Source organism: Trematomus bernacchii, unplaced genomic scaffold (genome assembly GCF_902827165.1).
Source record: "Trematomus bernacchii unplaced genomic scaffold, fTreBer1.1, whole genome shotgun sequence".
Classification (NCBI taxonomy): Eukaryota; Metazoa; Chordata; class Actinopteri; order Perciformes; family Nototheniidae; genus Trematomus; species Trematomus bernacchii.
This window is the reverse complement of record NW_022987607.1, coordinates 4,034,664-4,104,517: the sequence shown is the minus strand read 5'-3', so window position 1 is coordinate 4,104,517 and position 69,854 is coordinate 4,034,664. Positions and strand designations below refer to the sequence as shown.

The 69,854-nt window shown below is 43.0% G+C and overlaps 6 protein-coding genes across 8 annotated transcripts in view; all 6 read right to left on the bottom strand.

The window, feature by feature from the left end:
• Positions 1-6,438: 6,438 nt before the first annotated feature.
• Positions 6,439-9,194, bottom strand: LOC117482884 (heat shock factor-binding protein 1-like). Its single transcript, XM_034131121.1, has 3 exons — positions 9,029-9,194; positions 8,879-8,945; positions 6,439-6,921 (listed from the first exon to the last, which is right to left on the bottom strand). The coding sequence occupies exons 1-3, from the start codon at positions 9,071-9,073 to the stop codon at positions 6,809-6,811; spliced, it is 225 nt and encodes a 74-aa protein (XP_033987012.1). The 5' UTR covers positions 9,074-9,194; the 3' UTR covers positions 6,439-6,808.
• Positions 9,195-11,378: 2,184 nt separating this feature from the next.
• Positions 11,379-43,418, bottom strand: LOC117482863 (putative uncharacterized protein ENSP00000383309). Of its 3 annotated transcripts, none has more exons than XM_034131087.1 (7): positions 43,338-43,418; positions 43,202-43,260; positions 42,023-43,124; positions 25,380-25,481; positions 12,542-13,390; positions 11,518-12,088; positions 11,379-11,442 (listed from the first exon to the last, which is right to left on the bottom strand). In XM_034131087.1, the coding sequence occupies exons 1-6, from the start codon at positions 43,358-43,360 to the stop codon at positions 11,521-11,523; spliced, it is 2,703 nt and encodes a 900-aa protein (XP_033986978.1). In that variant the 5' UTR covers positions 43,361-43,418; the 3' UTR covers positions 11,379-11,442; positions 11,518-11,520. The 3 variants fall into 3 exon arrangements, with proteins under 3 accessions (XP_033986978.1, XP_033986980.1, XP_033986981.1); XM_034131089.1 differs by lacking the exons at positions 25,380-25,481; positions 42,023-43,124; positions 43,202-43,260; positions 43,338-43,418 and adding exons at positions 13,564-14,459; positions 14,537-14,595; positions 14,673-14,743 and having other exon boundaries at positions 11,518-12,081; positions 12,535-13,170; positions 13,387-13,485; XM_034131090.1 differs by lacking the exons at positions 25,380-25,481; positions 42,023-43,124; positions 43,202-43,260; positions 43,338-43,418 and adding exons at positions 13,657-14,459; positions 14,537-14,595; positions 14,673-14,743 and having other exon boundaries at positions 11,518-12,081; positions 12,535-13,170; positions 13,387-13,506.
• On the bottom strand, positions 19,144-21,264 carry LOC117482864. The gene is made up of 4 exons (XM_034131091.1): positions 21,184-21,264; positions 21,048-21,106; positions 19,283-20,970; positions 19,144-19,207 (listed from the first exon to the last, which is right to left on the bottom strand). Exons 1-3 carry the CDS (start codon positions 21,204-21,206, stop codon positions 19,286-19,288), a joined length of 1,767 nt encoding a protein of 588 aa, XP_033986982.1. The 5' UTR covers positions 21,207-21,264; the 3' UTR covers positions 19,144-19,207; positions 19,283-19,285.
• LOC117482865 lies at positions 29,319-39,110 on the bottom strand. The gene is made up of 6 exons (XM_034131092.1): positions 39,041-39,110; positions 38,905-38,963; positions 37,932-38,827; positions 29,882-30,039; positions 29,458-29,824; positions 29,319-29,382 (listed from the first exon to the last, which is right to left on the bottom strand). The coding sequence occupies exons 1-5, from the start codon at positions 39,061-39,063 to the stop codon at positions 29,461-29,463; spliced, it is 1,500 nt and encodes a 499-aa protein (XP_033986983.1). The 5' UTR covers positions 39,064-39,110; the 3' UTR covers positions 29,319-29,382; positions 29,458-29,460.
• Positions 43,419-57,685: 14,267 nt separating the features above from the next.
• LOC117482841 (trophoblast glycoprotein-like) lies at positions 57,686-61,905 on the bottom strand. The gene is made up of 2 exons (XM_034131059.1): positions 61,292-61,905; positions 57,686-60,530 (listed from the first exon to the last, which is right to left on the bottom strand). Exons 1-2 carry the CDS (start codon positions 61,543-61,545, stop codon positions 59,681-59,683), a joined length of 1,104 nt encoding a protein of 367 aa, XP_033986950.1. The 5' UTR covers positions 61,546-61,905; the 3' UTR covers positions 57,686-59,680.
• A 3,355-nt stretch (positions 61,906-65,260) lies between these two features.
• The window catches only part of tmem222b (transmembrane protein 222b), an 11,073-nt gene continuing 6,479 nt past the window's right edge, over positions 65,261-69,854 (bottom strand). Inside the window, exon 6 of the mRNA XM_034131128.1 lies at positions 65,261-67,359. Coding sequence (XP_033987019.1) covers positions 67,272-67,359 — 88 coding nt within the window. The 3' untranslated portion in view covers positions 65,261-67,271. The remainder of the gene's footprint in view (positions 67,360-69,854) is intronic.

The window sequence follows — 69,854 nt, the reverse complement described above, 5'->3', positions numbered from 1 at the left end:
GGACCTCTACCTATACCGTTGTATTAATCTTTGCAATGATTGGAGTCGCCCCCTGCTGGCCATTAGAGAGTTTACAAGCTCTTACTCATTGGCATTATCGCTTGGAAAATTCTCCCTGATTTAAAGTCATGATTCCATAATATTTAATAATTCATCTATAGGTCATATTTAGTTTTTACTAAATAGCTGGACACTATCTGTTTGGTTTGATAATCATTTTGTATCATTTTTAACCTGTTCCACTCTGAGCCTGTTTTTCAGGTCTCAGGCTCGAAAATGACATTCCCAGAACAAATGACCATATCTTCCCTTCTAAAAGGGTTAAATTAATAATCTTTGTTCTCAAAGTAATGATAAACCTGTGAGTTGGATGTAGAAGTGTCAGAATCAATATAAATGTTTTTTATTTTAAAGAAAATTCAGATTTTACATAGTAAAAAACTGTAAATTATAGTGTCCGTCCAAAAATTATTTTTTACTTATAGTGAAAACTACCCTTGGATGATGGGTTAGTAGACTAAAAGCTTTAGGAATCCAAAGTACAACATATAATAAGTACCCTGTATCAAGATTGATGCAAAACAAGTGAAATTTGACCTTTTTAGAGAGATTTAGCCAAAAACCCCATTTGGGTGGATTTGACCTATCTCTGGCCCCCCTTGGTCGATTTGGTTGGTTGACACACCCTTGTGACCGTTAGAGCCAATAGAATCGAAGGAGGAGACTCACATACACACACATTGTAAAGAAAAAATGTGGCCGCTTCGCGTGTGGAAAACGAAACCAAGGTGGAGGAATGTCTCCTTCTGGAGTTTGGAAACTAAAACGCAGTTGTATTGCTTATGGATTATCAGAAATAATTTCAAAGAAGGCACAGACACATAGGATGAACCTATGGATTAACTGCAGCATCGTTTTTTTTATCGTTTTAATGCCATTGAAGACCACTTTTGACCAAGGTGAGCCATATTTACATGTTTAGCTTCTTGGCTCCACATGTGATGATGTACGCTTTCGTTGATAGCGTCGCGAATGTTTATCACTGAGTGTTGAGGTGGGCACCGGTAGATTCAGTGTCTCCAGGACACCAAAGACGAGTGGTTGGCTGTGCATCTAGGATAAGTAATAAGGGAGTTATGAGTGAGTTTAAGTGCCTTTGTAGGTCCCGTTTTTTCGATCGAGGCTAATTCAGAGGCTGAGTGCTAGCATTGTGTTTTTTTTTTGAAAAAACAAATTAAAAAGATCAGTTAGCTGAGTTTCTTCCCGTTACATGGATATAACACATTCATAGTTTTATTCAATATTAAGATTCCTTAGACGTTGTTTCCTGCAAATGACGCGTTTATCCGCCCGGTACCGGGGGGAAGGTGTGAAACAGGTTAAGCTCATAACATTTCTTAATATTGAATTCTCTATGCTCATGCACATACAGGCATCTTTATGGTGGAAAGGAGCCCACTTTGGAATATTGACATTTACTTGTGTTTCACCTCGTAAATGAAGTGTGCAAAAGTAGCATTAGGGGAAGAGGGACAAGTGCACACACCCCCACACACACAACCGTACACACTCTGTGAAGTGCTTTCACCCTCCATGCAGCCATTAGAGCCCGTCCTCTCCTCACTCCCCCTCAGCTCTGCACCATGGGAGTGAGGGCTGAGTGAACTCCATTTTCCGCCCCATCTGCTGAAGGAGTGTCACGCAAACGCCTAAAAAGTGTCTCACACTGTTGGAAAATACTGAATGTCCTCTTCCAATATCAGAGTCCACATGATAACAAAGGTATCCCAACTGTAGCTGTGTACATGACAGGATGTATGATTACCTAGAAGAGCATCAGGACTGTTTGAGGCATATGATAGCTATGTGATTAACATGATGATTCAGCCTCTATGGAGATAGACATATGACAAGCATGCTCATTTCTGACGTGGAGCTAATCTGAAGTAAACATTGAATACTGCTTTCTATTCCTCCATCTTGTGACTGTGTAACTCCCTCTCTTGGATATCAGCATGTGAAGGACACTGTTCAGGAACTAGTTGATGCTCTGTATGTGATGACTACTTCCATTCTGGAGAGGATCACAAATACATGGATCCTGAGATTGAAGCTCAAGCCGGGGACGAGTGATATTTTTCTTACACACACTGTGCAAGGAGCAGCAAACATCAGCTTATAAGACACTTTTTTCACTCGCTTCTCACTTCTTGGCAGTCCTCCAAGTGCCACACACATGGGTAAACACACACACACACACACACACACACACATACACACACACACACACACACACACACACACACACACACACACACACACACACACACACACACACACACACACACACACACACACATACACACACACACACACACACACACACACACATACACACACACACACACACACACACACACACACACACACACAAATACACTTACAGGAGCTGACAAGTGTCTGCTTCATCACTGGTTCTCATGGCAACACGGTCAGTGGTGTGTATGCTCTGGCTTCGTTGAATGCACAAAACTATTGCAGGATTTCTAGCAGGTTTAAACTGCATGTTTTTTTTTTAAATGGTAAGACCTTTTTAGGAAAGTTTAGACTTTAATACCTGTGTGTATTTAACAGCTACACTGGCAGCAATATTAAGGGCATTTTTGACAGGAACATAAGTCCCAGAATTACTCCAAAACAGCAAAATAAGTCTAAATCTATTTTAATCTAATATCAAAAAGCTGAGTTGCATGATCGCAGTATGGACAGAGTTCCATGGATTTCATCGTATATATTTTGCCTGGAGATTATAGTTTACACAACACTAGGGCATTGGTTTTAGGGATTATTAAAGTGTGTGTTACCTTTGTGAATGCATTTATGTTTAAACAACATACAGGAGAATCATTTTGCCTGTATTTACTAAATAAACATCAAAACAAAGTTTGGTTTTTTTAATGTCATGTTAAAACACGAAGGACCTTGTCTGAACTGTTACTATATACTACATTATTTTTTTTATATCATTGTATTCTGTAGATTTAAGATATCCTTTCATTGGAAATAATGACTAACCCCAAACCATGAAAACTGAAAAAAAAGTTGTATTTATTCTGTTTTTGTAATGGGTACTACATTTAACTCAACAAATATCCAAGTGTTGTACAGATAGCTTAAAGAATTCAGAACCACGGTCAGCGACACACACTCAATGTAACGAACCCTCGTGACCACTAGAGGGGGGTGTAACACATAGACAACGAACATTTAAAACGTTTTTTTAACCCTAGTGTTGTGGTCAAAAGCTGTTACCGTTCACGGTGTTCGCGGGTCAATTTTGACCCATGATTTATCTCAGTCCAAAACACTCAAAAGTAATGACTATCATCCAATATTGTTTTAACTACATCATAACTAACTTATCATGCATTCATAACCGTACAATCCTGTTGTAATTGTATGGCCCCAAAAAACATATTTAAAGTGGACCTATCATGCTATATTTAAATGATATATTGTAGGGCCATACCTATATAAGGCATATTTATACGTTTCTGTTTTCAAAATACCAAACAGATCATGCATTTTAGCCATGCCTCATTTCGCTCTATGTGCTGTTTGCTGTCTACGGGTCTGATTCTGCTGACCACGCCCCCCTGCAGGAGAGGGGAGCCGTGCTCTGATCAGCTGCTGGGCTGTCAGAAGAGGGGGAGAAAAAGAGATCTCCGTCCTCCGTGTTTTATTATATAGAGTCGTTATTCATTTGTTTTAAAGCTCAATAAATAACAAAGAAGACCTTTGACCGGCACTTTTCTCATTTTGTCTGGAAGATTTAAACTTTAACGGACATCTTGACCGGCGACAGAAACTGAAACTGAAACTCTGCCGCACGGTCCCCTCGTTCCTTGGAAGAGGCGGAGAGGTGGGTGTTTGTCATCTGCTGGTGGACTAACCGGAGAGAGTTACAGTGCTTGCCTCGACGGGGAGGGATTGCATTGAATTAAAGCAGCGGGAACAAACGCTTGCCTCGGGGAGGGAGAAAGAAAGCCACAGCGGAGAATAAACAGAAGGGTAACCATGGTAACTATGGGCGGGAAGTCTTCTTCGCTGCTTTTGTGGCAGACTACAGCGCCACTTACAGGCCTGGCATATGTACTACAGCGTCTCCAGCGCTTTCGAGCGGCAATGGCCGGCCGTGGCCCAACCCCACATTCGCCTGATAGGTGGAGAGTTGGCCCAATAGCCGTAGCGCCACTTCTGTGACGACATAGAAGTGTTCAAATCTGGATCAGTTTTTATCAGATCCGTTGCAGCTCCTTTTTTAGAGATTTGGGAATGGAGGAAAATAGAGAGGGTTGTGTTTTCTGACACTTGGTGAGTTCCCTGGAACACCGGGGACACATATTCATGTAGAAAAGACGTACAAAATTTGACCTCGAGTCACCCACAACATGCTGCTGGGTCTTCCCAGACCCGAACACCAAATTATACACTTTTTTTTTTTTAGAGACTTTCAGACTTGGCTTAAATTGTCAAAATCCGTTTTGTAGAGTTTTTACAGCTGTTGTGGAGGATATCATGAAGCCTGGTTCCCATACAAAAAACTAGAGCGTAGTTATTATATCATTTTAACTTGAAACGGGTCACGGGAGACCCCAACACAACATAAGGGTTAAAGCATGTTAATTTAACTTCTAAAGAAGAAATAAGATTACAAATTAGTTTTGTGTTGAAAAAAATAGATACTGTGAGAATTTCTCTTCACTAATTACTTGGCATTTAAACATAATAATGTACACAAAATAATAAAAACTTCCTCTTAACAATTCCTTATTGTTCTTTAAAAACTACTATATAAATCTTAATATGAAACTGTCAAAAGTAATGGAAAGTATCGCAACATAATTAAAACATATATATATATATATATACACATTCTCAAGATTGATAGTAAGTCTTTATTTAAAGAGTTGAACATGTTCTTGATATACATGTCGTTCTTTCCGGAAGGTTTTCCATTGTTGTGATTTACAGCCTCTTATTTTGCAGCACATACATTAGTGTAATAGATGAATACATGGAGTGCGCCACCATGTGCATTAAACAGTGGCGGTTACACAGAGGAAGACACGTGATAATACAAACACTTGTGCTTTACACGATATATTTCAATGCTCAGAAAGAAATTGCATAGATGTGATAAACAGTGTATTCTCCCAGAAATCAAGATAAGTTCAAGGCATTGAAATAATTATATATTGTGGTGATATATATTGCAAAAAATCACTTTACTCTATGGGTAAAAGTCACCACTTTCACACCGTTTTAAGGCCACTGGAAAGCTCACTTTAAGATGCATTTTAACCTTATTCATGGAGAGAATGGGTGTTTCTCAATGTTGAGTAAAGCTGCTCCAGAGCCACTACTTCAAGCATACTACGTCATCGAGTGCCGCCGAAGGACTGTTCCAATCTCCAGCATACTTGGAAATCTACCGAGCCCGGCGTACTCCGTTTGGAGAAATATCGAGGCTGCACATGAGTAGACTCCGCGGTCTTAAAATCCCCACAATGCTTTGCGCACGGACCAATTTCCCCAAATCTGTGGCGGAAGATGTAAGAGGCGGGGCCTCTCATATGACGCACACTTGCTCGCCTGTTCCACTCTTCGTTTTCCGAATGCCAGGAAGAAGTATTCTTGCCTCGCTTCTGAAGCAAGTGACTCGGAAGACATGTGCTACCAAGCAAGCGTACTCTACATTGAGAAACACCCAATATATAGGCAGAGACATTTAGATAACGGTAGTGGAAATGATATAAAACCAGATAAAGTGAGCTGCATTCATTAATGGTCAAAAGTCGATGTTCTTCCAATAATGTCGTATTTTAGATGCCACTGTGTTCATTTTAAGTGACATGCTGTAGCTAGGATATAGGCAGCTGATCTTAGTTTAAAACTCAGACGTTATGATGGCAACAATCTTCTCTATATCCAAAGATAACACATAACGGCTACTAACACTTTATTTGATCAAATAAGATGCCCTTGTTAAAAAGATATGGTTGAGTGTTTTGCTCGAGTGCAGCCAGAGGGTGTTTCTCAATGTTGAGGACGCTTCCTTGGTAGGCCATGTCCCTCCGAGTCAGGTCTTTCAGAGGCTAGGCAAGAACCCTTCCTTTCATTCGGAGAACGAAGAATGGAACAGGCTAGCAAGTGTGCGTCATATGAGAGGCCCCGCCTTATATTACATTTTCCACCAAAGATTTGGGAAATTGGTCCGTGCGCAAAGCATTGTGGGGATTTTAAGACCGCGGAGGATACACTGGTGCATCCCTCGAAATTTCCCGCAACGAAGGACTCAGTCCTCGGTAGAATTCCAAGGATCCTGGACATTGGAACAGTCCTACGGCGGGATTCAATGACGTAGCATCCTTGAAATAGTGGCTCTGGAGGAGCCTTCCTCGACATTGAGAAACACCCAGTGAACAAGTTCAAGTTTGATGAATATTTAAATAAAAGCTTTGCCTGAGGTAGTGAATGCATCTGATGTGATTGATAAGCCTTGAGGGAACACAGAAGGTTTTGACCATACAAGTCAAAATAGATGTCTACAAAGTGCCTGAAAGCCTTTTGGCCTGCTGCACTGTTTCCTTGTCATAACACTTACAAATATTGTGCCTGTGATTAGTGTTAGAGTGAAACACACAGATTTGTGAGCAGCAAAGCATACATTTGGCCACATTTTAAAGTGATAAGAGGTCAAGTGATGTGTCCCCACTAAAGTGACAACTCTGTGGGAAAAAGCCCCTCAGTTTTTGGAGGTCACATGACAGGAAGTGGCCTGCTCCTCCATGCCAGCCTGCGTCATGAGCTCAGACACGTCGCTCTCAAGGTCGTCGATGCGCGTTCCCATCTCATCTAGTGCGCAAGTGAAGGAACAATCTGCCAGGGAACCAGAGAGCAACAACTCCATATAGAAACCATTTCACATTCAAATGATATTAAGCATTTACAGCCATGTCTTCTTTGACAAATTGGTGCACACAATCTTGTTTAATTTAGGAAGCTTTTCATTTTAGAGTGCTAACCCTCCTCCTGGCAAAAGGCTAAGCTGCTTAATCACATCTAGAAAATATAGGTTTATTTGATATATAATTGAGCGTTTGTTGTATCTTTGTTAATTGTGTTATTTTATAAGGACTATAAATTATTTGGGTGAATAAAACGTACCTGCGCTCCCAGTGTCTTCTGTTCCCTGTTCCTTCACAATGGCACACATTAAAAACATATAAGACTCTTTAACTGTTTTTGAGAAGGCTCCTACTCGCAGGTGTATTGTAAACATCTTGATTAAAAGGTCATCAGGGGAACGGGACGGGGCTGCAATGGTTAACATCTCAAAAGTCTTACTCTTACTGAAAGCCGAGTTTCACAAATATATTTTACCGTAGCAAAAGCAAGTAAGAGACATCTACACAGAGGTGGGGAAAGTACTCAGATCTTGTACTTGAGTCAAAGTAGAAGTACTCAGGTCTTGTACTTGAGTCAAAGTACTCAGATCTTGTACTTGAGTCAAAGTACTCAGATCTTGTACTTGAGTCAAAGTACTCAGATCTTGTACTTGAGTAAAAGTAGAAGTACTCAGATCTTGTACTTGAGTAAAAGTAGAAGTACTCAGATCTTGTACTTGAGTAAAAGTAGAAGTACTCAGGTCTTGTACTTGAGTAAAAGTAGAATTACTCAGATCTTGTACTTGAGTAAAAGTAGAATTACTCAGATCTTGTACTTGAGTAAAAGTAGAATTACTCAGATCTTGTACTTGAGTAAAAGTAGAAGTACTCAGATCTTGTACTTGAGTAAAAGTACTCAGATCTTGTACTTGAGTAAAAGTAGAAGTACCAGAGTGTAGGAATACTCAGTTACAGTAAAAGTCCTTCATTCAAAATGTTCCTCAAGTGAAAGTAGAAAAGTCTTCTCATCAAAATATAGTGAAAGTAGCGACAGTGAAAGTAGTCATTGTGCAGATTGGTCCATTTCAGAATAATATATATGATATGTTTTATAATGATTGATCATGAAAGTGTTCTCAAAGCTGGTAAAGGTGCAGCTAGTTTGAATGACTTTGTATACTGCAGGGTAGCTTGTGGATTTACTCCAGGTGGAACTAAAGTCTGATTTAACACTTGATTATATTTCACATCATTCATCCACATCTGTGAAGTAACTAAAGGTATTAAATACATGTAGTGGAGGAAAAGTACACCATGTACCTCTGAATTGGAGTGGGGTAGAAGTACAAAGTAAAAAGTAAAGTACAAGTACCTCAAAATTGTACTTAAGTACAGTACTTGAGTAAATGTACTTAGGTACTTTACACCACTGTATCTACGTATGAATCCATAATCATTTTTGGGCAAGAGGACCAGATTTTGGATGGTCATTTGAACACATTTGCAATTTTTTATTATGACGAGTGAAAATGTCAGCCATGCTCAGGAAAATGACTTTGAGAACAAATGTGTTTTTATCTTTTATGCTTACTGTTTTTGTTTTTGCATTTGACAAATGTGTCTTAAATAGAAAAATATGCATAAGTATTCAATTGGATTTGAGGTTTTTGTTTTAGACTGAGTTTGAACGCCCCCCAGTGGCCATGCATGTTAACACAGCTGTGTGTTTGACAGGAGGACACGTCTTTGATTAGTAATTACTCTCAGGTGCGTTTTAGCTAAATGCAGGACTCGCTTAATTCATTATAAGCTATAACAATAAGTAAATGCTGCGACAATTATTGAGCAAACCGGAAACGCCAAAAAGTGAAGCAGGCAGTGAAGTTACCAGCTGTTTACAGTAGGAACATGGTATAAAACAAGGATATTTTTGGACTCCAGCTGCTCAGAAATTCCCTTGAATCGTCCCTGAAGTCTTTGCATTGTTTCCTCCATCTATAGGAAAAGAAATAAGGCATTTCAAGTATTACAATGTTAGTTTTTGTGCACATACCTTTATCAATGTCAGACAAACTCACCGCTTCTGTCAACTCTTTAGCTGAATTGCTCTCTGTTTTCGACATCGTTTCTTAAACAACAGTTTTAGTATATCGGCTGAAACCTAATCTTGGCCGCAACAACCTGAGTATGAATGTTTTCTTGCTGTTTTTTCTTCCCCTCGAAAACGTTAGCAATGACTCCCATAACTTGAGTCGAAAGACTGAAAACAACGTGACTTCCGCCTGCAGTTTTTTAAAATGTCAAAATAAAAGTCCCTAGATGAAAGCATCTGAAAAAGGGAATCGTAAAATTTGAAGTGTCTTGCATGCTGACGTAATTAAAAACTATAACCACCAATACCTTCCCCCAAACATATTTTAAATTATATACGGATAGGAAAATGTATCAACTCATAACCCAGGTATGTTGATTTTTGTCAAAGGAGAGATTAGTTTCTACAATAAATGTGCAATTTCTCCGTTACCTTCAAAATAAAAGACAAAAGCCTATAACCGAACATGCCAAATGTTTAAAGCAGGTCATGATACAATTTGCGGAGGGATTAAAATGCAAATAATCAGCATTTTCTTCTGAACGGTTACTTACATACTGTTGTAAGTTTGATGTTGATTTAGAGAATTATATGAAAACCAAGAAAAATCCCAGCTTTATAGACAATGTTTTAGATTACAATTGTACATGTGAAAATGAGGCACTTTGGATTTGCAATTTACATATCGGGGACAGAGATATTGATAGAGCCCAGAAGCCCAGAATGTTTTTTCTGTAGCCCCGGACAATTCTCCCTGAAATATAATACATTAACCGTGCTTTACCTGAACCTCATCATGACACTAGAGAGGACGGCAGGATTGTAATTTCCCGTGTTCAGTGAATGCAATTATTATGTAAAAGATTATTCCAAGGCACACCTTCATATGACCATTATAGTTATAAAACAAAGAGAATAAATGAAAAACAGTTATGAAATACTATATGACAGTAAAACAAGAATAGGCCTACAGTTTAAAAGGGGAGTGATTAGTAAAATATCCATATAGAAAATCTGTTTACAGTTCTGTTCTGGAGCATGCCCCCGGACCCCCCTAGAGGATGTTAGGTCCACTCCCCACTTGTAAAAATATAGCACTTTACCCCTGCTTACACCTATATGCCCTGAGCTGATTATCGAGCCTTCATTGTAACAGTCGCGGGTGTGGGGAGTGTTGCAGTTGAAAACTCCACTGTACCGGTACCTTAATGGGAAACCCTAAATGTTTGAGCACCCTCTATGAAACGTCAAGCTACCCCACAGCACACCCAAAAGAAAATCTCTGGCGCCGCCACTGTGGGCTAAGCCCTGAATGTTTCCAGGTCCAGGAAACGCCCCTGGTTTACAACACTAGTTTCATGTTGAACGAAGCAAGGTTTTTATATCTTTACATTAAAAGTTTCATCAGACTACCATGTTAAATATGAGGCAATATATTATAAACATGTAATCCAATATGCCCAAAGACAGACTACAGTAGTATGTACACGTTGCATTCAAGTTGAGGAATTTTCAAAGTTTCAAGTGCAGACATTGGGATAAGGAATCACATGTTTTAAAGGTGGGGTAGGTAAGTTTGAGAAACCGGCTCTAGATACACTTTGTTATATTCCATGGAATGCTCTTAACATCCCGATAGCAATGAATATCTGAAGAGCTTTGACAAAAAATCCATAAAAAAAAAATGTCATCTGTGGAAGCCGTAGTAGGCCTACTGTAAAAAGCACGACCAATCATCTGAGCCGGCCCAGCTAAAATAACTGGATGGCCTACCTGCCTGTCAGCCTTCCATCTGTGCACAAACTTATCTCGTGCGCGTTCGTGTGTGTTGGAGGGGCAGATTTTTTCAAATTCTAGCGCACTCTAGCTGGTTTCTCCTAAATTACCTACCCCGCCTTTAAGTTTAGTGCTCAATGTCTATCAATTGACTTGTACATTTAGTGGGAGCCCCTTAAATTGATAAGATATGTTACCACTTGAGCTTAAACCTAAGAGTCGCATTAAGAAGAGCTCCACTAGTAAAGGTCAAAGTAAAAAGTCCAACTCAAAAGCAGACACTGCATCCTTTTAAGAACCAGTGTGCCACATCAACAAATATCTCACTTTTGTAAATTTGCAATAGTTTAAACTAGAACTATTGAGACATTTGTTTTTGCAAAGGGGATTTTCACAATCTTTTGTCAGCGCTGTAAAGTATTAAGATTTGTTTTGTAAAGGAAACATTTTTCCAACACACCTTTTAGACACTAGAGGGCACCAAGCTTACATCCACAAGCACTCATGCTTAAGCATTCACCATCTCACAATACAAGGTGAAGTAAAGACACAACCAAGTGGTAAATTAATGTATTTATTTCATTTAAATATCATAAAATATTCATCCGAGGACACCAGCTGCACCTGTAAGAACAAACAAACATTAGTCACCAGGTTTAAGTTAATGTATAGAACAGCAAGAAAGCGAGCAGTACTCACCTGCTATTGTCCCCACTTTGGCTTGAACTGCAACCATTTGACCTGAGGAGAGATGTAGGCCTGGGGTTCAGCCTGCCTCTGAGGGGCCACGTAGGTCCTGTTGGGAGCCTCGTAGGACTGGTTCGTTGCTTGCCGCTGAGGGGCTACGTAGACCTTCTTGGGAGTCTTGTGGGCCTTGTTGGGAGTCTTGTGGGCCTTGTTGGGAGTCTCGTGGGCCTTGTTGGGAGTCTCGTAGGACTGGTTCGTTGCTTGCCGCTGAGGGGCTACGTAGACCTTCTTGGGAGTCTCGTAGGCCTTGTTGGGAGTCTCGTAGGACTGGTTCGTTGCTTGCCGCTGAGGGGCTACGTAGGTCCTGTTGGGAGCCTCGTAGGACTGGTTCGTTGCTTGCCGCTGAGGGGCTACGTAGGTCCTGTTGGGAGCCTCGTAGGACTGGTTCGTTGCTTGCCGCTGAGGGGCTACGTAGGTCCTGTTGGGAGTCTTGTGGGCCTTGTTGGGAGTCTCGTAGGCAGTCTTGTGGGCCTTGTTGGGAGTCTCGTAGGCAGTCTTGTGGGCCTTGTTGGGAGTCTCGTAGGCAGTCTCGTGGGCCTTGTTGGGAGTCTCGTAGGCCCTGTTGGGAGTCTGCTGCTGGAGAGCATTGTAGGCCTTGTTGGGAGCCTCGTAGGCCTTGTTGGGAGCCTGCTGCTGGAGAGCCACGTAGGCCCTGTTGGGAGTCTCGTAGGCCTTGTTGGGAGTCTGCTGCTGGGGAGCCTCGTAGGCCTTGTTGGGAGTCTGCTGCTGGGGAGCCTCGTAGGCCTTGTTGGGAGTCTGCTGCTGGGGAGCATTGTAGGCCTTGTTGGGAGCCACGTAGGTCCTGTTGGGAGCCTCGTAGGCCCTGTTGGGAGCCTCGTAGGCCCTGATGGGAGTCTGCTGCTGGGGAGCATTGTAGGCCTTGTTGGGAGCCACGTAGGTCCTGTTGGGAGTCTTGTAGGCCATGTTGAGAGTCTGCTGCTGGAGAGCCACGTAGGCCCTGTTGGGAGCCTCGTAGGCCCTGTTGGGAGTCTTGTAGGCCCTGATGAGAGTCTGCTGCTGGGGAGCATTGTAGGCCTTGTTGGGAGCCACGTAGGTCCTGTTGGGAGTCTTGTAGGCCATGTTGAGAGTCTGCTGCTGGAGAGCCACGTAGGCCCTGTTGGGAGCCTCGTAGGCCTTGTTGAGAGTCTGCTGCTGGGGAGCCACGTAGGCCCTGTTGGTAGTCTTGTAGGCCATGTTGAGAGTCTGCTGCTGGAGAGCCACGTAGGCCCTGTTGGGAGCCTCGTAGGCCTTGTTGAGAGTCTGCTGCTGGGGAGCCACGTAGGCCCTGTTGGGAGTCTGCTGCTGGGGAGCATTGTAGGGAGCCTCGTAGGCCCTGCTGGGAGCCCTGTTGGGAGTCTCGTAGGCCCTGCTGGGAGCCCTGTTGGGAGTCTCGTAGGCCCTGCTGGGAGCCCTGTTGGGAGCCCTGTTGGGAGTCTCGTAGGCCCTGCTGGGAGCCCTGTTGGGAGCCACGTTGGGAGTCTCGTAGGCCCTGTTGGGAGCCACGTTGGGAGTCTCGTAGGCCCTGTTGGGAGCCACGTTGGGAGTCTTGTAGGCCCTGTTGGGAGTCTGCTGCTGTGGAGCCACGTAGGCCCTGTTGGGAGTCTGCTGCTGGGGAGCATTGTAGGCCTTGTTGGGAGCGCTGTTGGGAGTCTCGTAGGCCCTATTGGGAGCCACGTTGAGAGTCTCGTAGGCCCTATTGGGAGCCACGTTGAGAGTCTTGTAGGCCCTATTGGGAGCCACGTTGAGAGTCTTGTAGGCCCTATTGGGAGCCACGTTGGGAGTCTTGTAGGCCCTGTTGGGAGTCTGCTGCTGGGGAGCCACGTAGGCCCTGTTGGGAGTCTGCTGCTGGGGAGCATTGTAGGCCTTGTTGGGAGCCACGTAGGCCTGGTTCGTTGCTTGCCGCTGAGGGGCCACGTAGGCCTTGATGGGAGTCTGGTAGGCCTGGTTCGTTGCTAGCCGCTGAGGGGCCACGTAGGCCTTGATGGGAGTCTGGTAGGCCTGGTTCGTTGCTTGCCGCTGAGGGGCCACGTAGGCCTGGTTCGTTGCTTGCTGCTGAGGGGCCACGTAGGCCTTGATGGGAGTCTGGTAGGCCTGCTGGGGCTTTCTGACACTCACTTTCTCCTGCCCAGGAGCCTTCAGCCGTCTGATATCATAGCCACCAAATTGATCAGGGATGATGTGGGTCTTGGTCGGGGCAAACTTCTTACCAGAGGTTCCCTCTCTGGACGATTTGGAGTCGTAGCTCGTTGAGTAACTGCGAGGCTTGAAGACGGGACCATTTCCTACATTGGACTCAAGAGAAGTGCCATAACTTGAGGCCATGGAAGTAGCCTTGTAGCTTCCTCGGGCATTCCCTGAAAACACTTTACTCTTGTATGGGGTCACAACCTCAGTCTGGCTGGGGTTTTTAGGAGCTGAGGGACGGGAAGGTTTATCCGTTTTAGACACTAGCTTAGCACGAACACTGGAGGAAGTTTTGGTCCGTGAAGGGATTTGGTTTGGCTCAGGAGCGCCGGCACCAAACAGGCTGGAAGACTTCCCTGTGTCCATGTTGCTAATCTTACTCAGAGAATCGCTACCGACAATATCACTAGAAAGGCCATGAAAACGCTGTTTAGGCACACGATTCAAGTTAGGTTTTGACACTGAGCTGCCCTGCACTAACCTGACTTTAGCAAAGCCACTTTTAGCTGGCTGTGAAACAGTTTGTGTGTAGCTACCAGTAGAAGGCCCCCGGCTAAAACTACTGCCCACAGCTGAAGGTATGTTTAAGTTTGTACTCTGCGCTGAGCTCGGAGGGGCTTGTCTGAGTCGATTCTGGAGATAGTTGCTGGGACCGGCTTCCCGATTATTTTGCCTGAAGCCAACATACGTGTTGTTGTTCTGGCTCTGAGCTGCGAGAGAAAAAGAAAAATATTAAGCCACAGCTAGTCATTCACAGCACTTAAGTGAAATGTTGTGCTTTGCTCACCTTGTGAAGCCCACAAACAACGCACATGCTCTGCTTGAACCCAGACAATAAGGAAAATCCTGCACAGAAAAGATGTAAACATCAGAGAACGCAGACAGCTAACAACAATTCACTTTGCATATCTGCAGAAACTTACCCCAAATGAACTCCACAAGTCATATTTCTCTCTCTGTTCCAACACAGCAGTAAATAACCAGTAGCCCTGAAGTGACTTGCTCTGCTTGTCTGAGCAGCAGAAAGGAGGCTTTATTGCAGCTTGCAGCCAATCAGGGCCTAATGAGCTGATTGTCTACAGGTGCTGCTGTGCTGTCAGGGTGGCAACTGAGTGCTGTTGATTTTCTGATTTTCTGAAGTACTCAGATCTGGTAGTTGAGTAAAAGTAGAAGTACTCAGGTCTTGTACTTGAGTAAAAGTAGAAGTACTCAGATCTTGTACTTGAGTAAAAGTAGAAGTACTCAGATCTTGTACTTGAGTAAAAGTAGAAGTACTCAGATCTTGTACTTGAGTCAAAGTAGAAGTACCAGAGTGTAGGAATACTCAGTTACAGTAAAAGTCCTGCATTCAAAATGTTCCTCAAGTGAAAGTAGAAAAGTATTCTCATCAAAATATAGTGAAAGTAGTGACAGTAAAAGTAGTCATTGTGCAGATTGGTCCATTTCAGAATAATATATATGATATGTTTTATAATGATTGATCATGAAAGTGTTCTCAAAGCTGGTAAAGGTGCAGCTAGTTTGAATGACTTTGTATACTGCAGGGTAGCTTGTGGATTTACTCCAGGGGGGTACACTACGAATCTAGTTCAACATATCCTGGATATGTTTTGAGTTATCCGGTTGACTAAATCCAAAAAAAAAACGCTCTCGCTAAACGGTCCTACGACGCTGGCTATCAACTCGATCGCTCAAGCCAGCCGTGTCCTATCTAGTTAGGTGTGCGTTCACATGAAAGGGGTGGTATTTGGAGTGTTCGACAAATCACAAACATGGACAAGCCGTGTACTGACAGCGCAGCGTCATACTTCCTGAATGAAAAGTCAACTAATATTAGAGAAATATGAAGACGTTAAACTTTAAACATCCATGACTTAAACACTTTATCCAGGATCAAAGCCACATAGCTGCACCTGCAAGGTGAATACAGCTGGTAACAGAGAAAGTGTTTGAATACGTAAATTAACAGGTTTATGATATCACTGCCCCGTCTAAGACACGAGTGGATCTGACTTTAATTACATTTGACTCGAGTGTTTCGTCAACTTAATGTGTTGCTTAAAATAATACTTCTGCGTACAGTATGTGACACTGTGAGTGTTGCAGGGCCAGATACGGCTCAGCTGACTCAGATAAGGAGATATATGATACATTATGATGTGATATGATATGAATGATAATGGGACACATCGACGTCTGCACTCACAGTGCCGCGGACTGTACTTAATGTTACTCTGATCCGGTTACTTTTGTCGTGGCAGATATTTAAGTAAGCTTTCTTAACGCTAATGTTATAATAGTCAGATTGCTCTGAAGATGGGAGGGGATATTCTATTCATTTTCACGCTCACACAGTCGGTGATTTTGGCCGGCCATCTTTCCTGCAACGGCAGTTTAAACTGTATTTCCTTTCTCCTCCTGTCATATGAATTGATCGCTTTAAACTCTGCACACTGAGCTCTGATTGGTCAGCAGGCAGTGCTTTTATCCTGGAACCTATCCTTCTCCGGAGGATGGCCGTTCAGAATAAGTTATCTAGCCCGCTAAGAAGTGAACCAGCTTCGTAGGACCGGAAACCCCTGAAGTTAGCTTGCTAAACGAAAATCATGCTTCGTAGTATAGGCCCCAGGTGGAACTAAAGTCTGATTTAACACTTGATTATATTTCACATCATTAATCCACATCTGTAAAGTAACTAAAGGTATTAAATAAATGTAGTGGAGTAAAAGTACACCATGTACCTCTGAATTGGAGTGGGGTAGAAGTACAAAGTAGCATAAAATGGAAATACTCAGGTAAAGTACAAGTACCTCAAAATTGTACTTAAGTACAGTACTTGAGTAAATGTACTTAGGTACTTTACACCAGGGGTTCCCAACCTTTATTGTGCCAAGGACCGGCAGATACATTAAAAAAAAATCGCGGACCGGTTGTCAATTTTAACTGATTTTAATATTTACTCACCACCAGCAGGTAGCAACAGAGGCTAATTGTATGTAACAGCCTGAACAAATACTAGAACAATATGCATCCAAAACATATTAACAAAGTTTAAAAAAGAACCGGTATCATTTTTTGGTTTTTCGGAAAACCAAAAAACCGACGTTATTCAGTTTTTAAACCAAAACGGGAAAACAGATAAATTAACGTTTTGGTTTTGTTTGTATGATTTACGGATAATCCAGTGAATGCTGGGAAAACGAGGAGAAGCCGCATTATGAACACTGGCATTTGTTTTCAGAAGATATTATGATAGTGTCGTTCGTTCCGGTGCACTCCGACAGCATTAGCACTACATCGAGATTAAGATTAAACTAATTTATTTTGGGAACAGCCGCATATATGGAGTTAGCCATATGTGTGTAAATTACTGTTCATAAACATTTGAAAACAAATGCCGGTGTCGGACAGACACAAACACACCGAACACACAGAGCTGAGCTGAGCAGAGCACATACACACACACATCATGCGCCTTGGTGACTGACTGGACATCTCCTTCATAAAACTAATAAAAGGGGGAGTAATCGGGCAGTTCGATGTGTGTAGATGTGTGTGTATAGGTGTGTGTGGTTAACACGTAGCAGCCTGCAGTCACTCTTAAGCTGTTCTGATGAAGTTAAACACAGTCATACTGGTGCTGCACTTCTCAGAAGCGGAGTATACGTCCCGCTGCCTCCGGATGCTGCAGCCGTTTTAAGAAGTGAAGGAGGGTTTCCTTCTATAAAGCAGCTGCGGGCAGCAGATCGTGAGAGTCCCGGACATTAATTCATAGATCAAGGCAGACTGGTTTACTCTTCTGTTTTGCCAATCCGGTGCTTAAACAAATAGCTCTACACCCCTGGCCGACATGTCCTTAAAATGAAGTCCGAGTTTGAAATATATCTCAAATAATGTATGCACCACCATTTCCCCACATAAACATAACAGTCTGCAATCAAACGGTTGTCTCCTGTGCGCTCCTCTTCCTACTTGGCGCACCGGTAACATGCTCGTGTGCACGAGCTACTGGATGAAATAATATGACTGGTGGCATAGGTGCGAAAATTAAACACTTTTTGAAAAAATATTATGATAAAATATTTTTATATATTTATAATTCTGCAAATATTACGATAAACTCACAGCTATTTCGCGGCCCGGCAGTAACACCTCTGCGGCCCGGTACCGGTCCGCGGACCGGGGGTTGGGAACCCCTGCTTTACACCACTGTATCTACGTATGAATCCATAATCATTTTTGGGCAAGAGGACCAGATTTTGGATGGTCATTTGAACACATTTGCAATTTTTAATTATGACGAGTGAAAATGTCAGCCATGCTCAGGAAAATGACTTCGAGAACAAATGTGTTTTTATCTTTTGCTTACCGTTTTTGTTTTTGCATTTGACAAATGTGTCTTAAATAGAAAAATATGCATAAGTATTAAATTGGAGGTTTTTGTTTTAGACTGAGTTTGAACGCCCCCCAGTGGCCATGCATGTTAACACAGCTGTGTGTTTGACAGGACACGTCTTTGATTAATTACTCTAAGGTGCGTTTTAGCTAAATGCAGGACTCTCTTAAGGTAGGGTAGGTAAGTTTGAGAAACCGGCTCGAGATACACTTGTTATATTCCATGGAATGCTCTTAACATCCCGATAGCAATGAATATCTGAAGTGCTTTGACAAAAAATCCATGAAAACATTATCTGTGGAAGCCGTAATACTGTAAAAAGCACGACCAATCATTTGAGCCGGCCCGGCTAAAATAACTGGATGGCCTACCTGCCTGTCAGCCTTCCATCTGTGCACAAACTTATCTCGTGCCCTCATTGGTCATGTGCGCGTTCGTGTGTGTTGGAGGAGGGGCTCTGTGAGGAAGTGGAAGATTTTTTCCGGTTGTGTATTTTCAAATTCTAGCGATCTCGAGCCGGTTTCTCCTAAATTACCTACCCCACCTTTAAGTTTAGTGCTCAATGTCTATCAATTGACTTGTACATTTAGTGGGAGCCCCTTAAATTGATAAGATATGTCACCACTTGAGCTAAAACCTAAGAATCGCATTATGAAGAGCTCCACTGGTAAAGGTCAAAGTAAAAAGTCCAACTGAAAAGCAGACACTGCATCCTTTTAAGAACCAGTGTGCCACATCAACAAATATCTCACTTTTGTAAATTTGCAATAGTTTAAACTAGAACTATTGAGACATTTGTTTTTGCAAAGGGGATTTTCACAATCTTTTGTCAGCGCTGTAAAGTATTAAGATACATTTTGCAAATTTGTTTTGTAAAGGAAACATTTTTCCAACACACCTTTTAGACACTAGAGGGCACCAAGCTTACATCCACAAGCACTCATGCTTAGGCATTCACCATCTCACAATACAAGGTGAAGTAAAGACACAACCAAGTGGTAAATTAATGTATTTATTTCATTTAAATATCATAAAATATTCATCCGAGGACACCAGCTGCACCTGTAAGAACAAACAAACATTAGTCACCAGGTTTAAGTTAATGTATAGAACAGCAAGAAAGCGAGCAGTACTCACCTGCTATTGTCCCCACTTTGGCTTGAACTGCAACCATTTGACCTGAGGAGAGATGTAGGCCTGGGGTTCAGCCTGCCTCCGAGGGGCCACGTAGGCCCTGTTGGGAGCCTCGTAGGACTGGTTCGTTGCTTGCCGCTGAGGGGCTACGTAGACCTTCTTGGGAGTCTTGTAGGCCCTGTTGGGAGTCTTGTGGGCCTTGTTGGGAGTCTCGTAGGCAGTCTTGTGGGCCTTGTTGGGAGTCTCGTAGGCAGTCTTGTGGGCCTTGTTGGGAGTCTCGTAGGCAGTCTTGTGGGCCTTGTTGGGAGTCTCGTAGGCAGTCTTGTGGGCCTTGTTGGGAGTCTTGCGGGCCTTGTTGGGAGTCTTGCAGGCCCTGTTGGTAGTCTTGTAGGCCCTGTTGGTAGTCTCGTAGGCCCTGTTGGTAGTCTCGTAGGCCTTGTTGGGAGCCTCGTAGGCCTTGTTGGGAGTCTGCTGCTGGGGAGCATTGTAGGCCTTGTTGGGAGCCACGTAGGCCTGGTTCGTTGCTTGCCGCTGAGGGGCCACGTAGGCCCTGTTGGTAGTCTCGTAGGCCCTGTTGAGAGTCTGCTGCTGGGGAGCCACGTAGGCCCTGTTGGTAGTCTCGTAGGCCCTGTTGAGAGTCTGCTGCTGGGGAGCATTGTAGGCCTTGTTGGGAGCCTCGTAGGCCTTGTTGGGAGCCACGTTGGGAGTCTCGTATGCCCTGTTGGGAGTCTGCTGCTGGGGAGCATTGTAGGCCTTGTTGGGAGCCACGTAGGCCTGGTTCGTTGCTTGCCGCTGAGGGGCCACGTAGGCCTTGATGGGAGTCTGGTAGGCCTGGTTCGTTGCTTGCTGCTGAGGGGCCACGTAGGCCTTGATGGGAGTCTGGTAGGCCTGCTGGGGCTTCCTCACACTCACTTTCTCCTGCCCAGGAGCCTTCAGCCGTCTGATATCATAGCCACCAAATTGATCAGGGATTATGTGGGTCTTGGTCGGGGCAAACTTCTTACCAGAGGTTCCCTCTCTGGACGATTTGGAGTCGTAGCTCGTTGAGTAACTGCGAGGCTTGAAGACGGGACCATTTCCTACATTGGACTCAAGAGAAGTGCCATAACTTGAGGCCATGGAAGTAGCCTTGTAGCTTCCTCGGGCATTCCCTGAAAACACTTTACTCTTGTATGGGGTCACAACCTCAGTCTGGCTGGGGTTTTTAGGAGCTGAGGGACGGGAAGGTTTATCCGTTTTAGACACTAGCTTAGCACGAACACTGGAGGAAGTTTTGGTCCGTGCAGGGATTTGGTTTGGCTCAGGAGCGCCGGCACCAAACAGGCTGGAAGACTTCCCTGTGTCCTTGTTCCTGCTCTTACTCAGAGAATCGCTACTGGCAATAGCACTAGAAAGGCCATGAAAACGCTGTTTAGGCACACGATTCAAGTTAGGTTTTGACACTGAGCTGCCCTGCACTAACCTGACTTTAGCAAAGCCACTTTTAGCTGGCTGTGAAACAGTTTGTGTGTAGCTACCAGTAGAAGGCCCCCGGCTAAAACTACTGCCCACAGCTGAAGGTATGTTTAAGTTTGTGCTCTGCGCTGAGCTCGGAGGGGCTTGTCTGAGTCGATTCTGGAGATAGTTGCTGGGACCGGCTTCCCGATTATTTTGCCTGAAGCCAACATACGTGTTGTTGTTCTGGCTCTGAGCTGCGAGAGAAAAAGAAAAATATTAAGCCACAGCTAGTCATTCACAGCACTTAAGTGAAATGTTGTGCTTTGCTCACCTTGTGAAGCCCACAAACAACGCACATGCTCTGCTTGAACCCAGACAATAAGGAAAATCCTGCACAAAAAAGATGTAAACATCAGAGAACGCAGACAGCTAACAACAATTCACTTTGCATATCTGCAGAAACTTACCCCAAATGAACTCCACAAGTCATATTTCTCTCTCTGTTCCAACACAGCAGTAAAGAACCAGTAGCCCTGAAGTGACTTGCTCTGCTTGTCTGAGCAGCAGAAAGGAGGCTTTATGGCAGCTTGCAGCCAATCAGGGCCTAATGAGCTGATTGTCTACAGGTGCTGCTGTGCTGTCAGGGTGGCAACTGAGTGCTGTTGATTTTCTGATTTTCTGAAGTACTCAGATCTGGTAGTTGAGTAAAAGTAGAAGTACTCAGATTGTGTAGTTGAGTAAAAGTAGAAGTACTCAGATCTGGTAGTTGAGTAAAAGTAGAAGTACTCAGATTGTGTAGTTGAGTAAAAGTAGAAGTACTCAGATCTTGTACTTGAGTAAAAGTAGAAGTACCAGAGTGTAGGAATACTCTGTTACAGTAAAAGTCCTGCATTCAAAATGTTCCTCAAGTGAAAGTAGAAAAGTATTATCATCAAAATATAGTGAAAGTAGCGACAGTAAAAGTAGTCATTGTGCAGATTGGTCCATTTCAGAATAATATATATGATATGTTTTATAATGATTGATCATGAAAGTGTTCTCAAAGCTGGTAAAGGTGCAGCTAGTTTGAATGACTTTGTATACTGCAGGGTAGCTTGTGGATTTACTCCAGGTGGAACTAAAGTCTGATTTAACACTTGATTATATTTCACATCATTCATCCACATCTGTGAAGTAACTAAAGGTATTAAATACATGTAGTGGAGTAAAAGTACACCATGTACCTCTGAATTGGAGTGGGGTAGAAGTACAAAGTAGCATAAAATGGAAATACTCAAGTAAAGTACAAGTACCTCAAAATTGTACTTAAGTACAGTACTTGAGTAAATGTACTTAGGTACTTTACACCACTGTATCTACGTATGAATCCATAATCATTTTTGGGCAAGAGGACCAGATTTTGGATGGTCATTTGAACACATTTGCAATTTTTTATTATGACGAGTGAAAATGTCAGCCATGCTCAGGAAAATGACTTCGAGAACAAATGTGTTTTTATCTTTTGTGCTTACTGTTTTTGTTTTTGCATTTGACAAATGTGTCTTAAATAGAAAAATATGCATAAGTAATGTATTAAATTGGAGGTTTTTGTTTTAGACTGAGTTTGAACTAGTGATGTGTCGGTCGCGAACGAGCCGATTCTTTTGAACGGCTCTTTGGTACGAACGAGGGGAACCGAGTCGTACTTGGTGAGAGCCGTTCTTGTTATCGTTCAATCGTTGGTCCGCACTCACTGCCTGCCAAAATCCACTCGCCTTTTAAAAAGCTTGATTTTGTTCCCCAAACGTATTCTGTGAAGATCCGCCCCTACTCTGTTTGGTAGGTTTCAGCACGAGGAGTGAGATGGGGTGGGTCTTAACGGAATACGCGAGAGAGAGAAGTCATAACAAGTGGTACAGGACAGGTAGACAACGTGTTTTTCGGATGGAAAATGAGCCAAACGCGAAAACGCAGCAGCATTTGGATTCACTTCAACCAAAACCCAGGCAGTGATAAAGCGCACCATTTGTAAAGGCAAAATATCCTTTAAAGCAGGATCAACAAATAATCTCCATCGCCACTTAAAAACACAGTATCTAATATTAAGAGTTGCATGAATTTCATTCAAGGCAAGGCAACTTTATTTACTTAACACATACAGAGGGTAAATTCAAAGTACATTCACTGACATGATGACATGGATATGGCGCCACCTTGTGTGATGTTTACAATGCCGATTATTGACATTAGGTCTGGCAATACAGTCAATCATTATCCTGGTGATTATTTTGCAAATAAACCTAGTAACCTTAAAAAAAACGGCTCTTTTGAACGGCTCTTTTGAACGGCTCTTTGAAAGGAACGGAGCCATAAGATCCGGCTCCCTTCAAAGAGCCATAATTCCCATCACTAGTTTGAACGCCCCCCAGTGGCCATGCATGTTAACACAGCTGTGTGTTTGACAGGACACGTCTTTGATTAATTACTCTAAGGTGCGTTTTAGCTAAATGCAGGACTCTCTTAAGGTAGGGTAGGTAAGTTTGAGAAACCGGCTCGAGATACACTTGTTATATTCCATGGAATGCTCTTAACATCCTGATAGCAATGAATATCTGAAGTGCTTTGACAACAAATCCATAAAGAAATATCATCTGTGGAAGCTGTAGTACTGTAAAAAGCACGACCAATCACCTGAGCCGGCCCGGCTAAAATAACTGGATGGCCTACCTGCCTGTCAGCCTTCCATCTGTGCACAAACTTATCTCGTGCCCTCATTGGTCATGTGCGCGTTCGTGTGTGTTGGAGGAGGGGCTCTGTGAGGAAGTCTGTAAGGAAGTGGAAGATTTATTCCGGTTGTGTATTTTCAAATTCTAGCGCACTCGAGCCGGTTTCTCCTAAATTACCTACCCCACCTTTAAGTTTAGTGCTCAATGTCTATCAATTGACTTGTACATTTAGTGAGAGCCCCTTAAATTGTTAAGATATGTCACCACTTGAGCTAAAACCTAAGAATCGCATTATGAAGAGCTCCACTGGTAAAGGTCAAAGTAAAAAGTCCAACTCAAAAGCAGACACTGCATCCTTTTAAGAACCAGTGTGCCACATCAACAAATATCTGTAGTGATCACTAATTAACGGGGTTACATAATTCAATCAAGGAACTACAGGTTGGGGGTATTGTTTCCGCACGGACACATATGTTGACGGTACCTCCGGGGTATATACTGTGGGTGTTTCTGAATCGCGAGTAAAGCTGCTTCAGAGCCACTATTTCAAGCATCCTACGTCATCGAGTGCCGCCGAAGTACTGTTCCAATCTCCAGTATACTTGGAAATCTACCGAGCCCGGCGTACTCCGTTTGGAGAAATATCGAGTCTGCACATGAGTAGACTTCGGTCTTAAAATCCCCACAATGCTTTGCGCACGGACCAATTTCCCCAAATCTGGGGCGGAAGATGTAAGGCGGGGCCTCTCATATGACGCACACTTGCTAGCGTGTTCCACACTTCGTTTTCCGAATGCCAGGAAGTATTCTTGACTCGCTTCTGAAGCAAGATGCTCGGCAGACATGTGCTACCAAGCAAGCGTACTCGCGATTGAGAAACACCCTGTGTCCTCCTCCCTTTCTCTTCCCAGGCTGCGACCCGACAGCATGTCCATTTCTGCTGCTCAATAAAGCCAGATTTGCACCTTCGATGCACCGCCTCCGACTCCCTTCTCTCGGCACTACATATCTCACTTTTGTAAATTTGCAATAGTTTAAACTAGAACTATTGAGACATTTGTTTTTGCAAAGGGGATTTTCACAATCTTTTGTCAGCGCTGTAAAGTATTAAGATACATTTTGCAAATTTGTTTTGTAAAGGAAACATTTTTCCAACACACCTTTTAGACACTAGAGGGCACCAAGCTTACATCCACAAGCACTCATGCTTAGGCATTCACCATCTCACAATACACGGTGAAGTAAAGACACAACCAAGTGGTAAATTAATGTATTTATTTCATTTAAATATCATAAAATATTCATCCGAGGACACCAGCTGCACCTGTAAGAACAAACAAACATTAGTCACCAGGTTTAAGTTAATGTATAGAACAGCAAGAAAGTGAGCAGTACTCACCTGCTATTGTCCCCACTTTGGCTTGAACTGCAACCATTTGACCTGAGGAGAGATGTAGGCCTGGGGTTCAGCCTGCCTCCGAGGGGCCACGTAGGTCCTGTTGGGAGCCTCGTAGGCCTGGTTCGTTGCTTGCCGCTGAGGGGCTACGTAGACCTTCTTGGGAGTCTTGTGGGCCCTGTTGGGAGTCTTGTGGGCCTTGTTGGGAGTCTCGTAGGCAGTCTTGTGGGCCTTGTTGGGAGTCTCGTAGGCAGTCTTGTGGGCCTTGTTGGGAGTCTCGTAGGCAGTCTTGTGGGCCTTGTTGGGAGTCTCGTAGGCAGTCTTGTGGGCCTTGTTGGGAGTCTCGTAGGCAGTCTTGTGGGCCTTGTTGGGAGTCTCGTAGGCAGTCTTGTGGGCCTTGTTGGGAGTCTCGTAGGCCCTGTTGGGAGTCTTGTAGGCCTTGTTGGGAGTCTTGTAGGCAGTCTTGTGGGCCTTGTTGGGAGTCTGCTGCTGGGGAGCGACGTAGGCCCTGTTGGGAGCCACGTATGCCTTGTTGGGAGTCTGCTGCTGGGGAGCCACGTAGGCCCTGTTGGGAGCCACGTATGCCTTGTTGGGAGTCTGCTGCTGGGGAGCCTCGTAGGCCCTGTTGGGAGCCACGTAGGCCTTGTTGGGAGTCTTGTGGGCCCTGTTGGGAGTCTGCTGCTGGGGAGCATTGTTGGGAGCCACGTAGGCCTGGTTCGTTGCTAGCCGCTGAGGGGCCACGTAGGCCTTGATGGGAGTCTGGTAGGCCTGCGGGGGCTTTCTGACACTCACTTTCTCCTGCCCAGGAGCCTTCAGTCGTCTGATATCATAGCCACCAAATTGATCAGGGATGATGTGGGTCTTGGTCGGGGCAAACTTCTTACCAGAGGTTCCCTCTCTGGACGATTTGGAGTCGTAGCTCGTTGAGTAACTGCGAGGCTTGAAGACGGGACCATTTCCTACATTGGACTCAAGAGAAGTGCCATAACTTGAGGCCATGGAAGTAGCCTTGTAGCTTCCTCGGGCATTCCCTGAAAACACTTTACTCTTGTATGGGGTCACAACCTCAGTCTGGCTGGGGTTTTTAGGAGCTGAGGGACGGGAAGGTTTATCCGTTTTAGACACTAGCTTAGCACGAACACTGGAGGAAGTTTTGGTCCGTGCAGGGATTTGGTTTGGCTCAGGAGCGCCGGCACCAAACAGGATGGAAGACTTCCCTGTGTCCTTGTTCCTGCTCTTACTCAGAGAATCGCTACCAGCAATAGCACTAGAAAGGCCATGAAAACGCTGTTTAGGCACACGATTCAAGTTAGGTTTTGACACTGAGCTGCCCTGCACTAACCTGACTTTAGCAAAGCCACTTTTAGCTGGCTGTGAAACAGTTTGTGTGTAGCTACCAGTAGAAGGCCCCCGGCTAAAACTACTGCCCACAGCTGAAGGTATGTTTAAGTTTGTGCTCTGCGCTGAGCCCGGAGGGGCTTGTCTGAGTCGATTCTGGAGATAGTTGCTGGGACCGGCTTCCCGATTATTTTGCCTGAAGCCAACATACGTGTTGTTGTTCTGGCTCTGAGCTGCGAGAGAAAAAGAAAAATATTAAGCCACAGCTAGTCATTCACAGCACTTAAGTGAAATGTTGTGCTTTGCTCACCTTGTGAAGCCCACAAACAACGCACATGCTCTGCTTGAACCCAGACAATAAGGAAAATCCTGCACAGAAAAGATGTAAACATCAGAGAACGCAGACAGCTAACAACAATTCACTTTGCATATCTGCAGAAACTTACCCCAAATGAACTCCACAAGTCATATTTCTCTCTCTGTTCCAACACAGCAGTAAAGAACCAGTACCCCTGAAGTGACTTGCTCTGCTTGTCTGAGCAGCAGAAAGGAGGCTTTATTGCAGCTTGCAGCCAATCAGGGCCTAATGAGCTGATTGTCTACAGGTGCTGCTGTGCTGTCAGGGTGGCAACTGAGTGCTGTTGATTTTCTGATTTTCTGAAGTACTCAGATCTGGTAGTTGAGTAAAAGTAGAAGTACTCAGGTCTTGTACTTGAGTAAAAGTAGAAGTACTCAGGTCTTGTACTTGAGTAAAAGTAGAAGTACTCAGGTCTTGTACTTGAGTAAAAGTAGAAGTACTCAGATCTTGTACTTGAGTAAAAGTAGAAGTACTCAGATCTTGTACTTGAGTAAAAGTAGAAGTACCAGAGTGTAGGAATACTCAGTTACAGTAAAAGTCCTGCATTCAAAATGTACCTCAAGTAAAAGTATAAAAGTATTCTCATCAAAATATAGTTAGTAGCGACAGTAAAAGTAGTCATTGTGCAGATTGGTCCATTTCAGAATAATATATATGATATGTTTTATAATGATTGATCATGAAAGTGTTCTCAAAGCTGGTAAAGGTGCAGCTAGTTTGAATGACTTTGTATACTGCAGGGTAGCTTGTGGATTTACTCCAGGTGGAACTAAAGTCTGATTTAACACTTGATTATATTTCACATCATTCATCCACATCTGTGAAGTAACTAAAGGTATTAATACATGTAGTGGAGTAGAAGTACACCATGTACCTCTGAATTGGAGTGGGGTAGAAGTACAAAGTAGCATAAAATGGAAATACTCAAGTAAAGTACAAGTACCTCAAAATTGTACTTAAGTACAGTACTTGAGTAAATGTACTTAGGTACTTTACACCACTGTATCTACGTATGAATCCATAATCATTTTTGGGCAAGAGGACCAGATTTTGGATGGTCATTTGAACACATTTGCAATTTTTTATTATGACGAGTGAAAATGTCAGCCATGCTCAGGAAAATGACTTCGAGAACAAATGTGTTTTTATCTTTTGTGCTTACTGTTTTTGTTTTTGCATTTGACAAATGTGTCTTAAATAAAATATGCACAAATATTAAATTGGAGGTTTTTGTTTTAGACTGAGTTTGAACGCCCCCCAGTGGCCATGCATGTTAACACAGCTGTGTGTTTGACAGGACACGTCTTTGATTAATTACTCTCGTGCGTTTTAGCTAAATGCAGGACTCTCTTAAGGTAGGGTAGGTAAGTTTGAGAAACCGGCTCGAGATACACTTGTTATATTCCATGGAATGCTCTTAACATCCCGATAGCAATGAATATCTGAAGTGCTTTGACAACAAATCCATAAAGAAATATCATCTGTGGAAGCTGTAGTACTGTAAAAAGCACGACCAATCACCTGAGCCGGCCCGGCTAAAATAACTGGATGGCCTACCTGCCTGTCAGCCTTCCATCTGTGCACAAACTTATCTCGTGCCCTCATTGGTCATGTGCGCGTTCGTGTGTGTTGGAGGGGCTCTGTGAGGAAGTGGAAGATTTATTCCGGTTGTGTATTTTCAAATTCTAGCGCACTCGAGCCGGTTTCTCCTAAATTACCTACCCCACCTTTAAGTTTAGTGCTCAATGTCTATCAATTGACTTGTACATTTAGTGAGAGCCCCTTAAATTGTTAAGATATGTCACCACTTGAGCTAAAACCTAAGAATCGCATTATGAAGAGCTCCACTGGTAAAGGTCAAAGTAAAAAGTCCAACTCAAAAGCAGACACTGCATCCTTTTAAGAACCAGTGTGCCACATCAACAAATATCTGTAGTGATCACTAATTAACGGGGTTACATAATTCAATCAAGGAACTACAGGTTGGGGGTATTGTTTCCGCACGGACACATATGTTGACGGTACCTCCGGGGTATATACTGTGGGTGTTTCTGAATCGCGAGTAAAGCTGCTTCAGAGCCACTATTTCAAGCATCCTACGTCATCGAGTGCCGCCGAAGTACTGTTCCAATCTCCAGTATACTTGGAAATCTACCGAGCCCGGCGTACTCCGTTTGGAGAAATATCGAGTCTGCACATGAGTAGACTTCGCGGTCTTAAAATCCCCACAATGCTTTGCGCACGGACCAATTTCCCCAAATCTGTGGCGGAAGATGTAAGAGGCGGGGCCTCTCATATGACGCACACTTGCTAGCGTGTTCCACACTTCGTTTTCCGAATGCCAGGAAGTATTCTTGACTCGCTTCTGAAGCAAGATGCTCGGCAGACATGTGCTACCAAGCAAGCGTACTCGAGATTGAGAAACACCCTGTGTCCTCCTCCCTTTCTCTTCCCAGGCTGCGACCCGACAGCATGTCCATTTCTGCTGCCCAATAAAGCCAGATTTGCACCTTCGATGCACCGCCTCCGACTCCCTTCTCTCGGCACTACATATCTCACTTTTGTAAATTTGCAATAGTTTAAACTAGAACTATTGAGACATTTGTTTTTGCAAAGGGGATTTTCACAATCTTTTGTCAGCGCTGTAAAGTATTAAGATACATTTTGCAAATTTGTTTTGTAAAGGAAACATTTTTCCAACACACCTTTTAGACACTAGAGGGCACCAAGCTTACATCCACAAGCACTCATGCTTAGGCATTCACCATCTCACAATACAAGGTGAAGTAAAGACACAACCAAGTGGTAAATTAATGTATTTATTTCATTTAAATATCATAAAATATTCATCCGAGGACACCAGCTGCACCTGTAAGAACAAACAAACATTAGTCACCAGGTTTAAGTTAATGTATAGAACAGCAAGAAAGTGAGCAGTACTCACCTGCTATTGTCCCCACTTTGGCTTGAACTGCAACCATTTGACCTGAGGAGAGATGTAGGCCTGGGGTTCAGCCTGCCTCCGAGGGGCCACGTAGGTCCTGTTGGGAGCCTCGTAGGCCTGGTTCGTTGCTTGCCGCTGAGGGGCTACGTAGACCTTCTTGGGAGTCTTGTGGGCCTTGTTGGGAGTCTCGTAGGCAGTCTTGTGGGCCTTGTTGGGAGTCTCGTAGGCAGTCTTGTGGGCCTTGTTGGGAGTCTCGTAGGCCCTGTTGTGAGTCTTGTAGGCCTTGTTGTGAGCCTCGTAGGCCTTGTGGGCCCTGTTGTGAGTCTGCTGCTGGGGAGCCACGTAGGCCTTGTTGGGAGCCACGTAGGCCTTGTTGGGAGCCACGTATGCCTTGTTGGGAGTCTGCTGCTGGGGAGCGACATAGGCCTTGTTGGGAGTCTGCTGCTGGGGAGCGACGTAGGCCCTGTTGGTAGTCTCGTAGGCCCTGTTGGGAGCCACGTAGGCCTTGTTGGGAGTCTTGTGGGCCTGGTTCGTTGCTAGCCGCTGAGGGGCCACGTAGGCCTTGATGGGAGTCTGGTAGGCCTGCTGGGGCTTCCTCACACTCACTTTCTCCTGCCCAGGAGCCTTCAGCCGTCTGATATCATAGCCACCAAATTGATCAGGGATGATGTGGGTCTTGGTCGGGGCAAACTTCTTACCAGAGGTTCCCTCTCTGGACGATTTGGAGTCGTAGCTCGTTGAGTAACTGCGAGGCTTGAAGACGGGACCATTTCCTACATTGGACTCAAGAGAAGTGCCATAACTTGAGGCCATGGAAGTAGCCTTGTAGCTTCCTCGGGCATTCCCTGAAAACACTTTACTCTTGTATGGGGTCACAACCTCAGTCTGGCTGGGGTTTTTAGGAGCTGAGGGACGGGAAGGTTTATCCGTTTTAGACACTAGCTTAGCACGAACACTGGAGGAAGTTTTGGTCCGTGAAGGGATTTGGTTTGGCTCAGGAGCGCCGGCACCAAACAGGATGGAAGACTTCCCTGTGTCCTTGTTCATGCTCTTACTCAGAGAATCGCTACCGGCAATAGCACTAGAAAGGCCATGAAAACGCTGTTTAGGCACACGATTCAAGTTAGGTTTTGACACCGAGCTGCCCTGCACTAACCTGACTTTAGCAAAGCCACTTTTAGCTGGCTGTGAAACAGTTTGTGTGTAGCTACCAGTAGAAGGCCCCCGGCTAAAACTACTGCCCACAGCTGAAGGTATGTTTAAGTTTGTGCTCTGCGCTGAGCTCGGAGGGGCTTGTCTGAGTCGATTCTGGAGATAGTTGCTGGGACCGGCTTCCCGATTATTTTGCCTGAAGCCAACATACGTGTTGTTGTTCTGGCTCTGAGCTGCGAGAGAAAAAGAAAAATATTAAGCCACAGCTAGTCATTCACAGCACTTAAGTGAAATGTTGTGCTTTGCTCACCTTGTGAAGCCCACAAACAACGCACATGCTCTGCTTGAACCCAGACAATAAGGAAAATCCTGCACAGAAAAGATGTAAACATCAGAGAACGCAGACAGCTAACAACAATTCACTTTGCATATCTGCAGAAACTTACCCCAAATGAACTCCACAAGTCATATTTCTCTCTCTGTTCCAACACAGCAGTAAAGAACCAGTACCCCTGAAGTGACTTGCTCTGCTTGTCTGAGCAGCAGAAAGGAGGCTTTATGGCAGCTTGCAGCCAATCAGGGCCTAATGAGCTGATTGTCTACAGGTGCTGCTGTGCTGTCAGGGTGGCAACTGAGTGCTGTTGATTTTCTGATTTTCTGAAGTACTCAGATCTGGTAGTTGAGTAAAAGTAGAAGTACTCAGATTGTGTAGTTGAGTAAAAGTAAAAGTACTCAGATCTGGTAGTTGAGTAAAAGTAGAAGTACTCAGATTGTGTAGTTGAGTAAAAGTAAAAGTACTCAGATCTGGTAGTTGAGTAAAAGTAGAAGTACTCAGGTCTTGTACTTGAGTAAAAGTAGAAGTACTCAGATTGTGTAGTTGAGTAAAAGTAGAAGTACTCAGATCTGGTTGTTGAGTAAAAGTAGAAGTACTCAGATCTTGTACTTGAGTAAAAGTAGAAGTACTCAGATCTTGTACTTGAGTAAAAGTAGAAGTACTCAGATCTTGTACTTGAGTAAAAGTAGAAGTAATCAGATCTTGTACTTGAGTAAAAGTAGAAGTACTCAGACCTTGTTCTTGAGTACCAGAGTGTAGGAATACTCAGTTACAGTAAAAGTACTGCATTCAAAATGTTCCTCAAGTGAAAGTATAAAAGTATTCTCATCAAAATATAGTTAGTAGCGACAGTAAAAGTAGTCATTGTGCAGATTGGTCCATTTCAGAATAATATATATGATATGTTTTATAATGATTGATCATGAAAGTGTTCTCAAAGCTGGTAAAGGTGCAGCTAGTTTGAATGACTTTGTATACTGCAGGGTAGCTTGTGGATTTACTCCAGGTGGAACTAAAGTCTGATTTAACACTTGATTATATTTCACATCATTCATCCACATCTGTGAAGTAACTAAAGGTATTAATACATGTAGTGGAGTAGAAGTACACCATTTACCTCTGAATTGGAGTGGGGTAGAAGTACAAAGTAGCATAAAATGGAAATACTCAAGTAAAGTACAAGTACCTCAAAATTGTACTTAAGTACAGTACTTGAGTAAATGTACTTAGGTACTTTACACCACTGTATCTACGTATGAATCCATAATCATTTTTGGGCAAGAGGACCAGATTTTGGATGGTCATTTGAACACATTTGCAATTTTTTATTATGACGAGTGAAAATGTCAGCCATGCTCAGGAAAATGACTTCGAGAACAAATGTGTTTTTATCTTTTGCTTACCGTTTTTGTTTTTGCATTTGACAAATGTGTCTTAAATAGAAAAATATGCATAAGTATTAAATTGGAGGTTTTTGTTTTAGACTGAGTTTGAACGCCCCCCAGTGGCCATGCATGTTAACACAGCTGTGTGTTTGACAGGACACGTCTTTGATTAATTACTCTCGTGCGTTTTAGCTAAATGCAGGACTCTCTTAAGGTAGGGTAGGTAAGTTTGAGAAACCGGCTCGAGATACTTGTTATATTCCATGGAATGCTCTTCACATCCAGATAACAATGAATATCTGAAGTGCTTTGACAAAAAATCCATTAAAAAATATCATCTGTGGAAGCTGTAGTACTGTAAAAAGCACGACCAATCATTTGAGCCGGCCCGGCTAAAATAACTGGATGGCCTACCTGCCTGTCAGCCTTCCATCTGTGCACAAACTTATCTCGTGCCCTCATTGGTCATGTGCGCGTTCGTGTGTGTTGGAGGAGGGGCTCTGTGAGGAAGTCTGTAAGGAAGTGGCAGATTTTTTCCGGTTGTGTATTTTCAAATTCTAGCGCACTCGAGCCGGTTTCTCCTAAATTACCTACCCCGCCTTTAAGTTTAGTGCTCAATGTCTATCAATTGACTTGTACATTTAGTGAGAGCCCCTTACATTGATAAGATATGTCACCACTTGAGCTAAAACCTAAGAATCGCATTATGAAGAGCTCCACTGGTAAAGGTCAAAGTAAAAAGTCCAACTCAAAAGCAGACACTGCATCCTTTTAAGAACCAGTGTGCCACATCAACAAATATCTGTAGTGATCACTAATTAACGGGGTTACATAATTCTATCAAGGAACTACAGGTTGGGGGTATTGTTTCCGCACGGACACATGTTGACGGTACCTCCGGGGTATATACTGTGGGTGTTTCTCAATCGCGAGTAAAGCTGCTTCAGAGCCACTATATCAAGCATCCTACGTCATCGAGTGCCGCCGCAGTACTGTTCCAATCTCCAGTATACTTGGAAATCTACCGAGCCCGGCGTACTCCGTTTGGAGAAATATCGAGTCTGCACATGAGTAGACTTCGCGGTCTTAAAATCCCCACAATGCTTTGCGCAGGGACCAATTTCCCCAAATCTGGGGCGGAAGATGTAAGAGGCGGGGCCTCTCATATGACGCACACTTGCTAGCGTGTTCCCAGTGGCGTTTTTATATGTACAAAAGTGGTGGGGCACAAAAAACTTAGATGTCTATATATATAAGCTTCTGCAGTGACGTGCAGTGAGGTTCATGGCTGGTGAGGCACTGGCACTGACTCTTCAGGTTTACAAATATTATATTTTGACCTAAACCAAAATATAATATTATTTTCAAAAGCTTTTTTTGTCTGATGCTTCGATTAATTTTAAACAGACAGTTCAACAAAAGGATACCCAAAAAATGTAATTTGATCATTTAAATATTGAATTGTTCTCTCTAAGTAAGATCCCATTTTCAAAAAATTGCGGTCTTACCTTGACTTGAAGATGAAGTCCATTTGCCTATCCTTCTGGACAAAAAATTCTATAACTTTTTTGTAAAAGTCCTCCTTATCATCTTGTAGTTTCAAAAGTCTATCATAAATCTAATCGATAGATTTATGATTCGAAAATGATAAAAGTAGGGTAGACATGTGGATATTATCCGGCTGAACAAAAGGTGCATTTATCTAACAGGTACGTTTCCCACAGATCTTATTTCAAGCTATTTTCTAAAATCCTCTGGAGAAACCTCATTGCTTTTTTGCAGCTTACTTCCTGGTTTTAGGACGCGTCACTGCAGCTCTCGTCTCCTCTTATTATACATCCATGCTCTTCACACACCACACTTTTCGCGGCACACGTACTTACAGCCAATCAGCTCTGAATGATGTGAGATGACGTATGGTGGGGATGGCAGCTCTGTGCCCCTATGGTGTTTTTTTTTTTGCCACACACATTGAAAAATACTCTGAGCATGCGCAGTGTAGTTTTTACAGTCACCGTTCACTTTGACAGTGAAAGGGTGGGGCATGATCAGGTTTTGTCCCACATGGCTCAAAACGGCACTGTAGACACTAATTAGAAGAACACAGACTAAAACAGCAATGCACAGACGAATCAGACGATTAAACATGACCTTAAAATATATTTTATATATTTTTTTATTTCTTTTTTTGCATCTCTTTCCATTTTTTGTAATCATTATGGGCCGTGTCTCAATTCAGGGGTTTCATCCTTCGAAGGGTGCATTCGTAGACCGCATACGTCACTTCCGCCGAAAGAAGGCTGTCCCAATTAAAAATAAAGACGAGACTCCTCCGAATGCGGCCCACGAATGCAGCCTACTTTTCCCCAATTTGAAGGATACATCTGATGTACACTCCGCGGCCTACCATATCCCAGGGTGCAATACGCGCAGGGAAGAGTGAGTTTTTTTCAAATGAAATGGCTTCCGGTCTCCCCAGCAGAGTGGATTTAAAAGCAGCAGCAAGCGGAGGAATCACTAATAAATGTGAGTATTGGGTTTTAACTTACTTTAAATTAACTAACGTCACACACGTCAAACCCAAGGGGCATTAAAACGTACATTTTCGTTAAATAATACGGATAAATATGTGACGCTAACTAGCTAGCTGGACGTACTGCACTGTTGTTTACACTTATTTTTAATTCAATTCAGAAGTTTACTAAAGTCATACAGAGATCGTGGCTCTGTTATAGATAAGTTATACTTTATATTACATAAATAGACCAAAGTGAAAACATTTAGACCGGTATAGCCTACAGTACGGTGGGATTTATAAAAGGCTACCCTGACGTGTAGCTGCTGTTAGCTTTATGTATTTCTCTGACATGTTGCAATGTTTTACTGTTTATTAAACTTTGGGACAACATTACAACCTTTGTGTTCAGCTCATGCTGCTTTGAGGTAGGGCTAAAAGAAAAGCCTATTTTAAATATTTCCACCAGATTTGATCATCTTTTATAAGGTTAAAGTTTATTTAATGTATCCTAATCCCATAATAATAAGACAATCAAAAATAGACAGCAGCCTTTTGCTTGATGTTAGTTTGTGCAGTGCTGTCAAAGGGATGCACGTGTGACTGTCATTTAATCTCTTTAGTTTTTTAAAAACCAGAACAGTACATCATTTTAAATGATCCTTTAGGGATTGTTTGTCTGACTCTGAAATGCTTAGTTACATTTTGCAATAATACTTCTGCAACCCTGTGTTTAATATGATTAATTCACTTTTTAATTTTTCTCTTGTTTTTCTCTGTAATTAGTAAAATTCTGGAGAAATGGATCTGCTGGAGAAGGACCCCTAATCTGAAAAGTGCACAGCGGATCATCAGGACAGAGCTGCCATCCACCTGGAACCCCGTGGTGCTGAAGAAAGCAAAACGGCGATCAGGAACATCCTCCACCCAGACCTCTGCTTACTGCCGTCCTACATACTTGTGTGTCTTAGTTTCAGAATATGATTTTGTATGTGTCCTTTCTTTGAATAGATATGTAACGATTATAGCTTGAGTCTGTCTGATTCCCCAAACAACTGCTTCTATATACTTGCTGCACATATAATACAAATAAACAACTGCATAAACACACTTTTGCTGATATTTGTTTTACTGCTGGTGATGTTAAATAACATGATTGATTTGCTCTGTCTCAATGATGAAAGTTATAATAATAGAAGACATGAAGCTGCAGAGAGAGGATGGATATATTCTTACCTCTACTTTGTGATAAGATGAAAATACAATATTAAATTGTAATTGTTAAACACATTGTTTATTTCATTTACTGAGGTTTTAACCATTATTTACAACATGTGTACATAAGCAGTGGAATAATAGGATATCTCTAGGTCATTAAACTGTCTTCAGTTTAATTTTATTAATACAAAAAATAGGTCATAGAAAATGTTTAATTGTGTATTTCAGCAGAGCGGGGGATCACGGTGCTGCTGGACCTGGAGGTGCTGACCTGGGGTCAGTGGGACATCATCTGGGCAGGTTTAGGGGAAGAAGGAGAATATAAACTGTTATGATCACAGCTATTAAGATTAGAACACTAATATTGTTAAGAATCAATCTATACAACATGCTTTGGTTCATTTAAAAAACATATTGTTTTATTAGTACAGAAAAATTAAGACTTATTTTAAATATGAAATAATATGATTAAATTACATCAGCTATATATAATTTACTTGTTAACTTACTAATGTAACATTACTGGGGGCTAAAGGAACAGCTTCATCTTATTTACCTGGCCATGGTCCTCTTTAATTCATCGCCGACGGTGATCTCCAAAAAATGTAAAAGTAAAAGTAAAGTTTCTGGATCCTTTTCAGCTGAGTTAGCTTGTAAGCTAATTTGCTAGCAGGCTGCTGGAGCAGCGCAACCGAACAGCGCGTATCACGTGACATAAATACGAAGCGCTCCGTAGGCTAGACCGTCTCATTTCGTAGGCCGCTCGGTCCAGCCTACCCGGTCTACGTGGGCTGGGTCCTCCGTGGACCGCGTAGGCTGCGTACTCCGAAGGGTGCAGCCCCTGAATTGAGACACGGCCTATGTGTAATACTTTCTGCTGACACTAGGTGGGGCTGTGCCCCACCTGCCCCTAATGACCAGTCGCCACTGCGTGTTCCACACTTCGTTTTCCGAATGCCAGGAAGTATTCTTGACTCGCTTCTGAAGCAAGATGCTCGGCAGACATGTGCTACCAAGCAAGCGTACTCGAGATTGAGAAACACCCTGTGTCCTCCTCCCTTTCGCTTTCTCTTCCCAGGCTGCGACCCGACAGCATGTCCATTTCTGCTGCTCAATAAAGCCAGATTTGCACCTTCGATGCACCGCCTCCGACTCCCTTCTCTCGGCACTACATATCTCACACTTTTGTAAATTTGCAATAGTTTAAACTAGAACTATTGAGACATTTGTTTTTGCAAAGGGGATTTTCACAATCTTTTGTCAGCGCTGTAAAGTATTAAGATACATTTTGCAAATTTGTTTTGTAAAGGAAACATTTTTCCAACACACCTTTTAGACACTAGAGGGCACCAAGCTTACATCCACAAGCACTCATGCTTAGGCATTCACCATCTCACAATACAAGGTGAAGTAAAGACACAACCAAGTGGTAAATTAATGTATTTATTTCATTTAAATATCATAAAATATTCATCCGAGGACACCAGCTGCACCTGTAAGAACAAACAAACATTAGTCACCAGGTTTAAGTTAATGTATAGAACAGCAAGAAAGTGAGCAGTACTCACCTGCTATTGTCCCCACTTTGGCTTGAACTGCAACCATTTGACCTGAGGAGAGATGTAGGCCTGGGGTTCAGCCTGCCTCTGAGGGGCCACATAGGCCCTGTTGGGAGCCTCGTAGGCCTGGTTCGTTGCTTGCCGCTGAGGGGCTACGTAGACCTTCTTGGGAGTCTTGTGGGCCTTGTTGGGAGTCTCGTAGGCAGTCTTGTGGGCCTTGTTGGGAGTCTCGTAGGCAGTCTTGTGGGCCTTGTTGGGAGTCTTGTGGGCCTGTTGGGAGTCTTGTGGGCCTTGATGGGAGTCTGGTGGGCCTGGTTCGTTGCTTGCCGCTGAGGGGCCACGTAGGCCTGGTTCGTTGCTTGCCGCTGAGGGGCCACGTAGGCCTTGATGGGAGTCTGGTAGGCCTGCTGGGGCTTTCTGACACTCACTTTCTCCTGCCCAGGAGCCTTCAGCCGTCTGATATCATAGCCACCAAATTGATCAGGGATGATGTGGGTCTTGGTCGGGGCAAACTTCTTACCAGAGGTTCCCTCTCTGGACGATTTGGAGTCGTAGCTCGTTGAGTAACTGCGAGGCTTGAAGACGGGACCATTTCCTACATTGGACTCAAGAGAAGTGCCATAACTTGAGGCCATGGAAGTAGCCTTGTAGCTTCCTCGGGCATTCCCTGAAAACACTTTACTCTTGTATGGGGTCACAACCTCAGTCTGGCTGGGGTTTTTAGGAGCTGAGGGACGGGAAGGTTTATCCGTTTTAGACACTAGCTTAGCACGAACACTGGAGGAAGTTTTGGTCCGTGAAGGGATTTGGTTTGGCTCAGGAGCGCCGGCACCAAACAGGATGGAAGACTTCCCTGTGTCCTTGTTCATGCTCTTACTCAGAGAATCGCTACCGGCAATAGCATTAGAAAGGCCATGAAAACGCTGTTTAGGCACACGATTCAAGTTAGGTTTTGACACTGAGCTGCCCTGCACTAACCTGACTTTAGCAAAGCCACTTTTAGCTGGCTGTGAAACAGTTTGTGTGTAGCTACCAGTAGAAGGCCCCCGGCTAAAACTACTGCCCACAGCTGAAGGTATGTTTAAGTTTGTGCTCTGCGCTGAGCTCGGAGGGGCTTGTCTGAGTCGATTCTGGAGATAGTTGCTGGGACCGGCTTCCCGATTATTTTGCCTGAAGCCAACATACGTGTTGTTGTTCTGGCTCTGAGCTGCGAGAGAAAAAGAAAAATATTAAGCCACAGCTAGTCATTCACAGCACTTAAGTGAAATGTTGTGCTTTGCTCACCTTGTGAAGCCCACAAACAACGCACATGCTCTGCTTGAACCCAGACAATAAGGAAAATCCTGCACAGAAAAGATGTAAACATCAGAGAACGCAGACAGCTAACAACAATTCACTTTGCATATCTGCAGAAACTTACCCCAAATGAACTCCACAAGTCATATTTCTCTCTCTGTTCCAACATAGCAGTAAAGAACCAGTACCCCTGAAGTGACTTGCTCTGCTTGTCTGAGCAGCAGAAAGGAGGCTTTATTGCAGCTTGCAGCCAATCAGGGCCTAATGAGCTGATTGTCTACAGGTGCTGCTGTGCTGTCAGGGTGGCAACTGAGTGCTGTTGATTTTCTGATTTTCTGAAGTACTCAGATCTTGTACTTGAGTAAAAGTAGAAGTACTCAGATCTTGTACTTGAGTAAAAGTAGAAGTACTCAGGTCTTGTACTTGAGTAAAAGTAGAAGTACTCAGATCTTGTACTTGAGTAAAAGTAGAAGTACTCAGATCTTGTACTTGAGTAAAAGTAGAAGTACTCAGATCTTGTACTTGAGTAAAAGTAGAAGTACTCAGATCTTGTACTTGAGTAAAAGTAGAAGTACTCAGATCTTGTACTTGAGTAAAAGTAGAAGTGCCAGAGTGTATGAATACTCTGTTACAGTAAAAGTCCTGCATTCAAAATGTTCCTCAAGTAAAAGTATAAAAGTGTTATCATCAAAATATAGTTAGTAGCGACAGTAAAAGTAGTCATTGTGCAGATTGGTCCATTTCAGAATAATATATATGATATGTTTTATGATTGATCATGAAAGTGTTCTCAAAGCTGGTAAAGGTGCAGCTAGTTTGAATGACTTTGTATACTGCAGGGTAGCTTGTGGATTTACTCCAGGTGGAACTAAAGTCTGATTTAACACTTGATTATATTTCACATCATTAATCCACATCTGTGAAGTAACTAAAGGTATTAAATACATGTAGTGGAGTAGAAGTACACCATGTACCTCTGAATTGGAGTGGGGTAGAAGTACAAAGTAGCATAAAATGGAAATACTCAAGTAAAGTACAAGTACCTCAAAATTGTACTTAAGTACAGTACTTGAGTAAATGTACTTAGGTACTTTACACCACTGTATCTACGTATGAATCCATAATCATTTTTGGGCAAGAGGACCAGATTTTGGATGGTCATTTGAACACATTTGCAATTTTTTATTATGACGAGTGAAAATGTCAGCCATGCTCAGGAAAATGACTTCGAGAACAAATGTGTTTTTATCTTTTGTGCTTACTGTTTTTGTTTTTGCATTTGACAAATGTGTCTTAAATAAAATATGCACAAATATTAAATTGGAGGTTTTTGTTTTAGACTGAGTTTGAACGCCCCCCAGTGGCCATGCATGTTAACACAGCTGTGTGTTTGACAGGACACGTCTTTGATTAATTACTCTCGTGCGTTTTAGCTAAATGCAGGACTCTCTTAAGGTGGGGTAGGTAAGTTTGAGAAACCGGCTCGAGATACTTGTTATATTCCATGGAATGCTCTTCACATCCCGATAGCAATGAATATCTGAAGTGCTTTGACAACAAATCCATTAAAAAATGTCATCTGTGGAAGCTGTAGTACTGTAAAAAGCACGACCAATCACCTGAGCCGGCCCGGCTAAAATAACTGGATGGCCTACCTGCCTGTCAGCCTTCCATCTGTGCACAAACTTATCTCGTGCCCTCATTGGTCATGTGCGCGTTCGTGTGTGTTGGAGGAGGGGCTCTGTAAGGAAGTGGCAGATTTTTTCCGGTTGTGTATTTTCAAATTCTAGCGCACTCGAGCCGGTTTCTCCAAAATTACCTACCCCGCCTTTAAGTTTAATGCTCAATGTCTATCAATTGACTTGTACATTTAGTGGGAGCCCCTTAAATTGTTAAGATATGTCACCACTTGAGCTAAAACCTAAGAATCGCATTATGAAGAGCTCCACTGGTAAAGGTCAAAGTAAAAAGTCCAACTCAAAAGCAGACACTGCATCCTTTTAAGAACCAGTGTGCCACATCAACAAATATCTCACACTTTTGTAAATTTGCAATAGTTTAAACTAGAACTATTGAGACATTTGTTTTTGCAAAGGGGATTTTCACAATCTTTTGTCAGCGCTGTAAAGTATTAAGATACATTTTGCAAATTTGTTTGCAAACACACCTTTTAGACACTAGAGGGCACCAAGCTTACATCCACAAGCACTCATGCTTCGGCATTCACCATCTCACAATACAAGGTGAAGTAAAGACACAACCAAGTGGTAAATTAATGTATTTATTTCATTTAAATATCATAAAATATTCATCCGAGGACACCAGCTGCACCTGTAAGAACAAACAAACATTAGTCACCAGGTTTAAGTTAATGTATAGAACAGCAAGAAAGCGAGCAGTACTCACCTGCTATTGTCCCCACTTTGGCTTGAACTGCAACCATTTGACCTGAGGAGAGATGTAGGCCTGGGGTTCAGCCTGCCTCCGAGGGGCCACGTAGGCCCTGTTGGGAGCCTCGTAGGCCTGGTTCGTTGCTTGCCGCTGAGGGGCTACGTAGACCTTCTTGGAAGTCTTGTAGGCCCTGTTGGGAGTCTCGTGGGCAGTCTCGTGGGCCTTGTTGGGAGTCTGCTGCTGGGGAGCCACGTAGGCCCTGTTGGGAGTCTCGTAGGCCCTGTTGGGAGTCTCGTAGGCCCTGTTGGGAGCCTCGTAGGCCCTGTTGGGAGCCTCGTAGGCCCTGTTGGGAGCCTCGTAGGCCCTGTTGGGAGCCTCGTAGGCCCTGTTGGGAGCCTCGTAGGCCCTGTTGGGAGTCTCGTAGGCCCTGTTGGGAGCCACGTACGCCCTGTTGGGAGTCTCGTAGGCCCTGTTGGGAGCCACGTAGGCCCTGTTGGGAGCCACGTAGGCCCTGTTGGGAGTCTCGTAGGCCCTGTTGGGAGTCTGCTGCTGGGGAGCCACGTAGGCCTTGTTGGCAGTCTCGTAGGCCCTGTTGGGAGTCTCGTAGGCCCTGTTGGGAGTCTCGTAGGCCCTGTTGGGAGTCTCGTAGGCCCTGTTGGGAGTCTCGTAGGCCCTGTTGGGAGTCTCGTAGGCCCTGTTGGGAGTCTCGTAGGCCCTGTTGGGAGTCTGCTGCTGGGGAGCATTGTAGGCCTTGTTGGGAGCCACGTAGGCCTGGTTCGTTGCTTGCCGCTGAGGGGCCACGTAGGCCTGGTTCGTTGCTTGCCGCTGAGGGGCCACGTAGGCCTTGATGGGAGTCTGGTAGGCCTGGTTCGTTGCTTGCCGCTGAGGGGCCACGTAGGCCTGGTTCGTTGCTTGCCGCTGAGGGGCCACGTAGGCCTTGATGGGAGTCTGGTAGGCCTGGTTCGTTGCTTGCTGCCGAGGGGCCACGTAGGCCTTGATGGGAGTCTGGTAGGCCTGCGGGGGCTTCCTCACACTCACTTTCTCCTGCCCAGGAGCCTTCAGCCGTCTGATATCATAGCCACCAAATTGATCAGGGATGATGTGGGTCTTGGTCGGGGCAAACTTCTTACCAGAGGTTCCCTCTCTGGACGATTTGGAGTCGTAGCTCGTTGAGTAACTGCGAGGCTTGAAGACGGGACCATTTCCTACATTGGACTCAAGAGAAGTGCCATAACTTGAGGCCATGGAAGTAGCCTTGTAGCTTCCTCGGGCATTCCCTGAAAACACTTTACTCTTGTATGGGGTCACAACCTCAGTCTGGCTGGGGTTTTTAGGAGCTGAGGGACGGGAAGGTTTATCCGTTTTAGACACTAGCTTAGCACGAACACTGGAGGAAGTTTTGGTCCGTGCAGGGATTTGGTTTGGCTCAGGAGCGCCGGCACCAAACAGGATGGAAGACTTCCCTGTGTCCTTGTTCATGCTCTTACTCAGAGAATCGCTACCGAGAATAGCACTAGAAAGGCCATGAAAACGCTGTTTAGGCACACGATTCAAGTTAGGTTTTGACACTGAGCTGCCCTGCACTAACCTGACTTTAGCAAAGCCACTTTTAGCTGGCTGTGAAACAGTTTGTGTGTAGCTACCAGTAGAAGGCCCCCGGCTAAAACTACTGCCCACAGCTGAAGGTATGTTTAAGTTTGTGCTCTGCGCTGAGCTCGGAGGGGCTTGTCTGAGTCGATTCTGGAGATAGTTGCTGGGACCGGCTTCCCGATTATTTTGCCTGAAGCCAACATACGTGTTGTTGTTCTGGCTCTGAGCTGCGAGAGAAAAAGAAAAATATTAAGCCACAGCTAGTCATTCACAGCACTTAAGTGAAATGTTGTGCTTTGCTCACCTTGTGAAGCCCACAAACAACGCACATGCTCTGCTTGAACCCAGACAATAAGGAAAATCCTGCACAGAAAAGATGTAAACATCAGAGAACGCAGACAGCTAACAACAATTCACTTTGCATATCTGCAGAAACTTACCCCAAATGAACTCCACAAGTCATATTTCTCTCTCTGTTCCAACACAGCAGTAAAGAACCAGTAGCCCTGAAGTGACTTGCTCTGCTTGTCTGAGCAGCAGAAAGGAGGCTTTATTGCAGCTTGCAGCCAATCAGGGCCTAATGAGCTGATTGTCTACAGGTGCTGCTGTGCTGTCAGGGTGGCAACTGAGTGCTGTTGATTTTCTGATTTTCTGTCACCTCTGAGTTCTTAAGTCCTGTGCAAAAAACTGTAGGGTAAAAGCTTGGTTTTGCAAGAAAGAGCAATATCTCAACCCCCTAAATGACCATTTTGTATATCAGACTTTCTCACAAAGGGTTACTTTCAGTTGTTCAAGAAACTTGTTTGTTTTTGTTGCATTTCTCAGGGTAAAATGAAGAAAGTGAAAACAGAAAACATTTGGGATTTATTGAAGTAATTGGAGAGCAAAAATATGTCTTTGTTTCACCCTGTTGTTACATTACATTACATGTCACTTGTTAGACGCTTTTATCCAAAGCGACTTACATACTCAATACTGTGGGCAATCCCCACAGGAGCAATTTGGGGTGAAGTGTCTCAGGGACACAACGACATGCTGACTGCAGTGGGGTTTAAACCTGTGACCCCCTGATCTGAAAACAAACGCACAACACACTACACCACACGCCTCTTTTTGCTTGTATTTTGGTACTGTTATTGGTTTTGTAAATATCTTTAGGACAAAGAAAAACAAGATTCAAGTTTGAATGTTCATTTGACTTTGTTAGAAGTCCTTTTTGTTGGCTATGGCAGTGGTTCCACACTGGTGTGCCGTGAGGCAAGTCCGGGTGTGCCGTGGGATTTTGTGACAACCATACGTTATTATTGCAATATACAACTACACAAAAATAATTATTTTTTAATTTACTATATCAGTACTTTATATGCACTCATTTCATAATACAGAGGCAAACTCTATACCTAAAAACAATTCTTTAAAAAAAAATCCTCACAGAACCCCATATTTCGCTGTTAACGCAGTTGCAGATGGGAATTATAAAACCGTGACACATCGAAGGCTGAAGGACAACACTAGAACTGTGTAACTTTTTTTCAATAAAATATTAAAGTCTTCCAGTTCGTGACTTTTCCTGAAAGTGTGTTATGTAGCACCCTATGTTGTTAAAAAGAGAGAGAGAGAGAGAGAGAGAGAGAGAGAGAGAGAGAGAGAGAGAGAGAGAGAGAGAGAGAGAGAGAGAGAGAGAGACGAGAGAGAGAGAGAGAGAGAGAGAGAGAGAGAGAGAGAGAGAGATAGAGACAGTCTGTAGTGAAGGAGTGCGCTCCCGCTCACGGGAGACTGCTCGCGCTGCGCTCCGCAGCAAACAGCTGTGGGGCGAGTTGAAAGTACGTTATGCTGGCCGCGGGCCATTTATATTGTCGAGCCCTGAGAGTCCACAGATTATATTGGTATACATTTCATCCCTGTGCTTTGATGAAGCCTAATTTGATAAAGTTTCAAATTAATTTCTGAAATATTTCGTTAATAAATATTTCATGAGTAATATAGTTGTCTTTGTCACATTTTATTTGGCATTAGTAAATAATTATGCACATTTACAGATATTTTACATGATATGAGTGATAACACGTGTTATAAGGGCTATTTCGCACAATAGGTGTGCCTTGAGATTTGTACTTGTCCTTTGGTGTGCCTTGGGCACAAAAAGTTTGGGAACCACTGGGCTATGGTATTCGAGACTGTGTGCATGTTTGTCTGTCCTGCTTTCAGAATAATCATTTATACTGTTATGTGCTCACTCCGTCACAAACACATGCGTTTTCATTAAGATAAAACAATGAAATACACTTGCAAAAACAGTTTTAGGCACGCTACTTCTGTACTTCTGTTAAAGTGTTTTATACTACATTGGCTGTTTGAGTAAACCATTGTTGTGTTATGTTTGATTTATGCACAAAATCCCTAGAACCATAAGCAACACAACACAGGACATTGAACAAAAAAGAACCCATTAAAGGTAACACAGGGAAAGTGATTGAAATGCAAATGGTTGTTGTGGAGGTGAAGTATTTGCGCAAAGTGTGTAAAGAGATTGTTTAATATAGTTTTGCGGCCCATATTTTCTTTATTCATTGATATATTTTCACAGTTTCTAGGTTCTTTGTACAAAGTGGAGGCAGGCAAGAAAGACAAATATGTCTATTAAGAATTCAAGGTAACACAGGGGAGTAATTGATATACAAATGGTCATTTTGGGTGTGAAGTATTCCTTTAACAGCTCTTACCTGCTGGGTTTCACTGATATTTTTCCTCACAGCCTTAATCGTGACCTTGAGAGCGATCATATCAGTGTTGACGGCCTTGTTAAGATTATTAATGCGGACCCCTGTACCCTCCGACGCTGAGCAGACCCGGGGGCTCGCTGCCGTAATGATGCAGTCGCCCCTAACTGTGACAAACAACACATCAGAACCAGCGTGCTTCCTCCACCTTCTGTTTGCAGAAAATACATCACATAAAACCAACTTCACATCATCCAAACACGCTCCAACTTCATTTAAAGGGGCCCTATGATGCTCACTTTCAGGTTGATATCAGTATGTAGTGTCTACTTTAAAGAGTCCTCTCCTGCTGATGTTCAGGTGTATATCAGTATGTAGTGTCTCTACTTTAAAGAGTCCTCTCCTGCTGATGTTCAGGTGTATATCAGTATGTAGTGTCTCTACTTTAAAGAGTCCTCTCCTGCTGATGTTCAGGTGTATATCAGTATGTAGTGTCTCTACTTTAAAGAGTTCTCTCCTGCTGGTGTTCAGGTGTATATCAGTATGTGGTGTCTCTACTTTAAAGAGTCCTCTCCTGCTGATGTTCAGGTGTATATCAGTATGTAGTGTCTCTACTTTAAAGAGTCCTCTCCTGCTGATGTTCAGGTGTATATCAGTATGTAGTGTCTCTACTTTAAAGAGTCCTCTCCTGCTGATGTTCAGGTGTATATCAGTATGTAGTGTCTCTACTTTAAAGAGTCCTCTCCTGATGATGTCCAGGTGTATATCAGTATGTAGTGTCTCTACTTTAAAGAGTCCTCTCCTGCTGATGTTCAGGTGTATATCAGTATGTAGTGTCTCTACTTTAAAGAGTCCTCTCCTGCTGATGTTCAGGTGTATATCAGTATGTAGTGTCTCTACTTTAAAGAGTCCTCTCCTGATGATGTCCAGGTGTATATCAGTATGTAGTGCCTCTACTTTAAAGAGTCCTCTCCTGCTGATGTTCAGGTGTATATCAGTATGTAGTGTCTCTACTTTAAAGAGTCCTCTCCTGATGATGTCCAGGTGTATATCAGTATGTAGTGTCTCCAGTGGCGGCGCCAGGGTATGGCTGGGGTAGGCTACAGCCATACCAAGAAATGGCGTAGCCCCACCTTAGCGCCACCTTAGCCCCACCATGAAAAGTGATGCAAATTAAATTAAATAATAAGCAAAATGCTAAATGTTGAGAACACGGCTTGCGAAAATATACGGGTCGTGTCCACAGCACACAAACTGATACTGCTGTAACAACAAGTGCACGTTACTGATGCAATATGGTTGAGACCATTCAGGCTTATGCTATAAGAGGGGTGCAAGGAATAGTCTAAGTAGTGGGGGAGTTGTATACACTAAAGGTGTGGAAATTCTCTGGCGTTATAATATCAGCGCGGCCGCGGTCAGATCAAAATGCCTCCGAATGCAATTTGAATAGACCTACAGCCAATCAGAGCAACGAAATGTTGGATCTGCGTCATGCCTTACTGATTGAGATCAATCGGAACCGCCATTCAGTATCCCCATTGGATCTTCAACGTGTACTATCATACGTCACGTTCACAGTGATCCCTTTTTATTTACTACAAGACAAATGTGCAGTTTTATTTCATACAGTTCCATTTTGATTGAGAGAGGGAAATAATCTAAACCTCACGCGTGGCGTTTCACTGTCAAGGGGGGCGATATAGCGTGTACGTAATTACATTGCAAATACTGACTTGACCATGTATGGGTTAGCCCTACCAGAGATTACCCAACAAAAATGCTCTGGTGCCGCCACTGAGTGTCTCTACTGGGACATATCTCCAGGTTTTAATGTTCAAAAAGCCCTTTATTTTTCTCAAACTGCCTGTGCTGCAGCACCTCTTTTCACCTTCTGTCTGAAACCAGAGGCCAGCCTGCTCTGATTGGACAACTGCTTAGAGATGTCCCGCCCCTTAGCCTTTCACATACAATGAGTTGGAGCGCTAGCCAAGTGTTACATGTTGATGTCATTATGTTCAGGAAGTAAACAAAGGAGTCCAATGTGGGTGTTTCAAGCAAGGGAGGGGGGAGTGTGTGGGAGAGAAACCCCCTCTGGAGGGAACACAGGGATTTTAGCCTTTGCAAACCATTTACATGCACCAAAACCGATCACACTACAGGAAAGGGAAAACCCGAAGGACAATATGAGAAAAATAAAGCACTTTTCATATTTTGATATGTATTCTTTTTATTTTTTATTAGTCAATTTATTGAACATGTCAGAAACATTTTTTTTTTTTATAATAATATTTATAACAAAGAGATGCGGGGAAAAAAATGTTCAAGATACAATTTTTTTTAAATAAATACATTCTCAAATAGTCTCTGTCATGTTCAACAGGGGCAAGAAGAAGCTTCAAAAAACTTTTCTGGTCCTCCCCCCTCTAGCGTACAAAGATGAGGTCATCGTCATCATGTTCGTCATGTTGTAAACAAATACCTTTTTTTGTACAAAACAACCAAAAATGTGTCGTCTTTAAAATAATATCAAATGGTAACAGATATGTGTATATTGCATTGGAGAAGTATATATTTCAGTGTGATTTCATCAGCTTCCTGTGTGTTTTTGACCGTGAGGGACGCTCCACATGAAAATGCCCCCTTGCACGGTCATTGTAGGTCAGACACACACACACACACACACACACACACACACACACACACACACACACACACACACACACACACACACACACACACACACACACAAGGACACACTCCCTGGTAGTGGCAGGTGTGAATCTTCCTCACAGACTGCCTGGTCCTTAGGGTTCATTAGTGTTCCTCCCCTGCAGAGGCAGCGCGATGCAAGTCCCAGACAAGTGGAAGAGAGATGAATCTGTCACTCTGTCCTATTTTCCCAAAGGACTGCAGATCAGTTCTTGACCCTGACTTATTAAATATCTTAGTTTTCATCTTTTACGTGCTCGAGTGTTTGACATTCACACGGTCGCAGCAAATTTCCTCCTCTCTGCCGTGAGGGAGGAGTGACACCTCGCATGCGATGACCAGATGAGTGCGGTGGCTTAGATCAAAGACACAATTTCCTGTCAGAGGAAATAGCAGAGAAGAGTGGGTTTTTTTCAGGAACAGTTTCCTCCTTTTACATTCTTTCCATTACGCTTATCAACATTCATATGAGCAAGAAGTCCTTTCAAAGGAATCAGCAAAAACATTCCTGATAAAAAGAGCGATTGTGCACAAAAATGAGAGGGTACCATAAATCACAATGGGATCTATTCATCAAAGAAGGCGACTCTTTTCACCTTGTGGATGATATCGCTCATTTGAACAGAAAATATGCATCACGTCACATAGTGCACAGATTCTGCCTTAAAGGGATAGTTTTGAAGCGGGGGTTGTTTAAGGTACCTATCCACGGTCAGTGCTTTACACACAGAAACACACAGGAGTACCAGCACAGAAGTACAAAATAATTGTTTAAGCAGAGGTGGAAGGAGTACTCAGATTATTAATGTAAGTAAAAGTAGTAATACTACAATGTAAAAGTACTAAGTTACAAGTAAAGGTGAAATAAACACTAACAAAAGTAAAAGTACTGATGCAAAAAAGGACATTTGTAGGGATGTCTGACATCAAAGTAAATCAGTAAACATACTCCAATTATGGTGACAAACTAATATATATGAGTGTAGCTGCTGCCGCCTGCTTCAATTCCTGCTGTTTCTCCAAGGTGGGTATGCTGACTGCATTTACTGTTGGTATTACACCAACTATGGATTAAAACCTTATAGAACAACCCCTCTTCGAAACACCCTAACTATCCCTTTAAAAATGATCTCCAGAGAGCGCTGTATTCACTGTTCGATCTGCACGACCCCTGACCCGTGGGGAAGTGGCTGACATGCTCATTTGAGGATTCCCTGCGGGGGTTCGGTGTGTCTGCGTACGGAGCAGAGGGCAAACGCAGCACCGTCATCCAATTTATGTGCAGAGCATTGCAGGACGGGAGGACATTTGTGAAAAAGGTCAGATAGATAAATGTCTTCACTAAGCCACATGAAAACACATCCTTTTCTCTCTAATTGGATATATTTTTGAAAGGTATACAGCTACATATCTGTGAGATAAGTCAAGTTTTACTATTGGGAAATGTAGGCATTTCATCTCGTAAGTTTCTTGACTTATTCTACAGTTTTTCTTTTTATTACAATACAATCAAATACAATACAAAGGGGCTTTATTGGCATGACCACATTGTGAGTATAGCCAAAGCATTCCGCACACGGCGTTATAACAGAACAAAAACAAAAAATACACTAAACATAAATGTCAACAATATGTGGCACAACAGCAAAACATACATTATTGTTCTTGGTTTTTAATTGAATTTATACATTTGAGCATCTGTTGCCTTTTATTGTCTGTTCGCACTTGTTTAGATGTGTTGCAGTTCGTTGTAAAGTCTATACGCTGCATCTCTCACTACAAATGTGTCATGTTCATGCTTTAGAGCAGTGGTTCTCAACTGGTGGGTCGCGGACCCGTTTCGAGTGGGTCGCAGATGTGTGAGTGAAGAAGAAAAAATAAATTCCTTTTTTCTTTTTTTGTGTGAAAAAAGTCAAACTTTTATTTTGAAGGCCCGATTTTCTAACGCTGTGCATGCAGTAAGGCGTTGCACTGGAAGTACCGGAGACCATAAACGGTTTTGTCCCGTAGTGATCATCTTCTCGATAAAACATCTTTGCTGATGTTTGTTCGAGTCTTCTGGCCAATCAGAATCAAGATTGTTGCCGGAAGTCCCCACGGAGAATAACTTTGCGGTAGAACTATTCTTTATACATCCATGGGTACAACTTCAGATACAAATGAACACATAATGAAATATGACCCCCGGTTTGATGATTGACAGGTCACAGAACAATGGGAGCTATCTACCCTTACCCACAATTTAAAGTCTCCTCTTTGCTCTTCTCTCTGTGAGGAGCAGCAAGCTGTCAGAACAAAGTGAAAAACAAACAATGGCATCAAATATTATTAATATGTCGGGTGGTAATACATCTATTTATTTTCTTCTCAGAGTGTACCAGAATGCGTAGTTTATATGTTAGTATTTCTAAAAATCTCCTGTGGGGGAGAATCCCCCCAGACCCCCTGCTGGGGTTGGGTTTTCAGCATGTGTGCCTTTTCATGTGATACAGTTCAGCTTTGATTCCATCATCTCATTAAACCTTATTTAAAAGCACTCTTTAGTTCTGTGAAGGGATATAAGGGATATATGCACTGTACTTCACTTTCATTAATAATGTATGCTGAAAAGCGTATATATTACAGCACGATTTTTTGTTAGATAGATAGATAGATAGATAGATAGATAGATAGATAGATAGATAGATAGATGGATAGATAGATAGATAGATAGATGGATAGATAGATAGATTAGGAAATGATATGTACGTGGGCGCAGTAGGTTTTATAAAGAATTACTCAATATAACTCCCCATATATTATCATCTTTAATCAGAGAATATGAGGGGTGTTATGGCTCTGCAGAGGACTGTCTTCTTCCACACTGATCAGCATCTTCTCAGAGTGCTTAATGCATAAAGATGCTGTGAAACAGACAGTCAGCAGATGGTGTCTCCGCTCCGGAAGAATCTACCCTTTGGCCTCCGAACGAACCGTTCCCGTCCAATCAGGAGTCTCAGATCCCCGTGGGGTGCGCTGGGCCCCCCTCCGCCCCGGCATCTGGTCCAGAGATGGAAATAATGAAAGGTAATAATAATGAGCTTAATTCTGCGCCCTTCAGGAAGGCGAGAGGTCAAACTACCTACGGAGAGTTCACACCCTCACATTCCTGCCGTCATCAGGATGGTATCAGGGCTTATCAGGAGGGGGTTTTACTTAAAGGTCCCCTATTATACTGTTTTTCATCTATATGTTATAGGTCTCAGATACAGAACATGTCTCTGAAGTGTTTGGCTCCAAACACCAAACAGATCATTGCAGCATCCCATAACCCCCTCTGGTTCAGCCCTGTTTCCAAAGTGCTGATTCTCTGTCTGCATCTCACTTCTGTTCAATTCAATTCTTGCGTCCCTCTTTTCCTTGCGTCTTAGTCCCTCCCACCAGGGAAGCATGGAGAGACGCAAGGAAACCACGAGAAGGGAGAAGAAGCATGGAAATGAGTTTTAAGAGCAATGGGACGTCCTTTCCTCCGGAGCGTCACGTGAAGCGACGTCCGTTTGTGATGACGCCGCACAGCTGATCGTCTGACAGTAGCTCTGTCCCCGTTTTTTTTCACAAACACCCCCGCCTCTGTTAGTACACATTTACTGACATAAACATTTGTATCATCTGTTGTAGACCCAAATAAATAAAATAAAATAAGAACTCATTCTCAAAAAAGATAAACGTCATTATCTGCACGATCCCTTTGCTGTATAACAGTTGAAATGTCCCTGCTGTGGGACGAATGAAATATTTCTGACTCTGATTCGGGGACATACAGGAAGTCCCACTATGCTTCATTAAAGAGTCTCTCCTGTGGTCCTCTTGTAGTAAAGGATAAGGTCCGTGTTGATGATTATTAACGGCCCTGATCCATTTGAAAGAAGTCTGAGATACTCACAACTCCTGCACGACGTCATCATCTGCTTCATGCATCAATGAGTTGAATTGCAATTTAACAGAGCGCCGGGCAAATACAATGAACCAGAAGTCATTTGAAGACACCTGGCATCAAATCCTATCAGCAGACCCTCAATGGTTCATTCTCAATGACTTCATTTAGTGCTATACGGTTGTCCATCACTTCTTAGTGCAGTTACGCTAGAAGACATTTTATGAGCATATCAAAGCTGCAGGAATCAATATTTATAACAATGGATCATATCTGAAGAGAAATGTGAAATATGATGCTCATTGAGATAGTCCACAGAGAACTTTGAACAATGTAAGTGAAGTAGAAGCCATATAAACATTGTCATTTCTAAGTATCAATCAAAGGGTTTCCTTATGTTCCTTTGGAGCAATTCCACTTTACAATCGTTTTTGAGAACCTTTGCAAAGCGCCACCTTGTCTCTAATGGCGCATTTCCACTACAGCGCGGAGCACGGTTTAAGAGGGCTGTGACGTCAGCGGCCCGTCTTTGGTTGCGTTTCCACTTGGCCTAGTACCGGCCGGCGGGTCCTAATTCACAGTTTTTCTGGCCTCATAAAATCGTGGGTCCAGGGCCAGAGACAACGAGGCTGAGTCGGGCTGAGTATGCTAAACTAGAGAGAGCATCGCTGGCAAGGGGGCTACAACTACAACAAGATGGACATATTTGACCGTGATTTAATTGTAATACACGTTTCAAAATGATGCTGAAGTAACAACACACTGATACCGGTTAGTAAAAACCATGAATTAATGCTTTGACAAGTCTGCAGACAGACGGCAGGAGAAACACGTTTTAAAATGCGTGTTTTCTAAATGGAGATTGGCTAAGCTAACGCAGTATATGCTCCGACCGTCCACACTCACAACAACGGCCTACAGACATAAATAAAGCAGCGACTGTATTCTCCATGACACAGGCAGTCTGTGGTTTGTACTTGTTTAACTTTTGTCTAGTTTCTGAACAGATATGAGGAGCTGTGAGCTCTGAGTGCTAACAGCTAACGGCTGTGTTGTTTTTCTGGGGTTCTCATTGAAGATGACGTCACGGCTCCGCCTACACTGCGTTACTATAGTAACTACCCCAGTTCCTAAACTGTAATGGAAATGCACCATAAAGTGAGCCAGTCCTAACGAGGCCTAGCCATACCGAGCGAGGCCGAGCGAGGCCGTGTAGTGGAAACGCGCCATACATTTCAGCAGATGAATTAAGCCTCAGCTTTAGCACTCATTTAGAGTTTGAGAGAGTCAGGCACGTTGGGATGTATGGGAAATATGTCTCCCTAATTGAAAACTCCCTAAACCTCATCCTCATCCAAATAACCACAGCAACAACCAAACAAAACTTCTGAAATGTCACATGGAGCGGGACTCTGATCTGTGCCGAGCCCACAACAAGGAGGCCCAGAGGAGGGGAGGACGTGGGGGGGTCTTGGGGGCTATAAAGCCTTGCAGAGTCGTGCTGTCGCTCAGTTTACAGTTGTAGTCAATTGGGAGATGAATGGAGAAACAGTCCCAGAGACTTCAGAGGGGAGCTGCATTGTTGCGGTGGAGAGTTTTACACGAGCGCCTCTTTCATTCGAGCATTTGTTTCTCATTTTCCGCTGGTCTGGGGATCCATTGCGGTCGTGCACCAAGAGGTTCTTGTTTAAATTTCAAGATCATAAAGAATCCCATTCTGACATGTGAACACATACATGCTGTACAAACTCTGTGGTGAACATAAACCCCTGTGGGACTGATGGATTCAACAATTAGGCGCAAATCAAATGCATTTCTATTCTGATTTTTGCTGAAGTTGGAATGAAATGTGATTTCTCCTTTCTTCTTCTGCAGATATTTCGTTTTTTTTAAATGCGATAAGTTGGTTTTTTGCAATGTGGAAACACCCCTGTTGTTGGACAATTCACATGTTTGCAGGACGTGGTGCAGAAATGAGTCCTAAAACCCAGAAATTAGTCAGCATTTTTGCACTTACTGTTCCCTTATCTCAAAGCTAATGGCCTTTGAGTTTGTTTGTTTTGGTTAGATGCCTGAAATAAGGTCTGTGGTTAACAAACGCTTCAGAGATTTTCATGAACTAAGTCAGTAAATACCTCAATGGTGAAAATCTGAAGCTTCAATGTGTCTTAGAAACGGTGTGTGTGCTAACCAGTGGCTAAATGAGAATACTAAATGCTACACATTAGCCACCTTTAGCTAAGTGGCGGTGACGTGAAGCCATGTGACCAAGATGTAGCTTGATTAAAGCCTAACGTGGGCTTTTAACTTTAAAAAACATAAAAATGACTCTGAATTGTGGAGAGAAGAGAGCCCAACGAATGTGATACAGTTGTGTGTATGTGCACGTACTGTGTGTCGTTATAAAAAGTGATAAATGGGGGGCCGGTTGGCTTTAATGGGTCGTTGGACCAGCTCTACCTCGCCTACATCCTCTGGCAAACACAATTAGTCACATTGATGAAGTGAGCAGCCGAACAATGGGCGAGACCCCGCTGGAGTCACCTCTGAGGGCGAGTCTCCTCCTCTAGGAGACATGATGGAGAGGCAACCAACAGGAAGCTGGGCACAAGATATGAATTGATCTCAAATATTTGCAATGTTACGAGAAGGAATGGGAAGAGAAAGGAGACTAGTTTCACAACATGTGCATGGTGTTGGTTTTAGAAGTGGAATTGGATCATTACCAGCTAATAAAACACATTGAAATACTTTGTTCAAAGGTTGTTTCTGTTACTTTAGTGCAGGTTTAATCAGATTAATGTTCTAAAAGTAATACAAGTGAAAATATGTTATGCTAATATATGGCCTTAAGTATTTAAAATGGTAGCATTTCATTATTATTACTCGTGCATTAGTGTAAAAAAATGATTGAGGACGAGCTCAGTTTTGAATAATAACCGCAAAATGAATTAATGTAATTTTTTCCATTAATTAATGTATTGATTGATTGCTTGGTTTTAAAACTAGTACACATTTTCTTAAACAGAAATGCATAAAATCTTCCCATTTTTGCTTAAATCATAAAATATTATTGCATGAAAAATAACTAAACCTTGATAATTCATTTTCTTTTCAATTGATTGTTCATTGACTATAGCATCATATTTATTAGGGTCTTCATATGTTTTGTGTGCAAAAACACTTCATTTGTAAAGTAACTAAAACTGTCGGATCAATATTAAAGTACTGTATTTATCTCTGAAATGAAGTGGAGTAGAAGTAAAACGGAAGTACAAGAGACCTACTTTGAGTTAATACTTGGTTACATTCCACTGCTTGAAGTATGGCAAACCCATGTGAAGCAGAGAGTATCAGATGTCTGTATTTAGTGATGGCAATGTAAATCTGACATGTGTGTTCAGTTGAGAGACAGACAGCTGTATGTGTCATACCGTGCCAGTGGAGGGGGGGGGGGGGGGGGGGGGGGGGGGGATGCCACTCTGTCGTCATGCTGCTGACTGTTGTGGTCTCTCTCTAACATGTTCAATTCCTCACAGATGTGCTGTACACTTTAAAGGCATATTCCCTATCACGGCCATTAAACCCATGTAATGGCGCCAAGATGTTCCCGGAGACAGGAGGCGTATGAAATAAGAACAGGCGGAGAAACACTCTGTGAAAAGTTACATCCATACAAGTTTGCTTTTTAGTCACACATTGAAAAGTTGAAATAAACATGTGTTGTGAACATACAGTGTGAACAAACGGAGCAATTCCTCTGCTTTTAACAAGCCTCTCTTCTGCTCTGGGACTTAATGGAGAACGTCTGGATGTATTTGTAGGCTTCCTCTCTTTTCATTGCATTCCTGCTGAGACTAGCCTCATAGCACACACGCCATATATTTTTCAAACAGCCAGACTCATAAAAGGACAGCAAAGGCACGGGTCCTAATCCACGCTTTAATGAGCGAAAACGGAAGTAATGGCATGCCAATTGACACTAATAACCCGTGGCCGGCCCTAATGCCCCGGCGTGACACGGTGTGTAATCAGAAAGAGAAACCTCTCCTGGGATTTGCTCCCTCGGGCAATTATTAAGAAGGATGACACTTTAACAATAGCCGGATCAGAGGGCTCAACTTTGTCATCGTGAGTGGATCCCATTATGTGGCGGAATAATGGGCGTCTGTGAAGACAGAAAGAATGGGCATCACAAGGCATCTCTTTAGTGGGAAACAAAGCTCATTTGAGGCGTCTCGCCATCTGAGCTGCCCTTTATGGCCGAGAACGATCCTCAATTGTTTTCTCGTCTTCGAGTAAATCCCATTTTAAAGGGGCCCTATTCTTCTCATCTTCAGGTTCATACTGGATTTGTATGTAGTGTCTCTACTGGGACATGTCTCCATGCTTGAATTTCCTTGTACGATGTGAGGGTCTAAGGACAGAGGGTGTCGTTTTTTCTCATACTGATATTCTGATCAAACTGTGCTGTTGTATTTGCTGTAAAATGTCTTTACTGTAGGGTATCTTTATTATTTGTACAGCACTTTGGCTCGACCAAAAATCGTTTATAAATGTGCTATATAAATAAAACTTGATTTGATTTGATGATTTGAATGTTCAAAAAGCTCTTTATTTTTCTCATACTGCCTGTGCTGCAGCACCTCTTTTCACCCTCTGGCTGCGTCTCACTTCGGTTATTTTTCATGTCCTCGCTCCTCGGGCTCGGTATCACCGGAAGTTGATTCGTCTGCGCCATCTTGAGTAGCGTCCCAGTGGCCTTATTTGTGCCGGAGGACCGAGGATCGAGGAGTGATAACGGAGGAGCGATAATTGAGGAACTACCAGACCATCCTCTGGTGAAATCCTCAGACACTCGCCCCGCCCCCTCACTGTGTATCGCTCACTGATTGGACGATGCAGCGCATGCACTGATCTGGCTGCTGTCAGACGATCAGCTGTGCGGCGTCATCACAAACGGACGTCGCTTCACGTGACGCTCCGGAGGAAACGACGTCCCATTGATCTTAAAACTCATTTCCCTGCTTTTCGTGGTTTCCTGGCGTCTCTCCATGCTTCCTGGTGGGAGGGACTAGTCGCAAGGAAACTACGCAAGTGAGGGACGCAAGGAATCCATTTAACCGAAGTGAGATGCACGCTCTGTCTGAAACCAGAGCCCAGTCTGCTCTGATTGGTTAGCTGACTGGCTCTGTTGTGATTGGTCAACCGCTTAGAGATGTCCTGCCTCTTAGCCTATCACGTACAATGTGTTGGAGCGCTAGCCAATAGGAGCTGAAGTGTTACCTAGAAACGCAAGTGTTACATAGTTAGACAGAGTCCAATGGAGGCAGATCGAGGGGTAAACTCCCTTTTGAGGGAATTTGGGGATTTAGCCTTTGCAGACACAAAAACCTATAATACCCCACATGAAATAAAAAACTCAAAAAGCACAATAGGGCATCTTTAATGTGGTTCTGGAGCTCAGAGAAATGAGAGTCCTAAATGATGACCATGTATGCTCATTACATCTGTACCAAATGAGAACAGACATCATGACTTTCTTAAGCTTTATTTTGTTATTACACATGCAGGAACATCTCCATGTTATAAACATTTCTGGATGGTTATCAGAGGAGTTTGCAGAACATCTTGAAAGGATGAAGATGCTACTTTGGCTTTGAATAATGGGAGGCTGTTTACTCTGTTCCAGATAACTATAGATAGCTCTCAATTTGGGCAATAAACACTTTGAGGAATGGCCGCTTGCCAACCCCTCTCTCTGTCTGTGTTTGTCTCACTTTGTAGCATCATCATAAGGCCACAGAGAATGTGAGAAAAGCCTGGGATTCATGCGAGAATATAATTTAAATTTAGACATGCATGCAAAGTGTAAGGCTAAGGATTCGACTGAGAATACATGTATTGACATTCTTGTTATTCTAAGGAATTGCTCTTCCACTAAAAGTATATTTTCCATTGGTATAAAAGGTGACGGTGGAAACCAAAAGTGTGTTCTGAGCAAACTGCTGAATAAAACAATGTAGCTGGTGTTTCAGAATCATCTGTGTCTTATCATTGGAAGGAAAAAAAGTCCCTAAACAGAAAAACGTGGAGACTTTTCTTTCAAAGAGCCTCCAGAGCGGCTGTTGTCTTTAAGGAGGGAGGGGAGATTGCTTTCAGCGGCCTCAGCCCAGGACTGGTTCTCATCATTTTGACAATAAAACTCAAGGAGTTGAAACAAAGCAATGGTTCAGAGAGAGAGAGAGGGAAAAAAACGAGGGGGCTAGGAGATTTCCGCTGGCCTGCAATGAATTGGCTCCCCCTCCCCTCCCCTCCCCTTCCCTTCCCTTTCGAATCCCACAGAGGAGTAGAGAGGTGATTTTAGGAAAGCTTTGGAAAAGCTTTGGAGGCTTAATTCCTCTGTGGCACCCTGGGGGCTGAAGGACGCACGGACCAAAGGGCTTGAAATGGTTCAAAGATGAATGAGTGACTGTGCTTTCAATTCCCAGAGGTTTGTTTTTGTAGTGTCAGGGTTTTATTGCAGCTATAACAAGCTAAGATGTGACAGAGTAATGAATGAAAGAGAGTTCAGATCACCTTTAGGGTTAGGGAACAATACTCAGCTGACTTTAGGCACTTGCTCTTGCTTTTGTGCGGGCATGAATAAAAAGAAATGTCAAACACTCATGTCCCTTTGAAGCACGATCAAACGGGCCTCATGCAGAGAGCCAGAGGAGAAGAATATTCCTCTTATTGTTGTTTGAGTCCACAATGTTTGCTCTTTTCTTGGATAAGAGAATATTTTACAAGTGGCCAAGAACATATTCGCCAAGATAGGATAAAAAGCATTTAGTTTTGACAGTCTATAAATGTTTGTTTCCAATACAAGTAGACTTTGATGAATCAGGCATAATACGATTTAAACAGAGAGCCATGGCATGCGTTCAGCTCCTAAAACCCCAGTGCAACACTCTGGAGAATCACAGTATAATGTGTTGAAGTTCCTTTAAAGGTATCTCAATTTCACTTTTGCTGAATTTAGCTGAGAGACTTATGAGGCATATGCCAGAGTATTTGCACACGGCACAGCACCTGAGCTCATTAATGCTTAGGGCATGTTACCTATATGCTGAAATGAACAATTAGCCACCAATTTTGGACCAAGTGGGATTTATCTTTCAGCACAACTTTATAAGACAAAGGTTAGGAACGCCTGGGGCACAAATTAGGGAAAAATATGAAAGAAATCTTGCTGCATGAGGCCCATTCTGTATTAAAAGAGCACATTAGTTTTATAATATGGGCAGTGCATGCTTTCAACAAGGCTGACATACCAACAACACTATGTATATATTTACAGACAAATCTGTACACTTTTTACATTCCGCTACTGATTAACGCATTAGAAAATAGTCCGTTTCATACAAAAACTGCACCACAGAGGTGACCGTCCTTTTTATATGTCGGCGCTGGTGCAGACCTGCGACAGCCGGGGGTCGGAGTCGATCTCGGAGCGGTAGTGATACCCCTCCCACACCTCCCTGCAGGCGTCCTGCAGGTTGTTGGTGCGCTTCTTGATGCCCTTGCGGTTCAAGTAAAGTACAAAAAGAAAAACGAGACCGACGAAGCCCAGGACTATACCCAAGAAGACGTAAGAGGTCTGCAGAGCGAGGTCAGCCCCAGCCCCGCTCTGATGGCACCCCAGAGTTAACGTAACCACGGAGAGCATGGATGTGTTCCTCATGCCCGTTGGGTATGCACACACGAGGCTCTCAGCATCACTTATGCGTCCCTGAGATCTGTTCAGCCACAGGGCGAAAGACTCGATTCCACACGTGCATGTGAAGGGGTTTTCCCCCAGCAGGAGGTCCGCTCTGGGCAGGGAGTCCAGCTCTCGAAGGCCCTCCTCCGGCACCGCCTTCAGGGAGTTCAGCGTCAAGTCGAGCACCTCCAGGCGCTCCAAACCGGTGAATGAGGAGTTGTGGATCGCTACGAGGGAGTTGTTGGAGAGCAGGAGGCGCTGCAGGCTGGTGAGATGGGAGAAGATGTGCGAGGGGAGAAAGATGAGGCCGTTGTGGGAGAGGTCCAGACTCCTCAGGGCGCCCAGGGAGCTCCAGCGCAGAGAAGTGGCCAGGTCCATCACCGAGGAGTGGTTGTAAAGAGCCCGGCTGAGGTTCAGATCCAGCAGGGAGTGGTTCTGCACCATGAAGGCTTCGGGGTGGATGATCGCCAGCTGGTTGTTGCTCAGGTCCAGAGAGCGGAGGCTGCGCAGCCCCGAAAACGTGTTGGAATCCACCTCGGATATTCTGGGTTTGAGGGAGATTAATGAGACGTTGATTATACTTTTAAATCAAATACAAGAGCAAGAAGGTGGAAATAATGCAATGCCTTTAGACAGAACAGGGCTGATTTGTTTGGATACAAATGCTTCAATAAATTGAATGGGGTATTCATTTTAATACAGTTTGATTGAAGCAACAACAAGGAACAACTAATACTCAATTAGTGCTGCAACAACTAATCGATTGGTTGACCGATCATCAAGTATTTTGATAATCAATCATTAAGTCGTTTATCATGCAAAAATGGTAGGAGACGGTGTCTGCTGCCTCTCAGATATGGAGGTTATACCAGACATTTAAGACCTCACCTTCAACTTTCCAAAACAAATGACAAATCTCACTATTTCCTGACATAACAATAGGCAGATCAATCAATAACAACTGATCAATAGTTGCAGCCATTCTTAGAGATGCAAAGGCTAATCCATTGGTTTGGATGGCTGAAAATAACAACTAATTATTTTTGATAATCAATTAATCAAGTCGTTTTCCATGCAAAGTTGGCAGAACATGCCGTCATGAAATGTCCTGCTTTTCTTGGTTTTATTTCATAATAATATCTTTAAGATTGAAACAGTCATCCCAAGACATTTCTACTGTATGACATTTTACACTATTTGTTCGTTTTATTTGATTAATCGATCTTACGTATAAGTTCTGCCCATGCATGTTATATCTGCTTTGCATTACCACAAAGTGACCTGGAGTCACCGGGAGAGTCTCACCTGTTGTTGCTCAGAGAAAGGGTCGTTACATTATCCAGCCCTCTGAAACACTCCGGACCGATACGGCTGATATGGTTCCCGGTGATGAACAGATTCCGGGTGTAACCGGGGATCCCGGCCGGTACAGCCCGCAGCTCTCTGGAGACGCACTTCACGGTGTGAGCCGCCTCGGAGCACTCGCAGCGCGGGGGACACGACGCGTAGAGAGAGCCGAGCAGCGCGCAGAAAACAAGGCGCTGCGCCAGAACCCGCATGTTGGAGAGGAGGGAAAGTGAGCGGTGCGAAAGAGAAACAACAATGGTTCAATGAAACGATCAGCTCCTCCAAGACGTCATAATCAAATGTTGTCCCGGCTGGGAATGCGCCTCAACTTTGCATCTCTGCAGAAAGTGTGGCCGGGAGGCAGGGTCTGATTTCCATGAGAACAGAGCTGGGGGTCGTGCTGATCTGAGCGTGTTTGATCCTCTGCCGGGGCGAAGCGGGGCGTCGCTTCTTCTCCAACAATGAAGTTAAAAGGACCCTCGCCTGGTGCGATGATATGTGGGGAGGGGCTTCTCTCCTGCCGGAGACACGAGATGTTTCCTCTGGCTAGAGAGAGGAGGAGAAAGTGGCCGAGCCCCCCTCTCTCTTTCTCTCCATGTTTACACTCAAATACAACCATGTGGCGCTGGACAATACTGCAGCTCCTACCTGAAGACAGGGAAAGGAAATCTGGGCTTTTTATGATTGAGTTGCGGGACAAAAACAAGAAGTTTCTATAGTAAATGTGCAGAATTAGAAGAAGTACTCTGGTGTTAAAAAGTAACAATACCACAGTGTGGAAATACTCAAAATGTTACTTAAATAAAAGTACTTAACTTTAGCATAGAAATATTCTTAAAGTACCAAAAGTGAAAGTACTCATTTAGCAGAGAAGCTCAATACAAATCATTTGCTGATTATACTATTATTTTCTTAACCTTTTGCTCCAGCGAAAACAATATCTCAGTGGAGTACACAGTTGCACAAATTGGGAATACTGAAGTAAAATACCTTGAAACTGATATAAGTACTGCACTTAAGTATTTGTGACAAGGCCCATGTTCCCTATTTGGTAAATGGTTTATAATCAGGTATAATTGTTTTACTTTATCAGATTTCTTTAAGAGAATTTCATCAGTTCATCAAAACTGCCCGTTTGTTGCAAGAAAATATGTTTTCTATGATAAACAAATGAGTATTAAGATATTTTACTTTAGTGGCAATACTGCCGTGTAGAAATACTGTAAAAGTAATGCATTCATTTTCATTAATAACTGTATTGCAGTAAAATAAATACAACATAAAATGGGAATACCCGAGTACAGTACAACACAACTGATGGTTATTTTTGTATGATTGTATATTATCAGAAGTCTTATTTTATAGCTCCAATTTTGTTTTAAAGAAGTTTTTATAAGAATTCCTACAATAACTTCACAATTGACCAGTTGAGGAATGTGCCGTCCCGGGTCATTCCCAGCTCCCCAGGTGGGATGGTAAACGTGGGGGAGGGGTGTTTTGGGGTCCAGACTATAAACCCCTTTGATCCCCTTGAAAGTAAAACTATACTTACCTTCAAAACCTCTCTTAAAGAGCACCTTCGGGGGAAAGCATTGCAAAACTGGCCCCGGTAATGGTACAAATCTCAACCTGTCGTACAATGGACAGCTTCCCCCCCCCCATCTATGTATATACTCGCATTTTAGACTCTGTTACTAACTGTATATCTGTAGACTTGGTATGTCTTAAATGTCCGGTTAGGATGTATTAGAACGAAATCTAAAATGAAAATTGTAAATAAGCCATCTGTATGTAAAAAACCACCTGTATGTAAATTGTAAATAAGCCATCTGTATGTCAAATATGTCTTATATGTCTTAAATGATATGATGAATTGGAAATGGGGGACCCTGATGTAAACAAGACGAAAGTCTTTCTCTGGTCTGCATCCCCTTAACAATTGTATGTTTTGAGCTGTACTGTACTGTACCCAATATACAAGCTGTTAATAAACTTTTCAATCAATCAATCAATCTCCCTTGAATACCGTGATACTCTGCAGGATGATGGCCCCTCAGAGGAGCTTTGATATCAGCATCAGATCTGAGGCTGCTTCCTTTCCTTAATGTTTATTCTGACAGCTTATAATGATTATTACAGGAATCACTCGGGAGTTATTTATAGAAACTCCAGGAAGACGGTGGGGGTGGGGGTGGGGGAGGCGGGATGGATTTGCCTTTCATGGGCTCAGAGTGTCCTGAAATCCTCACATCATCCAACAGTTATCATAAATAAATAAGGGAAAAGAAATAGCACACATTTTTTACAATAATAGAGATTTTTATATTAGCTGTAAGTCATAAACACACACAGGAAATTCCTCATGAGCCAATAGGATCAGCAGCATGACATTAGAGAAACAAGAGGTTGTTATCTTATATTTCAGACGGGTTTATATGGAAAGTGGCACTTATAAAAGCATCCCTGACTGTCTTTTGTCAGCGGAGAGAGTCTGAAAGGACCGAGGTCTCCACATTCCTGGACCTGGCTCTTGGATACGACGAGGCACCACAGCAGGTGACATTTAAAACCCTTCAATTCATCTCTGCTTGATATTGCACTCCTGCACATGCACTCAAATAAAGAAGCGCTATTAGTCGTCACGTCTATTTCTCGTCCTAAATGATATGTTTTATAGGTAAAAAGCAGTAGAAATCACAATGCTGAGTTTGATGAACTGAACTCAAAGGGCCATTCATTCAACCAATGCCTTTCATAGCTCAAAATGTAATAAATGAGGTGGAAAACAAGTCATTTGAGGGCAGTTTGTCTCCTGTTTTCCAACATTTAGCGCAATTATAGAGACCGAGGGTCTTTCACATTTCTCACTGCCACAATATCTCTCTGCTCAAGAAGCCTGATCATTTTAAATAGAAATACTTGAGTTGTTTTTACAATAAAATGTGATTTGCTCCTTACGCTAGTTGCATGGTTTTAAAGGGGAACACCACCTTATGAAAGATATTCCAATATGTTATTTCCATGGTTTACGAAAGTTCAAATAATATTGTTGAACACGAGTTACTCTCTGTCAAAGTTAAATGAATGGGAGATTTGTGTGGACAGACAAGAGGTTTGTTTCTCTTTCTATTCCCAAATGAGCTTCATTACCTAATAAGCTTAACCTTCCGGTATCATCTTTGTTTAGGAGTCATTTCAGGGTGAATTGTGTCAAATACTTCTGAAAACATTGTGTTTTCAGCTCGATTGTGTTGTTGTACGTCAGCAGGAAACACAACTGGCCCAAATGTCATGATACTTGGTGGAAGGGTGTAGCATAATCCAAGAAATGTATTTACATTTGTTAACTTTGATAGGGCGCTTTTGGTATTCATGTGGTGTCAGAATAATAAAATAAATAAGTTATTGACAAGGGAACTTTTAGAAATGACAATTAATGTGTTTTTAAAACAATTGAATGACAGCATGAGAACCTGCACCATCAGAGGAGTATGTGAATGCATGAAGAAAAACAAGTTCCCTTAAACACATCATCTTAAAACATCTTTTCCCAATTCATTGTGGTTTCCAAATGTATTGTTGGTGGAAAAAAATCACTTTCGTATTTCGATTTGGGAGAGACGGTTGTTCATGTTTGCTTCTATTTTTGGACCGTCTATGCCCCTATAAACAACATGATTTAATTTAGAAAAATTGACGTAGTACCCCTTTAAAAGACAGTCTTGAAGTGACACGGTAATGAGGTTTAAATTATTCCCAAAACGATATTTTATAAAAAGGATTTCCCGTTCAAAATGCGGGCAGATTCTACATTTCATTACTCGTTCAAATGGTTGGAGACGAATGCTCCTCTCTGCAGAAACTGAAGCTCCACACGAACAGCACAGGCTATTGCATCAAATCAACATTAACTTAAGCAGGCTTCTTAAAGTCTAATGTATTATTTATTCTTGCTACAGTTAGCCAGCAATGACATACAACTTAAACCAGATTAAGAGAAAGACGAAGAGTAATAAATATAAAAATCAATCAGCGGGCAGAGGGGCCGCAGTGAAGAGCAGCTGATTATTAATCAAGAAGCCACAGTGATGTGTCACACACTCTTGCATGCATGCAACACACACATGCAATCACATGCTCTCTCCAATCACTGTGTGCATGAATAACACACACTCAATCAGGCACACATCTGCCTCCCTGCTGTGCATAGACGGAAAAATGACAGCGTAAATTATAGAAAAGGATAAATCTGTAGAGTGAGCAATCAAATTAGCTAAGTATATAAAGAGCACCTGGTGTACAGTATAATGTGTGATCAAATATTTACAGGCAACATGGCTGAAATACACACAAGAGGCCAGAGTATTAACATAAGAGCAAGAACACAGGTGACCCCTTTAACACGATACAGAAAAGACAGATTTTAATTAATAAAATCACTTAAATGCCTTTGGATTATGGCAGGATGTCGGCTGGTTTCTATCAAAGCTTTGTGAAAACAGCGCTGACATTTCACAATGACCTTCGAATGTGATCTGCAGCGGTGGAAAGCAGCAGGAAGGACGTATGAGTGAAAGTGGGGAAATGCAGCAGGGGTTGGAGAGTGTGAAAAACCTGAGGATCCTGGCTACCTGCTGCTCCTGTCAGCACCGGACAAAGAGAGGGCTCAACACTTATTCTGTGAGGGGATTTCAATCTACTCACGACACCCATGGCAACGGATTGGAGGTGCCAAACACCACGTGGAACTATTTTCTTTCAAGTGTAACTAGAAAAGGGTTAGATATTAGAAGATATTGAGGATCCGTGAGAGTTTGTTTTTTTAGGCACTGACTTCTGCTTCTTACTCGTAGGTCAAAAATTGGGAATAAAAAACATAATAATAATAAGAACTGACCAGGATTCATAACTCTCACATCTATACCCCTTTTCCACCAAAGCGGTTCCAGGACCAGTTTGTTGTTTTTATTATTACAGCTGTATTAATATGCCAATACAGCTTAAAAGGTCTCAGTGAGAATCGAACAAGCACCGGACGGAGCTAGAACCTTTCAGTGGAAAAGGGGTACAAGAGGCTTTTCGTTCAATAACTCTGGAGTTGCTAATGAGCTGTTCCACTAAATAAAAAGTTAGATATTCAAGGACACAGTTTGAGTTTGGCACAAGAATAACAAAAACAAAAGCTGAACCATCATCTGGGTTTTAACCAAAGTCACATCCATTGATTTAGCTACAATCGCTGCACAGATGATCTGTAGTTAAAAAGGTTTGAAAACATTCTTAAAGAAGTACCATGAGGCGATACATGTAATGCACGTACAACAAATCTCTGAGACAGTATTTATGTTTTAGAAGATGTAAGAAAAAGCACAAAAATACAAACTGCTGCGACGTGTTTAGCGGAGCATGAAATACAGTAAAATCACTTGAAAATGCTTCTAATCAATGTAACATGTTTGTATAAAAATGGCATTCTGGAAGTAGTGAATTATGGGATTTCACTCCCTATATTACGTAGGAAAATAAAATAATAAAAAATCTGGAAGCAAGGCATGAATGTGTTCCCTCTGAGAATTCACCAATTCCTCTATCAGCTACACCACGTCTACACTTTGCAGGTGGCGATGGCTTAAACCTGCTCTCAGGGTTTTAAGTATCATATCCATCAAGTGTTTGTGTGTCGGGTGTTCAGTCACGACATAAATAACCGATATAAAATCACTTCCATCATTTTCAATCTTAGCATAACGCCGCTAACAGGCCGTCTGCTTCTCACAAAGCCAGCCTGTGTTCCCGCTCCACAACCCTCTCTCGGAGGTTAGTAGTCTTTTATCTCCTCGACACCGTGAGAAGCCCCCCCCCCCACTCCCTCGATGTGTAAAAGGTCAACCCCACATTGGACCTGCGGGGGTCCTCGTGTCCTCCACCTGCCTCCAGGTCACCGCAGGTTGAAGGCCAGGACCACAGCGATGATGATGCCCATGAGCATGAGGAAGGGCAGCCAGGTCTTCAGAAAACCTGCACAGCTGGAGAACACACAGAGAGGAAGAGTAAATGAAGGGGAGGGAAATAAAAGATCATGGAAACTGATGATTTGTATTATTTTCAGTATGAGTCCTGAAACATCAGCATCATATTTTTACTGATTTTAAAACGGTTATATTATTTGATGAGGCACTGACCTCCATCATGACATCAAAGAGAGCCACAGTGACGCGTCCTAAAACCCGGAAGTAAACTCCTTCCGGTTCCTTTGACAAAAACGCAATGCAATCTCTCCATAGGATTTAGGAGCTGGATATAAGGTCTGTGGTTGAGACACATTGAAGAGACGGATCACGTTTTGTTCAGCCGGATAATCTCCACATGTCTACCCTACTTTTATAATTTTCTAATCATAAATCTAGTCGCCAGAAGCAAAATGCTAACGTTATGCTATAAAGCAGGGGTGTCAAACTCAAGGCCCGGGGGCCAAATCCGGCCCGCGACTTCATTTTATGCGGCCCCACAAGAGCTTGCAAAGAATATAATATGTTTATTATACGGTTACATGCTACTTTACAGAAGCACGTTGCCCATAAACGACATGTCCCACAATGCATCCCAAATTTGACTTTTTCTCAGAATTTGACTTTTTTTTTTCAAATATGCCTTTTTTCTTAGAATTAGCCTTTTTCTCATAAATAGATTTTTTTTTTTAAATGTCACTTCTCTTTTTCAAAATGTCACAATCAATGTTTTTCCAGAATGTGGCTTTTCTTTTAAAATCATATTGTGACATTCTTACTGAAGAGACTTGCAATTATTTGCTCTAGACTTCTGCTTTCAGACGTAGTTAATTATGAAGTTATATTAATTAATGATATAGTCTTAAAGTTACAACCGGCCCTTTGAGTGCAACCATAATGCTGATGTGGCCCCTGATGAAATTGAGTTTGACACCCCTGCTATAAAGGAACTACAGCAGGGTCGCTGCTTCAACGTCACGCCAACTTCAGATCCATATTCAAACATACAGATTCTAAATGTTACGAGTTGAAGCGTTTGTTTGAACAGTTAGCAGGAGGCAGGGACTTGCTTTCAAGCAGAACAGGGCAAACTAACTTAGAGGAGTGTTTACGTGTTCGGTGTAATGACGTAAAACGACCTCCACGACTTCTGTAGTCCTATTCAGCCACTTGGTAACAACCATCGTTTTTCAGACACGTCAACTCTTCAGAAATCACCAGTGGGGTCACTGCTGATGGATTTAATGTCGTAGAACAAAACGTGATCCGTCTCTTCAATGTGTCTCAACCACAGACCTTATTTCCAGCTATTTTCCAAAATCCTATGGAGAAAAGGAACCAGAAGTGGTAAAATGCTAACTTACTTCCGGGTTTTAGGACGCGTCACTGTGGCACTCTATTTCATTACACCCGACAACTCGCAATCGCCAGTTTTGAAGCATTGAAAACTTTATTTCATAAAAACGACAAATAACTTATTAAAACATTTACCATTTGTGTAGGCTGTAGAATGTCATTAAATATGGCAGCAGACCATTTACATGCACACAAACCTATAGAACACACTATAGGAAAGGGAAAACCCCCAAAAAGTAGGGCCTATTTAAGCTTCATTTGAAAATTTAAATATGAGCCTCTGAGCTCATTAAAAAAGACAACAGTATAGTTGTCGCACATCAAAGTGACTACATCAGGAAGTGACTTTAATTGTCTAATCAACTTGTTCTAACAACAATCACCTCACTCACTGGATGTGTATTCCACCCCCACATCACTTCAGTTCACAGACTTTCTGCAGGACTGTCCTATATACGGTCTTACTACTTCCCTAAAATCAGGTCTGCCTCCCTCTCTCTCTCTCGAGTCCTGAGACACAAACAGGTTCAAGGCATTCCAAGTAAAATCCCCCCGAGCCCCCGGATCAGAGAGAGAAACCTCGTCCAGAGCTCCAGAATCTTCTTCTTACGGTGGCTTTACACAGAGCAGCTCAGATCATACGCTACGCTCCAGTTTGGGCCTTTGAGGCAAATCAAACGCTGATGTTTTAGAATAAAAACTGTCAATTTTCTGTACCAATGCCAAAACATTTAAAGCATTACAAAAGTGATGCTGAAAAGCTGGACGCTTCATCCCAGTATCTGATGCTTTTATTTATGACTTGTCAACACATCTAGACTTAGGCGCTGTTTACACGAGAACGAAACGGGTTGTATCCGCTACCTTTCTCTCGCGTATAGCCCGTTCGTTCACACGAGGCCGTAACGGAACCGCGGAAACTCACTCCGCAAACGATAACGGGTCCCAAGGTGGATAGGTCTGCAACCGGAACGCTCTGGGGGGCCAAACGGCTCCGTGTGTACGTCCTATACAATTATTTCCTGATAACGATGAAGCCATAGCCCCACCTCTCCCCACCTCTGCTGCTCACTGCTGTAGCATGGTCAGTAGCTACTGTCAGTAGCTACTGACCATGCTACAGATGTTAGTGCAGAATCTACAGCTCCTCTACCACA

Excerpts from the sequence above, each read along its gene's own strand:
- LOC117482884 (XM_034131121.1), bottom strand. The coding sequence starts at position 9,073 with ATGTCGAAAACAGAGAGCAATTCAGCTAAAGAGTTGACAGAAGCG. Across the intron at positions 8,946-9,028 it reads CTAAAGAGTTGACAGAAGCG|ATGGAGGAAACAATGCAAAG; the intron begins GTGAGTTTGTCT and ends CTTTTCCTATAG. Across the intron at positions 6,922-8,878 it reads TGAGCAGCTGGAGTCCAAAA|TAGATGAGATGGGAACGCGC; the intron begins ATATCCTTGTTT and ends TCACTTGCGCAC.
- LOC117482864 (XM_034131091.1), bottom strand. The coding sequence starts at position 21,206 with ATGACTTGTGGAGTTCATTTGGG. Across the intron at positions 21,107-21,183 it reads ACTTGTGGAGTTCATTTGGG|GATTTTCCTTATTGTCTGGG; the intron begins GTAAGTTTCTGC and ends TTTTTTGTGCAG. Across the intron at positions 20,971-21,047 it reads TTGTTTGTGGGCTTCACAAG|CTCAGAGCCAGAACAACAAC; the intron begins GTGAGCAAAGCA and ends TTTCTCTCGCAG.
- LOC117482865 (XM_034131092.1), bottom strand. The coding sequence starts at position 39,063 with ATGACTTGTGGAGTTCATTTGGG. Across the intron at positions 38,828-38,904 it reads TTGTTTGTGGGCTTCACAAG|CTCAGAGCCAGAACAACAAC; the intron begins GTGAGCAAAGCA and ends TTTCTCTCGCAG. Across the intron at positions 29,825-29,881 it reads CAGCAGACTCCCAACAAGGC|CTACGTGGCTCCCAACAAGG; the intron begins CTATGTCGCTCC and ends TCCCAACAAGGC.
- LOC117482863 (XM_034131087.1), bottom strand. The coding sequence starts at position 43,360 with ATGACTTGTGGAGTTCATTTGGG. Across the intron at positions 43,261-43,337 it reads ACTTGTGGAGTTCATTTGGG|GATTTTCCTTATTGTCTGGG; the intron begins GTAAGTTTCTGC and ends TTTTCTGTGCAG. Across the intron at positions 13,391-25,379 it reads TACGTGGCTCCCAACAGGGC|CTACGTGGCTCCCCAGCAGC; the intron begins CTACGTGGCTCC and ends TCCCAACAGGGC.
- LOC117482841 (XM_034131059.1), bottom strand. The coding sequence starts at position 61,545 with ATGCGGGTTCTGGCGCAGCGCCTTGTTTTCTGCGCGCTGCTCGGCTCT. Across the intron at positions 60,531-61,291 it reads CTTTCTCTGAGCAACAACAG|AATATCCGAGGTGGATTCCA; the intron begins GTGAGACTCTCC and ends CCTCAAACCCAG.